The sequence below is a fragment of the Podarcis vaucheri genome, assembly GCF_965113315.1.
Source record: "Podarcis vaucheri genome assembly, chromosome: 8".
In the NCBI taxonomy this organism is placed as follows: Eukaryota; Metazoa; Chordata; class Lepidosauria; order Squamata; family Lacertidae; genus Podarcis; species Podarcis vaucheri.
The window spans coordinates 24637795-24709883 of NC_138766.1; the positions used below are offsets into that span (position 1 = coordinate 24637795).

Genomic DNA, 72089 nt, shown 5'->3' on the forward strand with positions numbered 1-72089 from the left:
TGGGGACTTAAAAACACAGTTAGACAAGGAAGGGGCAAAAGGCAAAAAGGATGTCCTCCAGTTTCCATGGGAAGCTGCAAATAATAACAATCTTAGTGGATTAAACATTTTATTCATTATTGTCAGAGCTGCTACCAGGTCCCAGCTCACATAGGACCACGCCACACAGCGTCCACTTTAAAAGAGTCTTTATTGAGTTACAGGTTTCATTTCCGAACTGCAGCGTGCAGCTCTACACCTTCTGCTCTAGGTCGGCGAAGACCCGTCTGAGTCCCCGCCTCTTGCACACCAGCTTAATACCCTAGCCTTGCTCCACCTCCTTCGCCTCTCCCTACGTCTCTGGGTCCTTCTGCCCCCCTGGGCCTCCTCCCTTCTACTCTCCTCTGACGCTGACCCCCCTGATCCTTCTGCCTCCTTGCGGCGGGCTTTAGGACCTGGCTCACTCTCCGGGCTGCTTACTGCTCCAGCTTCCGCTGCATTTGAACTTGGCGCGCGCGCCCAACTCTCTACTTTCCTCTTAACCGTTGCCTCGCTCTCTGAGGAGGGCGTGACCACCCCTGACTCGTGCCCTCCCTCCTGCTGACAGCCTCCGGAACCCGATGCCTGGCTACCTTCCTCCCTGCTGCTCTCAGTCTTGAGCGTGGGTCCCGACTTCCAGCTGCTGCCGCCCTCAGTTATGAGCGTGGGTCCCGACTTCCAGCTGCTGCTCTCTGAATCTCCTCTGTTCCCTTCCTCCTGGGGTGTCCCCCCGGATCCCCCCCTTGCTCTGCTCACTGGGGCTCCCTTTTGGGAGTCCTCTGACTCACTGCTTAGGCTTGGAGATCTCGGGTCGTCATCATCACTCATTCTCCCTTCGGCTTCCTCCCCCTCGCTCTCTGTTTCCACCCTTCTCTGCGTCTCTGCTTCTGAACCCCTGACATCCATCCCCCCCTCGAAGCCCCCCCTTCCCCCCTCCCCGCTGTCAGGTGTGGGTGCTGGGCGCTCCATCATCATGGGAGGGAATGCTGGATACAGGTCGCTCCCCGTGGGTGGCCGCCAACTGAAAACCTCCGAGTCTTCCCCCTCGCGGTCGTCGACGTTGACTTGTTGCTCTTCCATCTCTGTACCGCCGTGCTCGAACCCGAGGTCCTCCCCGAACACGTCCATGTCAGTCTCTGCGTCGGTCGCTCGACCTGGCATCTCCAGCCACTTCCTGCGCCATCGCTCCTCTGGTCGATCGTCCCACCAATACGAGTTGCCTGATGCCGAACCTGCCGGTGAACCTTCTGGGGAACGGGTGCTCCGTGCGGGTTCCCCTTCTGAGTCGAATCCATGGAACGTGCTGGAAGAAAGTGTGGGTGTGAACAACCAGTCGTCGAAGAAGCTCGCTGGCATGGGTTTGTGTGGGAAGAGGGCATGAAACTCGTCCTTGAGCAGGGGTTCCTCCAAAGCGTAGTCTGGTACCCAGCTATTGGCGCTGGCCCGGGTGCCCTCTCTGGCTAAGAGGTATTCGACTCCCTCTTCCCCCCATCTGGAGTCCAAAATCTCCGTGACCTCGTTGATGTGGTCCTGGTGCTTCACCTCCCGCGTCTCCGTCCGTTCCCGGAGCGGACTTGGCGCCGTCCCTGGCTCCTGGAACCTGTGAGGTGCCTTGTAGGGAGTGAGCACCGACCTGTGGAACACCGGATGCATTCTGGAACCCTCCGGCAGCGCCAGTCGGAAGGCTACCGGGTTGATCTGCGCTTCGACTTGGTACGGACCGATCTGCTTGTGCCCCAACTTCTTCTTGGCAAGCGACCTGGTCGGCACTGCGTGGGCTGCCAACCAGACCCAGTCTCCCACTTGGATCACTTCGCCAACCCGCCTGTGCTTGTCAGCTTGCACCTTGTAGGCGTGCTTAGCTAGCTCCAGCTGCCGTCTGAGTTGATCGTGGACCGCCTGCAGCTCTGACGCGAACGCGTCCGCCGTCTGTGGTTCTCCTTCCCCCACTCTCTCCAGTCCCGGGAAGGTTCTGGGATTCCTCCCATTGTTGGCAAAGAACGGCGTCACTCCTGTGGACACGTGCTTCGTGTTGTTGTAAGCGAACTCGGCTAGCGGCAGGTAATCCACCCACGTCGCAGGCTGTTGATTGGCATAGCATCTCAGGTACTGCTGCATGATGGCATTGACCCTCTCTGCTTGCCCGTTGGTCTGCGGGTGTCTTGCTGATGCCAGATTGACCTTGACATTTAGAAAACCCATCAGCTTCTGCCAGAAAGACGAGATGAACTGGCGTCCGCGGTCGGACAGGATAGACCGTGGCAGGCCATGCACTTTGAACACGTGATCTATGAACAGTTTGGCGGTTTGTTCCGCCGTGGCCACCTTCGCACACGGAATGAAATGTGCCATCTTGGTGAACAAGTCCACCACCACTAGCACAGCTGTCTTGCCTCTCGAGTTGGGTAAATCCGTCACAAAGTCCAGGGCCACCCTCTCCCACGGTTCAAACGGTGTTTGCAGCGGTTCTAACAGTCCCGCCGGTGGTCTGTGTACCGGCTTGGCCCTCTGGCAGGTGTCGCACCTCGCGACGTAGTCCGCGACCTCTCCTCTCAGCCTGGGCCACCAGAAGTCTCTCGCGACTAATTCCATCGTTTTCTCTGTGCCAAAGTGACCGGCCGTGGGTGCGTCGTGCAACTGTTGCAGTACCTTGGCGCGAAGGTCGTCTCCTGGTACATAGACAGCCCCTTTGCGTAGGAGCAAGCCGTCCCGCACCTGGAACTCGTCCGTGGTAGCCGTGCCTCTGAGCAGTTCCGCCATCTTGTCTTGCGCGAATGAGTCGTCCCGCAATGCACGTCGCACCGCATCCAGGTCTACTGTAGCTGAGGCACACGCCCACGCCGTCGGTGCGAAGATGTGCATGGCCGCCGCTGGCGTCACCTCTTCTAGGTATTGCGGTTTTCGGGACAGTGCATCCGCCATGATGTTGGTGTCGCCTGGGACGTACTCTATTCGGAAATTGAAGTCAGCAAAGAACTCCGCCCAACGTATCTGCCTCTGGTTCAGGAACTGAGCCGTGCGCCAGTGCTCCAGATTCTTGTGGTCCGTGCAGACCTGCACCGTGTGCTTGGCGCCGATTAGGAAGTGCCTCCACGCCTTGAAAGCTGCATGAATGGCCAGCAACTCCCTGTCCCAGATGGTGTAGTTCTGCTCCGACTTGCTGAGCTTTCTGGAGTAGAACGCTCCCGGCCGCCACACCCCCTGCGGGTCTCGCTGCAGCAGGACAGCTCCCACGGCTCTGTCTGACGCGTCTGTCTCTACCCTCAACGGTTTACTGGGGTCGATATGCAGCAGTTGCTTCTCCGATGCGAAGAGATGCTTGAGCGCTTGAAAGGACTGTTCCGCCTGCTCCGTCCAGATGAATTTCTTTTTTTTGGAGCTGAGCGTGTCCGTAATTGCTGCCGTCTGCATCGCGAACCCCTTGATAAACTTGCGATAGAAGTTGGCGAAGCCGACAAACCGCTGGACCTCCTTCCGGTTGCGCGGGCTTTTCCAATCCAATACCGCACGAACCTTGGTGCTGTCCATGGCTATCCCCTTGTCCGACAACTTGTATCCCAGGAAATCCACCTCCGTCGTGTCGAACTGGCACTTCTCCAGCTTGGCGTACAGTCTATGTTGTTGCAACCTGCTGAGCACCTCCCTCACGTCTCGGTCGTGAGCTTGCTGCGAGTCAGAGAAAATCAGGATGTCATCCAGGAAGCAGACGCATGTCTTGTAGAGGAGTCCCTCCAACACGTGATGCATAAAAGCTTGAAAACAGTGAGAGCCATTTTGTAATCCAAAGGGCATAACTCTGTATTCGTAGGTGCCCAGCGGTGTGAACATGGCCGTCTTCCACTCATCGCCCTCCCGCATGCGGATGAGATTGTACGCCCCTCGCAGGTCCAACTTGGTGAACACGCGTCCCTTGCGCACCGTCGCGAGGAGGTCGTCAATCCTGGGCATGGGGTAATCAGACGGTTTGGTCATCTGGTTCAAAAGGCGGTAGTCCACAACTAGTCTTTTTTGGGGCGTGTCTTTCTTTTTCACGAAGAAAACGGGACTGCCCCCCACTGCCTTGGACTCTCTGATGAAGCCACGCTCCAGATTATGCTCGATGAACTGTTTGAGTTCCTGCATTTCATCTTCAGACATGGAGTATAGCCGCCCCTTCGGCAGCGTCGCCCCCGGTAGGAGGTCAATCTTGCAGTCATATGGCCGGTGAGGGGGTAGCTTGTCCGCCTCCTTCTCGCAGAAGACCTCCAAAAAGCTCGCGTATTTGTGGGGGACCGCTTGCAACGTTCCCAACTGCAGTTGTGATTCCTCCTCCTCTCCCTCCCGTCGGGGCAGGATGCAGTGTTCTGCGCAATAAGAGGAGCCGAAGATCAGTTGTCTCTGGTACCAAGCCAGTGTCGGACTGTGCCTGTCCAGCCAACTCATGCCCAACACAATGGGCGTGTCCGACAGTTGGGTGACATTAAAACTGATGACTTCCCTGTGGTTGCCAAGGCGCATCACCATCGGTGGCGTCTGCTTCACCACCTGCCCCCCTAGCAACTCTCTGCCATCCACTGTGACGACTTGCAGGGGCAGAGTGGCAGGCAATAGCTGTATAGCGTGCTGCTCCACAAAGCTCTGCGCTATAAAGTCTGCGTTGCTTCCAGAATCCACAGAAAGCGGCACTTCGATAGTGACGCCGTCGGGTAACTGGAGAGATGCTGTGAGCTGCACTACTGGTTTGGGTGGGAGGGGATCCGTGGGTTGCAAGATTGCTGGGGACTGCTTCACAGATGCGTCTGGCTGGGCCCCAGTGCCTCCGTCTCCAGCCAGACATCGTCGTTTCCCTGCTGTGGTTCTCCTTGCTGCGTTGCTGCAGTCACCATTGCTGAGGCTGCAGTTTGCTTGTGGAGCCTCCGGGGACACTCCTTCGCCAAATGGCCTGGATCCTCGCAGATGTAACACTTCCTGTTCCCTCTAGGAGGCTTCGCTTTCACTGCTGCCGGTGCTAGGGCTCTGGCTGCTGACTGAGCCCTTGCACCTCCAACCTCCATCGGTTCCCCTCCCCCTCCTGGCGGAGGTGTGGATTGCGCACGCGCTGCTTCCCTCGGAACGAAAGAGAAACTTCTCGCTGCTTCGCGCCCTCCACATCCTTCATCTCTGCACCATGGACGTTCTTCCAGCCTCACCCCCACAGTCAGCGCCCTTTGGACCACCTCCTGCGTGCTTCGGGGCCTCTCCCCCCTTGCAATTTCATCCTTAACCGCTGAACTTAGACCCTCCCAGAAGAGGTCTCTGACAGGGGGCGAATCCCGATCCCATTCTAAAGCACTGACCAGCGCAAAAAATCGGGCGTGATACTGCCGGACGCTCGCCCTCCCTTGTTTTAGTCCATGAATCTCCCGTCTGGCAAGATCCACATCAATAGTAGACAAAAAACACGCATCCATCGCTTTGATAAAGGCATCTGCATTCTGAAGCGCCGGATCTTTATCCCTCCACAAATTGCGCAGCCAGGCTTTGGCATCCCCATGCAAATGGGACAATATGAACCCCACCTTCTCTTCCTCATCTCTAAAGTCTTTTGCCAGCAGTTGCAGTGCGCACATTACGTCTGCTCTAAAATTAGGGTACTGTTGCAAAGTCCCATCGAAGTGAGCCACAAGCCCTCCTGCTCTCCGTGCCAATCCCACGCCCTCCGGTCTGGGTCCCGGTTGCCCTTGCTTAACAAGCATTTCAAACCTGGCGTGTAGGTCTCTGTAGGCGGCTGTAGTCTCCTCCTCCCGTTTCTTGGAAGCCAATACCTCTGAGGACAACTGGGTCACTGCCTCTTGCAGCGCGGAGATCCTCTGTTCTTCCGTCATCTTGCTAACCTTTGTGAGCTCGCTTACAGACACCCCTCTTCCTCCCCTAGCGGCTTCTGCTCCCGCTGCGAGGTTTCAGGTTTCTGAAGCTTTGAAGAGACGGGTCTTACTGTCAGAGCTGCTACCAGGTCCCAGCTCACATAGGACCACGCCACACAGCGTCCACTTTAAAAGAGTCTTTATTGAGTTACAGGTTTCATTTCCGAACTGCAGCGTGCAGCTCTACACCTTCTGCTCTAGGTCGGCGAAGACCCGTCTGAGTCCCCGCCTCTTGCACACCAGCTTAATACCCTAGCCTTGCTCCACCTCCTTCGCCTCTCCCTACGTCTCTGGGTCCTTCTGCCCCCCTGGGCCTCCTCCCTTCTACTCTCCTCTGACGCTGACCCCCCTGATCCTTCTGCCTCCTTGCGGCGGGCTTTAGGACCTGGCTCACTCTCCGGGCTGCTTACTGCTCCAGCTTCCGCTGCATTTGAACTTGGCGCGCGCGCCCAACTCTCTACTTTCCTCTTAACCGTTGCCTCGCTCTCTGAGGAGGGCGTGACCACCCCTGACTCGTGCCCTCCCTCCTGCTGACAGCCTCCGGAACCCGATGCCTGGCTACCTTCCTCCCTGCTGCTCTCAGTCTTGAGCGTGGGTCCCGACTTCCAGCTGCTGCCGCCCTCAGTTATGAGCGTGGGTCCCGACTTCCAGCTGCTGCTCTCTGAATCTCCTCTGTTCCCTTCCTCCTGGGGTGTCCCCCCGGATCCCCCCCTTGCTCTGCTCACTGGGGCTCCCTTTTGGGAGTCCTCTGACTCACTGCTTAGGCTTGGAGATCTCGGGTCGTCATCATCACTCATTCTCCCTTCGGCTTCCTCCCCCTCGCTCTCTGTTTCCACCCTTCTCTGCGTCTCTGCTTCTGAACCCCTGACAATTATCATTATTGGACTATTTTGATTGTTGTTAGAAAAAGGATGTCCTCCAGTTTCCATGGGAAGCTGCAAATAATAACAATCTTAGTGGATTAAACATTTTATTCATTATCATTATTGGACTATTTTGATTGTTGTTAGCCGCCCTGAGCCCAGCTTCGGCTGGGGAGGGCAGGATAGAAATAAAATTTACTATTTAGTATTATTTATTATCACATTTCCATATAATTACTGTTATTATCTGCTAAGTTTGTTTGCTTTCCTTCACTTAGTTTTTGTTGTTGTTGTTCTTTTCATATTATAAAATAAAAATTACTCCACATGTATAGAAAGAGAACTGAAAAAATACAAAGGTTAAAAAAATACAAAAGAAAGCAAAAAATTAGATTACCAGTCAGATGAAAACAAACTTGACACAAGGACATCAGATTTAGAAAAGAATTATTATTAAATATATTGTCAAAACCACTTGACTGAAAAGATGGGAAAACAATGGGGAAAAACTTAAAATTCACCATGTGCTATCTGATAAAAGAACTTCATGAAACTGACTTTCAACATGTGATGAACATGTCCCCAAAGTAAAACACAAACACACAAAATGAGCTATGAGGAACCAAAAATAAATAAATGCTAAGACACACAATTAATAAGTAACCTGAAGTAATCTGTTTTGGCATTCTAACATCCCAAATGAAAATAAAAGTGTTTCTTGATGTGACATCAGCTGTAATGTTAATAGTGGAATACTGGGAAATGAGTTAATACCAAGAAAATGAATGGCAATTTAAAGTTGTGCAAGTACCTTGCACTAGCCAAAATGACAGAATTAAGAAATGCTCAGGCAAAAGGTAAACAAATACCATTCCACAAACAATGTTTGGTTGTGCTTCGATTAATTTCATATATATAATGGAAGAACTGATAAAACGAACTTAATAAAGGAAAACAGATTATTTGTAACCTAAAAAATAATGTCAAAGCCACAAAGAGATAGAAGGAAATCAACTAATATAGCAGGGATTCAGACTTGTTTTGCTGAACAGAAAGAAAGTGACTGTTTGGCTTTAAGGGAAGAAAGACAAAAGGAAAACAAATGCAATTACTTTTTATAGAGTATTTAAATCACTGTTTGCATCCCCTCAGAAAGGACACTCTGTTAAAAGGGAAAATTATTTCATGTGAGAGGTCTGTCAGGAAATGCTGTTCCTAAAATGCATAGGCATATACACATACACACACACACAAGAAAACTGTTATAAAATTTAAATCCCATGGGGGGGGAAACTACTCAAGAGAGGAACTCACAGTGGGAGTGCTTTGATATTTACCTGTGAAAAGAATTTGGCATGTCCAGTACTTAACTCTATTGTCTTAAGTAGCCCTGGAGCAAAACACATTAAGGATGATTTCGCTCAATGGTTCCAAGTTTTACATAAGGAAATTTGTATAGGTTTCACGCTCTCCAAACCTTCTCTCTCCCCCCTCCTTTCTCTCGCTCCCTCTCTTTATTTTTTTTTTTAAAGCTGATCTAGCCTCTGTGCATGTGCAGAGTTCATGTCTCAGCAAACCTTTTATACCATTGAAAATGTTGCATCCTTTGGCCCAATTAGAATAAGGAAGGGAAAGGTAAGGAGTAGATTTTAAAAATAGGGTTAGATTTTAAAACAAAAAAGAGAAACTCAGCAATTCAAGTATTCAACCGCTCTCTTATTTATGAGTAAAAATGGCCAGAGCGTTATAATTCATAGGATTTTTTAACATTCTCAGTCATTTCAGCCTTACCATTTGCAGACAAAAAAATTATTATTATTATTATTAATATTATTATTTTCTGCGCCTTAATTTACAGGAATGGCCAAGGCTAATTGTACTTGATTATTCATTTGTATGTGCTTAAACTTTGAATTGACTTTTAAGTTTGATTTTTTTAAAAAAAAAAATAGTAGACAAAATGATAAATACTGTAATCACTCAAATGCTTGATATTACCAGTTGTGCTTCAAAACATCATGGCTTTTACCTCTCACCTTTTAAAACTAAAAAGCAAAGCTAGGCTGAATTTCAACTCCATTACCACACCAGAATTTAAGAATTACCCTCCAATGCTTGCAGACACATGGTCTTCCACACAGCCACAAATTGGGAGAGTTGAAAGGGACCCTGGGGTCATCTAGTCCAACCCTCCAAAATATAGGGTTCACAGCAAGATTTCGCAGCAAGATTTGTACTACCAGAAACACACACATTCACCTCTCACCTTTAAAAACAAAGAGCAAGTCTGGGCTGGATTTCAACTCATCAGCCACAAATTGGGAAAGTTGAAAGGGACCTGGGGTCATCTAGTCCAACCCTAAAATACAGGGTTCATAGCAAGATTTGTACTACCAGAGAGACACACACATACTTATGTACACAGACACAACTGGGGAAGAGACCATAAGCCATGCGCCTATCATGTACTAAGGAAGAGGAAAATAAAAGTACCCAACCCTTTTAGCAGATCTTGAAGCTAGTTTGAGTGAGAGTTTACTTCCTTAGACTAAAGAGTGAAGGTTCCTACCTAGATAAATTATCTTTAAAGACTGAAGTGAACATTTTTCCTAAGATAGGGAGAGGATCTCTTATAAAGCATAGTTAAAACAGCCATAGATTTGTTTTGTTTTTTTTTTAGGGAATACACAAGTGTTGCCCCCTCCCCTCTTTGCAGTTTCCTTTAAAGGAAGCTTACTCGGGAGTAAATTTACCTGGCACAGAAGTAAGAAGGGGAAAAACAACTGAAAGAGGCAGAGTGAAACAAGGGGGAGGGGGGGCATTTTCTAACAAAAGAGGCCATGAAGTCTTATAGAGACTGATATCAGGAGCCTTACAATAACTCTTCTGTCCAACCAAATCGAAGTTAAAACTGGACTCAAATATTTTTTCTTAGAATGAACACCATACTTTTATAGGCATATGCTTAATGAAGTACATACACTGCATTTTAGCTTGAGAGAGCAGTTGGCTCAACTAGGCTTTTGCAGCAGAAACATTAGGTTATCAGCACCTTCCAAAATAAGACTGTAGACTCACAATCTCAAAAGTTGGGGCAAAGCAAGAGGTGGGGTAAACATTTGCACACTTCATTCTCAATTTTTGTCTTATTTAGGACTGCTAAGATCCAGCATGGCTTCCTTAGATTTAAATTTTGAAGCAAGCTTGCAGTTTAAACTATGCACACTTAAGAAAGGCAGTCTGCCAGAGACAGAAGGAACAGACAACACACATAACGGACAACATGTAAACATACATATTCTCATATATGTATTAACAGACAACACACATAACAGACAACATGTAAACATATATATTCTCATCCTTTAGTTGGTTATTGCAAGGAGTTGGGCCACTACCTTTGGCTTCATTAAGTGAAATTAGTAGGAAGGTCCCACATGGTTTTATGAGCCTCCTTGCCTCTTCAAACACACCACCAGGTAATCAAACTGGTAGGGCTCGCAACGCTTGGTTGACTGGGTACCCCTTTATAGATGCATGCGTTGCTGTTGTTGCTTTTTTGCTTTTTTTTTGGGGGGGGGTGTCTGGGATAGAGAAGGGGAAAAAGAGGGGTTGATTAGGATTGGTATGTCTAGGGGTTTGGTATGCTTAGTACAGGGACGTATAGTAAAGAGGAGAAGGGGCTTCTAGTTGCCTGGCAACTTCCTTAGTGGGTTTTAGAGAGCTCTAGCTATCCGGTTCCTTGCGTTCCATTTCCTATTTCCTTATTTCCTTATTTCCTGTAACCTGGGGTCTCTTTCCACTCTGCCGGTCCTGCCCAATTCCTCATGGGCTATCCCTCCTGGCAACCTCCTACCTATCGTCACATCTCAGGAAAAGGGGCCCTACTGGACGCCCGCGCCATGCAGTGCCAGATCGGGTGGTCCCTGGATAGAATTTCGAACTGAAAATCCCCCTTGCTTTTGGAAGCGGGCTCACGCACGGTTACGTGGCACCGACCAGTGCGGCTGGGATTGGGATAGAAAGCCAGACCCCTTCCTGCCCCCTCCGTAAGGGCGCTCGGGAAGTTCGGAAAGAGAGCTCCAACCCCTTGCTTTCAACTGGGATGCCCGTTGCGGGGAGTCGGCTGTCTTTCCAAGCCGGGTCTCTCCGTCTTACTTTCGGACTCCCAATTGGTGCGGCTGGCTGGAGATTTTAAGGAAAAGAGATAGAGCTCAGAACCCCCCTTTCGGGTTTAGCAGCGGTCCACGGTCTCTCTCACTAACCGGACCAAGAGAAAGGCAAGAAGGAGCGATAGAGAGGAGGGCAGAGAATTCAGTTGCCAGGAGACTTCCACCCCCTTCCCACCAGTGCACTGGATTTTCCTTTTTCCTTATACTCACGCGTCTTCTATGATGATCCCGGGATCGATGAATAAGCCGGCTGGATCCCTCTTTTGCTCCCCGGCTGAACTCCTAGGGCTTTCGATTACCGCCCAGAAGATGGCTGGGGGTCCAAAAGGATCTTCCCAGGCAAAATGGCCTGGAGCCGGCTGAAGATTTCGGGGCCCCCAGTCAGCAGCTCGGGAGAACCGCAAGCCCCACGTTGGGCGCCAACTGTTACGGCTAAAATCTGGGTGCGGGGTTACTCTGCCACCCAGCTCATCGGACTAAGTCCGTGGGTCCCTGCGGAAGAAAATGAGCTCAGCCGGACACAGGAGCAAACTGCAGAAGATCCAAGTTTATTGCGCAACAGGTTCAAGACGAGATTGAACAGTGAGAAAGGGGTGGCATGAACTTTTGAGATTTCCCTCCATGTCCCAGAATACAGTGCATGAAACGTCACGAATACATTATGGGAAGGTTGGGTTTCACAAGTTACATCATGAATATACTTTACACGTCATGAATACATTATGAAAAGGTGGGATTACATTAATTAGCATTTTCGGATGAGGGAGGGGGGATATGCGGAGCGGGAAATATACATAGATACACATTTATTGAGTACCGGTGGTGGCAAGACAATGGGCCAGGAATATACATCGTCTGTCACCTAGTATTGCCCGAAGGAAGGATTTGCAAAACTATCTGACAGGATTAAGAAGTTCCTGCGTACGTGACCTGCCGCTTTGGAGATTATGGAAGTAGGGACAGCATCATGGAGTCCAAGGGGAACTGAGTTGAATGGCACCGAGAACGAGCAGATCAGAACCACGGCTGATTTTATATCAATTTTTGAAGATTTCAGTGATTTCTAAGCCACTCTGTACTAGAGAGCAAAAGCAGAAACAGAGTGGATACATTGTAACAGGATTTTGACAGTATTACTTGAGAGATTATGGAGGACAGGGGAGGGGTGATGGAGTCCTAGAGAAATTGAGCAAATATATTGTAGTGAAGAAGACATTGCCCCCCCCCCGTTCCGTATCAGGCGGCTCACAACAGAATACGAAAAACATGATAAAACATCAAACATTAAAAACTTCCCTAAACAGGGCTGCCTTCAGATGTCTTCTAAAAGTCAGATAGTTGTTTATCTCCTTGACATATGAAGGGAGGGCGTTCCACAGGGTGGGTTTCCACTACCAAGAAGGCCCTCTGCCTGGTTCCCTGTAACCTCACTTCTCACAGGGAGGGAACCGCCAGAAGGATCTCAGAGTTGGACCTCTGTGTCCGGGCTGAATGAAAGTTGAGAGACAGAGAGGTCACTCTGTTAGCTTGCTGAGAGTTATTTATTTATATCTGACTATTACTGATGGTCCTTCATCCCAATGGATCCCAGGGTATGATCCAAAGTATAAATAGATATAATCACATTTTTAAAAACACCTCACACTAAGAACTAAAAAACCACAAAGCATGTGTCTGTTACATTTGTTTTGTTAATCGCTTGAGGCTTTGCTTTTTAAAAGAATTAAGAAGCAGCTAGGACATTGGGCTCCACCTAATGTTCACCTGGCTCGTGTTTCAGACCCAAAGTAGTTCTGCTGGGGAGAGGGCATAAATATTTCCTGGAAGAAGCCTTTAAGGCTGCAACCCTCTGCACGCTTGCCAGTGCATAAGGCCCATTGTACGCAGAACTTCCAACATGCTTAGGAACTCTTTTTCTAGAAAAATAGCATTGGCAGGGGGGTTCATACCCTATTACCTCCTTGATACGCCTGCCCTAAGTTAATGTTCATTTGATCATTGTGCACTGACTGTTTCAGAACCTTGAAATTTAATAAGGTTACCCTTCAACTCAGTTTTATGTTTTGCATCTTCAGTCCAGCGTCGGGGCAACGTTCACTCTGAAAGCAGTGTTTGTATTCAGACTAGCTTTTTGCAGCCAAGAATAGGGATGGCTCTAAGATGTGGGAGAGGAAAGAATTAACAGATGCCCTCCAACATTTCTCTAACGAAAATAGGGACAGCCCATTCCATAATGATAATTTTACTAGTTATGGTAAAATCTTATCGGGTTGCCCCAGTACTCTTGGCAGCTTCCAACATATATAAAAACATAATAAAACATTGAACATTTTTTAAAAAAACTTCCCCATACAAGTTCGGGGGGGCGGATAACTCCATACCCTCCAACATTTCTCCATGAAAATAGGGACATCCTAAGGAAAAGTCCCAGGAGAAGACAGGAGTTCCTGGCGTGCTCTGGTCCATGGGGTCACGAAGAGTCAGACACGACTAAACGACTAAACAACAACAACAACAAGGAAAAGTGGGACATTCTGGGATCAAATCAGAAACTGGGATGGCTTCTCTAAATCAGGAATGTCCCTGGAAAACAGGAACACTTGGAGGGTCTGAATAACATGTTGTTACCTGCTATGATGCTTTAGGATGCGGATGGAATATAGCTAATAAAAAATAGGGTAAGAGAGAGGCCTAGTTTTATTAGTAAAAGCTGAGCATTCAAGGGAAGAGTTGGGGGGAGGTCTCTGAAGTTCTGGACTTCCAGATATGGGATCTGTATTGCAAGCGCGCCAAACTCAATCAACATAAAACCGAGACTCCTGAGAATATCAAGCCAAGCGTGACTAAAATCCTTGTCTCCAAATCATCTCCAGCCCAGTTAAAAATTAGACATCCCCTAGAAACTGGAGAGGAAGAGTAAAGTCATGCCTCAGCAGGGTAGACTTTGTGCTCCTCCTGACTTTAAGGGGAGTCCTTCAGTTATATTTCACACAGAGACACATTGCATATCCCAGCATGTAGTTTGTTTGTTTGCTAAGCTTCTGTGGACTTTGGAAAGAGTTAATTAAAATATCTGCCTTCGGTGCTGGAGGGAGTTTAGCCTGAGTAATGCTTTGAGGCTGTGGTTCTCATGCTACCTTTGATACTCCCTTTGAACACTTTTGAAAGGGAGAATGGGAAACACCGTATGAGTCAAGCAATCAAATAATCTCCATGTCCAGTCATGATTTTTATTTACTTATTTGCCGAGGCTGCTAGTTCTGAGGACGGGATACTTTTAGTTTGTTCTTTGAAAAAATGAAAGGAGTCAAGGGCATTGGGGGGGGGGGAATAAGAAAAGCAAAAGTAAGGGAAAGATGATTGATTGATTGATTGATGAGAAAGAAAAGAGGGGAAATATCACCAGATTTGGAGAAACTCAGTGGTAGAGGACTTTGTTTGCATGCAGAAGGTCCCTGGTTCAATCCTAATATCGCCACATGAGACTGGGACAACCCCTGTTTGAAATCCTGGGAAGCAGCTACTGATTGGTGTAGACACTACTAAATGGAATGATGATCTGACTCAGGATAACATGTGTCTGGACTGTGACTTCACCATTCCAATAATGACTAAACAAGCCCCGTTTCTGAATGAACAAGTCGTTGTCCTTCCACTCTTGTTTTTATCATATTAGTGAGTTTAATCTTATAGACCAGATCCCAAATCCTGAAGAACCATTTCACAATGATGACTGGGTTGATCATTTTTCCCCATTTAAAGCTAATTAATAACTGGGCAGCTGGTAATAAGGGCATAACAATTCCCCTGTCAAATGGAGGCATTGCGTCTTTCATGTATCCTAACAGAATTATTAAATGATCTATGTGTAGCTCTTAACCAGGCATTGCTTTGTTTAGTATAAAGCTCCCCCACCCACATTTCTGAGACTGGATAACTAAGAGGCCCCAGAAAGTTATGATTTTACTTAACTTACTTACTTGGAGATACCCTTGGTGGGCTGAAAGATAGCAACTGGTCCAATTCTCCCAACAGCCAGCATGCCTGAGCATAGATTTTAACTCAGGCCTCCCCAGTACAAGTCCAAAAGTCTGTCTACTATACCAGATTGGGTATGTGAAACGTAAGACCTGCTTTTAAATGTTTTCATGTGGGTTGGCTATTCAGCAGCAACATTGCTCTCCTGTGCCAGGGAATTTCTAAGGCTGCCTACATTTATAGCTTCAAACACAGCTAGGGATTCCAGAGATGGTCTCTGGAGATCAGGCACCAAGATGGTGAGAGAATGATGCTCTATCAGGAGATGGGAAGCCAGGCAAAACTTTGATGGCTCTGTTTCATGTTGCTGGCCTGTTTCTTTCGGCGCGTGCTTGTCAGATCAAATGACACAGTTGTCCTGAGAGATCTACAGAGTCCGTTGACGTTTCACTTGCAAAACTGCAAAGCAAGTAAGGAAACACAAAGTGGGGAGGGGGCCACCCAATAATGATTCCTGGCAAAGTCATGAGGTCCTTGTACAGTGTTTCTCAATCCTCTGATAGCTAAGATGCCATTTTTCCTTTCTGAATTGTTGAGGCCTGGGGTCAGTTGTGCTTCTAGAGGGTCTGAGATTGAGAATTACTGACCCTCAGTGGAAAACACACATGAAGACCCTCCAAGTGTCTCTGTTTTCAGGGACAGTCCCAAATTTACGGAAGCTGTCCCGGTTTCTGATTTGATCCTGGACAGTCCCGCTTTTCCTTAGGACATCCCTATTTTCATCAGAGAAATGTTGGAATTATGTGACCCTCGGGCTAAGGAAAAAAGTAACTATAGAACCTTTAGAAGACATCTGAAGGAAGTTCTTGTTTAATGTTTAATGTTTTACTATGTTTTTATATATATTGGAAGTCACCCAGAATGGTTGGAGCAACCCTGTCAAATGGGCTGGTTATAAATAATAACATCATCATCATCATCATCATCATCATCATCATCATCATTATTATTGAATAAGACATCCCTATTTTCATCGGAGGTATGTTGGAGGGTATGCACATGTGTTTCTGCAAGAATCTCAAATGTGCTAATCACCTCATGCGTAGGAGGGTCATAATTGCCTATTTCCATTGGAGGCTGATTGGAAGAAGGCCAGTCCAGTCCAGTGACTCATGCAGAGCAACAAGCAACAACCTCCAGTGATGGCAGGTAACCCTGCTGTGCTTCTCCAATTAGTATTATCATTATCATTAATTATATTAGCTATTGCACACCTTTCAACACTGGGTGCTAGGACAGCTTATAACATTTTATCGTTCAGAATTAAAACAGTCGAAACAGATCACATTCAGAGGAACAGGATGGGTCCTGAAAAAACACATCTCAGGGGTCAACAGCCAGGTTAAAGAGATGCAACTTCTTTGTTGTTGTTTAATTGTTTAGTCATGTCCGACTCTTCATGGCCCCATGGACCAGAGCACGCCAGGCACTTCTGTCTTCCACTGCCTCCCGCAGTTTGGTCAATCTCATGCTGGTAGCTTCGAGAGCACTGTCCAACCATCTCGTCCTCTGTCGTCCCCTTCTCCTTGTGCCCTCCATCTTTCCCAACATCAGGGTCTTTTCCAGGGAGTCTTCTCTTCTCATGAGGTGGCCAAAGTATTGGAGCCTCAACTTCAGGATCTGTCCTTCCAGTGAGCACTCAGGGCTGATTTCCTTCAGAATGGATAGGTTTGATCTTCTTGCAGTCCATGGGACTCTCAAGAGTCTCCTCCAGCACTATAATTCAAAAGCATCAATTCTTCGGCGATCAGCCTTCTTTATGCAACTTCAGCATTCTGCTAAAGCTGTATAGTAAAGAAACCAGATGCCTCTCTTCGGGGAGGGAATTCCACAAGGAATCATTCAATCACATCTTAGCCACAGAGATGGCAGAGGATCAGGAGAAGGAGGCACGGCCAGAACAGTTAATCACTCAGAGACACAGCAGGCAGCCTCTTCTCTAGATGAGCACTTTGGGCTCTGGTTTCCAATTCCCCATAGATAGGCAAGGAAAGCACAGAAAGCATCTATACACATTGCCCTATTCAATGGGCAAGACCCACTGATTATCATTTTCAGCACTAGCTACTAGGTAAAGAGTTTTTTGTTGTTGTTGTTTGGGGCAGGACGCTGTGGACACAAAGATCTCACACAACCCAAAGCATGAGGGATTAGTCAGTGTCCAGTCTGCATTGCTTTATGCAAAAACAAAAGGGACAGGAGACAAGCCTCTTTCATTAGAAAACAAGAAAGAAATCCGGGGAACCTTGGGCAATGAATTAATTTTTTTAAAAAAAAAATCACTGGCAGGATGGAAAATAAATATGCCTATAATATTTAATGATAACTTGTTAGTTTCTGACCCTGCAGTTCTAATTTCAGTATAGCATTTTCTTCTTAATCCCCTGTTTGCCAATGGTAGTTCTGTTGGATTAGCCCAGGCACCAGACTGTGACTGTGTACATTCAAATTAGGCTGATTTACATCTCCCTTTGCTGGAGAAAGAAAAGCCAAGGAAGAAAGCACCGCTTCTGGTTATTAACAAGGTTGTCTCACTCTGGACCCCTTTTCTTCAGTTCCTCTCGACAAAGTTTAGAGGACAAGGGAAAGAAACTCCCTCTTACTTAAAGCCCAGCTGCCGGGGTTCTCAATCCATTATCTGCAACAGCATGAGCTTTCTGTTCAAAGTGCTTTGCTGCGAGTGAAAAGCATGGCTCCAAGGAAGCTACTCGCTGCACCTCCCACCGGCTTCAATAGTACCAGGATTTTGACCAAGATGCCTTCTGAAAATAGCTCCTCGTCCATCTTTCTCCTCCTGCTATGCCACAAAGGGAGGGAATGGAAGAGATTGTGGAACATGCCTGGGACTCCTCATACCTGATCTTCATATCTTAGTACAGTGGTACCTCTAGATGCGAATGGGATCCATTCCGGAGCCCCGTTTGCATCTAGAAGCAAACGTAACTAGCGACGGCACATCTGCGCACGCACACGTCGCTTTTTGCCACTTCTGCGCCTGCGCGTGATGTCATTTTGAGCGTCTGCGCATGCGCAATTGGCAAAACCCGGAAGTAACGCGCTCCGTTAATTCCAGGTTGCCGCGGAGTGCAACTTGAACACGCTCATCCCAAACAACTTTCAACCAGAGGTATGACTGTATAGGTTTTTTTAAAAAGGTAAAGGACCCCTGGATGATTAAGTCCAGTCAAAGGCAGCTATGGGGTTGCGGCGCTCATCTCGCTTTCAGGCCAAGGGAGCCGGCGTTGGTCCACAGACAGCTTTCCAGGTCATGTGGCCAGTGTGACTGAACTGCTTCTGGCACAAAAGAACACCGTGGTGGAAACCAGAGCGCACAGAAACACCATTTACCTTCCTGCCGCAACAGTACCTATTTATCTACTCGCACTGGCATGCTTTCAAACTGCTAGGTTGGCAGGAGCTGGGACAGAGCAATGGGAGCTCACCCCGTCGCAGGGATTCAAACCACCGAGCTTCTGATCAGCAAGCCCAAGAGGCTCAGTGGTTGTGTTTCTTTCCTATCGGCAGAGGAAACATTGGGCCTGATCCCAGCCAGATTTCAGCACTTTTACATGCCGTTGATTTTGGATTGTACGATCTGTGGGGCATAGAACCCTCTTTTTGATTCATGTAGCTAAATTAGCAGTCTTCTAACACCATTCCCATTCAGCTAATCCTCTCCCCCTCTCTTACAGCTGTCAACTTTCATTCCGTGTTGCTTTTCAACTCCCACTCACCCCAACATTCCCTGATCCTGGTCATCTCCTCCCCCTCGGACACAAACCCCAAGCATGGTTCATTGCAAACCTATGCTGTCCTGGAGTTATTTGAAGACCTCAGGCTGGCACAAGTTGGCATCGGGCCTTGTGGGTGGCTTGGATTCTCTAGACCAAGTCCAAAGCAGTCTTCCATTCCATCACTTTTAACAACTAGTCTGGTTCAGTGTTGCAAATCATTTCAAATATCTTTGTAAAAAGGCAACTCTATAAATAGAGCAATATAAATAAAGCAATTTTGTAATACTGCTGTAATACTGCTGCCTCCGTCCTTCTTAAATTTTGCACTGTTCTTATTGCTCTGATCAATACCTTGATAATTTAAACCCCAACTTGATCAATGTTCTGGCTTTCTTACCAGCTTCTTTCAATTTAAAAGTGTTTCCCGGCATTCTTTCATTAGCAGCGATAGCTGCCTTCATTTTACTGTTTCTGCTTAAACTGCAGTGAGCTGTGTCAGCTGATGATATTCCAGAAATTTCCATGCATTTGGTAGTCACATTCCTCCTTTCATTCCTGCTTACTTTCCAGGAGCCACCATGTTACATTATACTCCTACATCCCCCGTGCCTGAGCTATTTGAAATATATGAAATAAAAAATAAAATAGACAAATAATGAAATAATAAAAAAAAATATATGAAACGTGGGCTTAAAATGGCCTAGGTTATCATCAGCATTCTTTACCATATATGATCATTTTGCTAATTTGTCACTATAGTTTTGTGGGGGGTTTTTTGAAAAAAGTTTCTTAACAATTTCAACATAACAAATTATCCCAACAAATAATCTTCCTTGGTTTTCCCCTCCCCCCATTTTCCCACCCACCTCCCCCAAAACCCTCCCTCCTTCTCTATGACTTCCCTCAGCTCCTCTCTCTGATTTCTCATCCAATGTTAACTTCTGCATATTATAAAACTATATACACTCTTATATTATCTATCTTCTATGTTATCCCTCAATAAGTTTGTGTATGTTTACCTGCCAGGGAGTCCAATTCATTTTGGTGTTTTTTTAGATAATTTGTAAAAGGTTCCCATTCTTCTTTGAAGGCAATTTGTAACTATAGTTTTAACTAGAAAAATATTGTTACAAGGGTTGCATGCCACCTGCAATCTCTGCCAAGATGTGTACCAGAGTCCAGGGGGCAGGGGTGCCAACTTGAATAAAGAAATGGGGGGCAGGTAAGCTCCCCCCCACACATAACTGACCACATGACAAGGCACACACACAATACCCATCAACTTTGGGGGTGCAGCCCCCTCAAATATTTTATGGTAGGGGCTGAAGGATCCTTGGCTCCTAGGAGTTGACTCCTATGCCAGGGGGTTCCAGGCACTTACCCAACAGCGTGTTTCCATTGAGAATCAAGATGTGGTAGGCACTGTAGTGTCTTTAAGAAAGATGGTTTAATTGCACATATTTACACCCTTGTGCAAATTAATTGCAACAATGTTGTTTATTGTACAAAACTCACATATACATACATTAGTAACGGATATCATAGAATCATAGAGTTGGAAGAGACCACAAGGGCCATCGAGTCCAACCCCGTGCCAAGCAGGAAACACCATCAGAGGACTCCTGACATATGGTTGTCAAGCCTCTGCTTAAAGACCTCCAAAGTAGGAGACTCCACCACACTCCTTGGCAGCAAATTCCACTGTCGAACAGCTCTTACTGTCAGGAAGTTCTTCCTAATGTTTAGGTGGAATCTTCTTTCTTGTAGTTTGGGTCCATTGCTCCGTGTCCACTTCTCTGGAGCAGCAGGAAACAACCTTTCTCCCTCCTCTATATGACATCCTTTTATATATTTGAACATGGCTATCATATCACCCCTTAACCTCCTCTTCTCCAGGCTAAACATGCCCAGCTCCCTTAGCCGTTCCTCATAAGGCATCGTTTCCAGGCCTTTGACCATTTTGGTTGCCCTCCTCTGGACACGTTCCAGTTTGTCAGTGTCCTTCTTGAACTGTGGTGCCCAGAACTGGACACAGTACTCCAGGTGAGGTCTGACCAGAGCAGAATACAGTGGCACTATTACTTCCCTTGTTCTAGATGCTATACTCCTATTGATGCAGCCCAGAATTGCATTGGCTTTTTTAGCTGCCGCGTCACACTGTTGGCTCATGTCAAGTTTGTGGACAACCAAGACTCCTAGATCCTTTTCACATGTACTGCTCTCAAGCCAGGTGTCACAAATCTTGTATTTGTGCCTCTCATTTTTTTTGCCCAAGTGCAACACTTTACATTTCTCCCTGATAAAGTTCATCTTGTTTGTTTTTGCCCAGTTCTCTAATCTGTCAAGGTCGTTTTGAAGTGTGATCCTGTCCTCTGGGGTGTTAGCCACCCCTCCCAGTTTGGTGTCATCTGCAAATTTGATCAGGATGCCCTTGAGTCCATCATCCAAGTCGTTGATAAAGATGTTGAATAAGACCGGGCCCAAGACAGAACCCTGTGGCACCCCACTAGTCACTCTTCTCCAGGATGAAGAGGAACCATTGATGAGCACCCTTTGGGTTCGGTCAGTCAGCCAGTTACAAATCCACTGAGTGGTAGCAGAGTCAAGACCGCATTTTACCAGCTTCTTTACAAGAATATCATGGGGCACCTTGTCAAATGCCTTGCTGAAATCAAGGTAGGCTACATCCACTGCATTCCCTTCATCTACCAGGCTTGTAATTCTGTCAAAAAACGAGATCAGGTTAGTCTGACATGACTTATTTTCAAAAATCCATGCTGACTATTGGTGATCACAGCATTCCTTTCTAGGTGCTCACAGACTGTTTGCTTAATGATCTGCTCCAGAATCTTCCCTGGTATTGATGTCAGACTGACTGGGCGATAATTATTTGGGTCCTCTCTTTCCCCCTTTTTGAAAATAGGGACAACATTTGCCCTCCTCCAGTCTGCCGGGACTTCGCCTGTTCTCCAGGAATTCTCAAAGATGACTGCCAGCGGTTCTGAGATCACATCTGCCAGTTCTTTTAATACTCTTGGATGCAGTTCATCTGGCCCTGGAGACTTGAATACATCTAAACTAGCCAAGTATTCTTGTACTATCTCCTTAGTTATTCTGGGCTGTGTTTCCTCTGCTGAATCATTTGCTCCAAATTCTTCAGGTCGGGCATTGTTTTCTTTATCGGAGAAGACTGAGGCAAAGAAGGCATTGAGGAGTTCAGCCCTTTCTGTGTCCCCTGTTTGCATTTCACCATCTTCTCCTCTGAGTGACCCCACTGTTTCTTTGTTCTTCCTTTTGCTACAGACATACGCATAAAAGCCTTTTTTGTTGCTTTTAACCTCTCTAGCAAGCCTGAGTTCATTCTGTGCTTTAGCTTTTCTGACTTTGTGTCTACATGTGCTGGCTATTTGTTTGAATTCCTCTTTGGTGGTTTTCCATTTTTTGTACACATCCTTTTTTAATCTTAACTCAGTTAAAAGTTCTTTAGATAGCCACCCTGGCTTCTTTAGGCACCTTCCATGTTTCCGTCTCATTGGTATTGCCTGAAGTTGTGCTTTTACTATCTCCCTCTTAACAAACTCCCAGCCATCATGAACTCCCTTTCCTTTTAGTATTACTGTCCATGGGATCTCACCCAGCACTTCCCTAAGTTTTATGAAGTCGGCTTTCTTAAAGTCAAGAAATTGAGTCCTAGTATGCTTGGCTGCTCCTTTCCGCTGCATAGTAAACTTCAGAAGAGCATGATCACTCGTGCCTAATGATCCTTCCACTTCTACCCCACTAACCAGGTCATCAACATTGGTTAGGACCAGATCTAAAATGGCTGTTCCTCTTGTTGCTTCTCCCACTTTCTGGATATGACCTCCGCTATTTTTAAGCAGCATTTGAACACGGTTTGGCATGGAGTCTACTAGTTTTGAACACTCACTGTTGATGTTTGGATCCCTGTACCACACTTGAATCAGCACCAGAATGAGCTTGTCCATAGTTGTACAGTCTACAGCACGGAGGCGACTTTTGCATATAGCCCACAAATTCTCAATGGGATTTACATCCGGGGAATTCCCTGGCCAATCAATTACCTGTATTTGCTGCTCTGTCATGAATTTCTTCACCACTTTCGATGTGTGGCAGGGGGCTAGGTCCTGCTGCAATATCCCAGTACCGTCAGGATACCTCTTTTCCAGCTCCGGAATAACTCTCTTTCGTAGAACCTCAATATATTGTTCTTTCCTTCTATTGGCTGCAGGCTTCCGACACCATAATGATCAACTGCCTTTTCGTGTGTGTTTTGAGCACAGGATTACGAGTAAGATAGAAAACATGCTTTGTTTCAATTAATTTGCACAAGGGTGTACACCCGAGTTTAGATGAAGGGGGTGCAGATCTTACAGCAGCAACATCTCAAGAGCACTTTGTTCTTCATAGCAGCCCAGGATGCAGACAGGGCCAGTCCTAAGCACCATCCTTTCCTGCTCTAATGGCTGTTGCCCTTCACCTTCCACATTGTGTTTTCCCTTTTTTTCTCCTCCTCCTTCCTAGAACACCTAGCCAAATACACCACCACCCCTTCCATCTGCTTGCACCCTCTTCTTCAAAGTGTGGAGTGAAAGGGGTAAATTTTCCTGCATGGTATCTCCCTGTCTCCTTGACAACCCCAATTATGCACAAATCCCAACACTTTCTTTGATGTATAGATGCAAGGCAATTGTTTCACATTGGTTTAAATCCCACCAGTTTGCATAGAGTGTTTCCCAAACTTGGGTCTCCAGCAGTTTTCGGACTACAATTCCCATCATCCCTGACCTTGCTAGCTGGTCTTCCCAAGTTTGGGAAACACTGGGCCAAACCCAGGCATTTCCATGTTTGGCACAGGCCAGGGGAACTGCAGCAGCCTGTATCTTCAATATCCCCAATATTATCTAAATCCTACCATTTATTAATTCCTAACATTCACTAACAGGCTCTGCTACCCCAGCTATAGCAGTATGTTCTTCTGCTTGTGGATTTGATTTGATATCAATCAATCATTCAATCAATTACTTAAGCAAACAATTATTATGCACATTGACCTTGGAGAACCTATGCCAGACAAGGGTAGTCCGTACAAAACCAGATGATGCAAAATAAAGGGGTGTCACATTGTTTTGCCTTGACAAGTAATCTGTGATGTGAGGCACAGGGAACCAACCCTCACCCAGATTGTGGCAATTCCATTAAATTCCTTAAAAGTTAGGAACTGGTTTAGCACCAGTTTTCAACCACTGTGCCATGGTACCCTGAGGTGCTTTGAACGATGACCAGGAGTGCTATGGACAATGCTGGCCTCTGCCCCTCTTTCCTTCTCTCCCTCCTCTGATGCCCTCTCATGTCTCTGCCTCCCAAAGGCTTGAACAGCTGTTTGTTGCAGCAGCCTTGGCTACAAGCTCTGCAGGCAAATGGTGCCTCTGGGGCTGGCCAGCGGTCCTGGTTGCCAGGAGCTGATGCAGCCTTGGAGTAAACAAGCAAGTGAGCGAGGGAGCCCAGCCAGCCAGTCCTCCAGCCCTTGCTCCTGGGAATGGACAGACATGTCCCAGCCCCCTGTGAGGCAGTGTGAGGAGGCATCTCTCTTTGAGGCTTGGGGGGCAGCTTCTGAGACCAGGGGCGGCAGCAGCAGCTGCCCTGAGGACTCCCAAGGAGAGATGAGAGGAGAGGAGGCTGAGGGAACACTCAACAAGGGAGGCTGTTCGGAAAAGGGTGAGAGGCTGCCAGCTCTGCAAGCAAGGAGTGACATGACTGGGCTCCTGAACCTCACAGGAGTGCCACACAAAGAATGGAGTTGGTCAAGGGAGCCATGGACTCTAAAAGATTGAAAACCTCTGATTTAGTATTTGTGGGTCCAGCATCTGCTCTGAAGTAAAGGGGGGAAAGAAAGAATAATTGCATCATTGGGATTTGCATTTACAGCAATATAGCTTGTTTATTGCACACAGAAGGAAGGGGAAACCACAATTTTATGACAGAAGATAGTGATGCCTTGTTTAATCAAGTACAACTCATTTCCTGAAATATGCAAGGTTAATGCACAGGGATTTTATTGTAGAGAGCCTCAGTCTACTCTTTCTTGTTGAATAGTTTCCCTACTAACTTCAAAGATGCCTGCTCTGAATGAAACTTGAATGGAGCCATGTAGAGCAAATTACTCTGTCTTTGGTTAAATTAGTGATGACATTATTAAAACAGAAGGCAATATGACCTGATAGGGTAGCAGGGATCCTAATACAGCCAGGTAAAAACACTCAAATGGGGTTCAAACCTGGGCCAGTGTGTAGTGTGGCAGACCTGGAGAGAGGAAGTATGGCCTGAGGAGAGGGTTGCTGCAGTCCCATTTTTACACCATATAACAATGACGGCAATTTTATCAGGAAAGGAGAAACAGACATGGCTTTGTATTTGTAGCAAAGAGAGCTTGGTCCTTCTGGTTTTGTGAACCTTGTTCAGAAAACCAGGTCTGCTGCCTTTTTCAACAACAGAAGTTGAATGCACTTTGGAATGTGGGCCAAGCTGAGTTTCCACCCATGGTGTCCGCCTGCTATTTTTATTTACCCAGAATGCAATGCTCATAGATATATGAAATATAATGATTTCATGGAATCCATAAAATTAATAGATCTCTGGCAGAACTGGTGAAACTTTGGCCCTCCCTGTTGGCACTGGTCTGTCTCAAGAGACAATGGAGTGCACCTCCAGGGGTATTATTATTATTATTATTATTATTATTATTATTATTATTTGAATTTATATACCGCCCTATACCTGGAGGTCTCAATATATATCATCAAAATAAAAGCAACAACCCAATAACACCCAAACACTGTATTAGCAGCAGCAAAGTAAGCTCCCTGGGGCATAAGCCTGGTCAGTGTGTACCAGACAACAAGATCCCCCTCTCAGCCTCTCTGATGTGGTCCAAAGGAAAGCAGAACAATACCTTTGGCACCAGCTTGGCTGCAGAAGATGCCGGAAGGAGCCTTACAAGGAGTCATTCAACTGTCTTAGGGACTCCACTCCAGATTTGTGTATGGTTTACTCCTTAGTCATATTTTCTTCAGAAGATGTCCCACAAGGCAGCAGAGATTGAGAATTAGAGTTTTCCTTCTCCTGGATGGGCTCCCTTCCCAGTCTGATGAGCCCCATCTGCCCCTCCAGATGTGCATCAATTGCATTTTCCATCCATCCCAGCAAGCATTGCCAGTGGGCAAGGATGACAGGAGCAGTATCACAGCAATACTTGGAGGGCCAAAGGTCCTCTCCCCCCAGATCTGTGAGCTGGGATATTGTGTTGGGGTAACTTATGATGGGTGGCCACCAGAGATGGGACATCAGCTTAGCTCCTAATCAAAAGTACCCCTTTCTGCTCAACACTGAAGCATCCCCAGGGACCAGGTGAAAGGTGGCGTCATGAATGGGACAGTTCCCAGTGAAGGTTTCCAGCCAGCTGAAGAAAGTAGACAGGAACAGGGAGAGTTAACATTCATGCAGGATGAACATTGGCTAGTGCTGACTCCCCCACCCCTTGGAATGCTCTCCAGGAGCTCAATTGGACACGAAAACACACAGAGATAGTACGTCAGAGCAGGAAGAGGTTGGAGCTAGTTTATTCTCCCCAAGTAGTCATCGAATGGGGGTGTTGCTAGATTGGAAGGAAAACAAGAGGCGCAAAGGACGACAGTTCAATATATTCTGTCAAAACTGAAAGGATTCTTCAGAAGGGTCATCTTGATTGATGATGTCGGAGGCTGTGCTAGAGCCGTCTGGAGCTGTCTGTTTGTTTTGACAATAGATCATCCTTTTTAATTAACTATGCTTGCTGTGTTATCAAGTGGGAACCTGGACTCCATTGCCACAGCTGTAGCAGTGGCAGAGGAAGCGTGTGACTGTGGTCATCACAAGCAAGACTTGGCCCCACCCCTTTTGGGATTAGGGGCCCCACTGCAGAACCATGCCACAGACTCTCCCAATGTCTGATGCCCACCCTGCATAAGACCATTTAATTTATAATACTCTATGTGTACAACCCATGGGTGGGCCAGAGATAGAGATGTTCTAGGGTCTAATCATGGGTGGTTAAAAACCTGATGGGGAGAAAACCCTCTCTAACTGGAGCCGATGGATGGGTGCTTCCCCTTCTCCCTTCACTGCTTCTTCTGGTGCCAACACCACGTTCTCCTGCGTTTGAAATGCTCTGATGAAGCTCAGCTAATTTTTTTCTGAAGGCATCATCTTGTCACTGCACATCTACTCAGCTTCTGCCTTGTAGTGCATTTATGTACCTGACTTAAAAGCAACTACAAACAAGTGCTCATCTACAATACTCCACCTGAGCAGTCACTAAACATTATCTGGCTGCTTGGATGATAAGCCCCATCGAAGTGCCTCCTCTGCTCTAAATAAATAGGTAACCTGTGTCGCAGGCTTGCTACATTTTCTGTTTTCTGGATGAACTGAAAAGAGCCATGGTTCCTTAAGGAGTTGTTGCCCAAAGGTGAGATTATGAGAAAGGAACCAGGGCTAATCTGTACTCAAGTCCCACTTCATTCATGGGTGACCATGACCAAGGCCACATCTGAAGGCAGCCCTTTTTAGGGAAGCTTTTAATGTTTGATGCATTACTGTATTTTAATATTTTGTTGGAAGCTGCCCAGAGTGGCTGGGGAAGCCCAGCCAGATGGGTGGGGTATAAATAATAAATTATTATTATTATTATATTATATAAATTTTAAAAAAAACACCCACCCAAGAATTCTAGGTGCCGTAACTTACACTGAACAGAGCTACAGTGGTGCCTTGCAAGACGAAATTAATCCGTTCCTCAAGTCTCTTCGTCTTGCGGTTTTTTCGTCTTGCGAAGCAAGCCCATAGAGAAATTCATCTTGCAGAACGACTCAAAAAACGGAAAACCCTTCCGTCTAGCGAGTTTTTCGTCTTGCGAGGCATTCGTCTTGCGGGGCACCACTGTATAATTCCAAGAACCCTTAACAAACTATAATCCCCAGGATCGGGGTTGTGTTTAAAATGTGCTTTAAGTGTATGGTATGTAAATAGCAAAAGTTTCAGCATTAATGCTTTATTTGTGAAATGGGAATAATAATAAACTTCCTTGTTTTTCTTTGAGTTAGGTCTCCTATTGTTACATGTCTCAATTAGGGCTGGGCGATATATTGACATATTGTCCAAAACCATTTTGAAGTCCTTATTGTGATATCACTTTCATAATTTTTTGACCTGGCAATATATTGTGAACCGCGATGTTCGTCTCTGTGTGTGTTTGCTATGCGAAAATCACAATGTGGGGAAAACTGAGCAGCCGCTCAATGCTTCTCTCAATTCCCGCAGCTGCTAACCCTGCTAATTCAGCTCTCCCTTGATTCATGATGGGGCCAGTGAATCACAAGAGTGGGCGCTTGCAAAAAATCACAATGCAGCATTGGAGCTAACTGCTAATAAAATATTTGAAGGGGCTGGCCCCCCTCCCAGTCGATGGGCATTGAAGTTCAAATAGTGTGCCTCTGTCACATCATGTGATTAATTATGTGGAGTGGAGCTTACGTGCCCTCCCCCATATTTTATTCCAGTTGGCACCCCTGCAATGGAAAAACCATGAAGCCAGCCAATGCCTCTACATAGCACCATCCTTATTTCAGATATCATGATATATCATTATATCGCAATGTTTAGCTGTTTTTAGCTGATGTTGAAAACCAGCTATTGCCCATTCCTAGTCTCAATATAACCACTGAACAGATCACTTAATTTGGATATAATATTGACGATATTGATATTGGATGTTATTAACTGCCCTACTGGTATGTTTTATATTCTTAAATCTTTGGTATGTTTCACGCTGTTAATTGTTGAACGGTCAGTGTTATATGGTAGTGGCATTATACTTTTAAGATAAGTTATGGCTGTTGCGCTCTTACTGTATTTGGATTGTTTATTTTCTGTGAACCGCTTTGAGCACAGTGGACTTATGGAAAATCGGGCATATAAATAAAGGGACTAAGAAATATGAGAGGCTGTTGTGAGGGTAAATGAGAGACCAGTTCTATAGTACTTTGTACACTAAAATTGCTCCATAAACAATACGTTCAAAGATACACTGGCACAGATTTTCAATACAGGATAATATTGGATATAGGATAAACATACCTTCAAAGTTTTTTTTGCAGAAGTGGATGGAAGAGGTTGTGCAAAGCCATTTTCCTTCCCAGGGAAATGGAGTTGTGGGCTGAACACAAGCCCGCCCCATGTGTGGGGGTGTGGATAGACCCTGCGTCATAGGGAGTCCTCTCTGCATCACGCCCCAGGCTGACCAATCCGGGTGGTCAGGGGGCGTGGCATTCTCTATTTCGCAGCCCACAGGCCTGCATATCTTTAAATTATTATCACCCACAAAAACTGTTCTACAGTAATCTAAGGAGTATTGTCCTAACCAGGAAAAATCAATCTTGCCATCTCATGTGGCCACAGAAAACTGGCTACATGAGTATCCTCATGTGTACATATATCTTCTCCCACCATTTACAGATAATCTAAAAAGAAGGTGAGGCCATGCTATATACCGTATTTTTGCTCTATAAGACTCACTTTTTCCCTCCCAAAAAAGTAAGGGGAAATGTGTGTGTCTGCACAGCAATCCCTCTTTTCTTATTTTCCTCCTCCAAAAACTAGGTGCATCTTATGGTCTGGTGCCTCTTATAGAGCGAAAATTCGGTATATAAAAAAGACACACTTTTGGAACACTGGTGCAGTTGCCAGAAACTATGGAGGCAATCTGGCCGCAACATCTGCCAACCCCGTGACCACTAGAGTCAATTTGGCTGATCTGATTGGCTTAGGGAACTGTCCCCTCCTTTCCTCACTGCTCTGTGTGTGCCCCTTCCAAAAGGACAACGGTTCCGGATCAAAGGAGTGGATCTGCTACAAAACATAACCGAAGACGGGAAGACGTCATGGACACTAGCCACTTGTTGCCTGCCCACAGCCAACGTTCCTCCATTTCAAACTGGATCATGCTGAAAACTGATAGAATATTTTTTTTAAAAAAAGAGCACAGGAAGCTGCATTAAATCAGGTCAGACTATTTGTCCGTGGAGCTTAATGTTATTATTTTTCTGACCAGCATCCAGTCCTTTCCCATCACCTGCTACTTAACCCTTAAATGGAGATTCCAGGGACTCAGGCTGGAATCTTCTTAATGCAAAGCTCTCCCATCTACCTCTCTCCCATTTACCTTTATATATGTCCCTCTCAGCCCACCTGGAAAAAGTCATCCCATGACCAAAATATGTGTTTGCACTGGCTTTGGAAGGCACCTCCGCCACTCCTGAAATTCTACATCTGTCTTCCCCCAAGATTAACAAGCGACCAGCCTCTCTTTTAACAGGATGAAAGGTTTGGTGCTGTTTTCTAATATCGGGAGTGAAAGAAAGGACACTGTCTTTTCGTGCACATCAAAAACTACACGTCTGCCTGCTCACTTTGTTCCTTTGCTTCCAGCCAGTCTTCAGCAATCAGGTTCAGAGAGTTTATATCTCTGTTCAAAACCACCGAGATATAAGAGGAGTTCTAGAGCTACGGAAGACATTAATTACTTTGGGTTGGAGGCATTTGAGCTGCTGACACCGTGTTTTCCAACATCTTAGGCTTTTCAGTCAATTCTGAGATTCAGACAATTTCAGGGTGGTTTCCCCCCCCCCCAAAAAAAAGAAAAGAAAGTAGATGTGCATTCAGAGATTTAGAGGTCTCCTGCAGTGAAATAAGCAACAATGGGAATTTTGTCTCTGTAAAAGATCTGCGAAATGTCCTTAAAGCCACCGAAAAGATTTATATTCTGTCTTTTAAAAAAATAAATGAGTAATTTATGTAGTGTCTTCTGCAGGCTTTAGAGAGTGGTGGATTAAAGTCATTGGGTCTTACTCCTGAATATAGATGCATAGGATCAGGCTGCATGCATGAAACTTTTTCTGTGGCACTTGAAAATTTAAAGGGTCTGTCTCCAAAAATTGTTGTAGAGTTTAGTTCCCACCTAGACACACTGGTTCTTCCATTCTCTGCCCTTCCTCCCCCATCACCAGGAGCCAAGAAAAGTCCTTTCTGACCAGATGTGCTTCCAGGTGTGAATAATCTAGCAGCACGCAATCATTAATGTTTTGCTTTAAGCTGGAAGTGGAATGGCAACTCTGTTTCCAGACTTCTAACACTTTGTAGCCAAGTCAGTATTTTCTCTTTCTCCAGACCCAAATGTTGCAAAGGAGGTAATTTTCTTGGGAACACTGTGGGGGTGCAGGGAACAGTAAAATACAGTGGTACCTCGGGTTACATACGCTTCAGGTTACATACGCTTCAGGTTACAGACTCTGCTAACCCAGAAATAGTACCTCGGGTTAAGAACTTTGCTTCAGGATAAGAACAGAAATCGTGCTCTGGCGGTGCGGCGGCAGCAGGAGGCCCCATTATCTAAAGTGGTCTTCAGGTTAAGAACAGTTTCAAGTTAAGAATGGACCTCCAGAATGAATTAAGTACTTAACCCGAGGTACCACTGTACTTCCTCTCCCTTGTGGTTGTGTGATGTCTTCCACTGATGTAGTTTGAGAAGGGGGAGAAAGAGCAGGGCGGGGGGGGACAGATATAGGGACAATGGTATTTGGAAAAACAAAGCTGGAAGAGAGAGCTGATTGCTAAAGAAGAAGCACCATAGAGAAATAATTGTCTAGAGCCATTTATATGAGCATAACCAACCAAGAGAGCAGCGTAATAAACCATGTACACCCTTGGAAATAATTCAGCTATGGCTTTTTTAAAAAAGAAGGGGAAGGGGAAGGGGGAGGGGAGGGGAGGGGAGGGGGAGGGGGGAGGAGGAGGAGGAGGAGGAGGAGGAGGAGGAGGAGGAGGAGAAGAAGAAGAAGAAGAAGAAGAAGAAGAAGAAGAAGAAGAAGAAGAAGAAGAAGAAGATAAATTGGGTTTTCCAAGCTCTGGAAAAATATGGAAACTGCACAAGGCAAACAAGAGAAGATGTTTTGCTCACAGTATGCAAATGTATACCAAAATTTGAATGAGCAAAGTGTGGCTCTTCCACAGTAAATGCCCCAAATGGAAAGAACGTGAAGGCTTTGTTATTCTTTTATCAATTTTAATTTCACCATCTTCTTATACTTGTTTTTATTTTGTAAGCAAGCCTGAATTTATTTTGTATTGAAGGATAGTATTGTGAATTAAAAGAGTATACTTTTTTGTAATGGTTTGAATTGCATGTTATGATGAACCAGGGTTCAGGTTCACTTTCACTTTTAAAACTTTCCTTGGCCTCAGAAAGTAAGCTCAGCGCCGAAGTGATAACCAGCACATAGCTTGCTCCCCTCCCAAACATCTGCTAGACTCTTGGCTAGGTGATGTGGGGCAGTCCTTCTATTGTTCCTCTTGAGGAATGGAGGATGGCTTCAGGATGTTTCTTCAGTAGAAAATGGCCAAGGGCTGGCCTAAATGTGGAACATATTAAATATGTCCACAAGGATAATAAGATGCATAGCTTTAAAATATTTTGGGGTCTAGCTTAGCACCAAACAAAACTGTTTGTGTGCAGATGTTTTATTCACACTGGGGATGGATAAGAAATTCATTTGGTCTGCATTTTAAAGCAGACCAACTTAATTTGCCATTCCTAGACACATATTCAGATTGGGATTCAGTTATCAACTGGATTCCTCACTTCTGCAATGCAGCTTTGGGTTTGGGGTGTGTGTGATTTAAATGCACAAGGTGCGTGTTTTAAACTAGGAAATGCCTATCAAATAAGTGTATTTTAGGGGCAAAAGCATTGCAAAAGATAGCACAAATATTTTATGGGGAGAACGCATGGCACTCGTGTGTGATTCACCCTTATGAAATTCCATTGCCTTTTGTTCTTGCTTGCACAAGAGACTGTCAAATGCTTCCATGCTCACAGCTGTGTGTGTAAGGAGTAGGAGAGAAGCTTGAAGGAGACTGAGACAAGGAGAGAGAGAGAGAGAGAGAGAGAGAGAGAGAGAGAGAGAGAGAGAATGGCAGGACAAGACATAGCAAGAAAGCTGGGGAAGGGAGTGAACTTTCTATTGTAGGCCCCACTTCCTTAATTTAAACTAGGTGTGAGGAACCTTTTGCACCTCTAGATATTTGCTGAACTATAAATCCCATCATCTCTGGTCATGCTTGCTGGACTGATGGGAGTGTCAGTATTTCATTCTCCCATTGCAGAGGGTAATATGATATTTTGAAGCTGTAAATAAAGATTTGATGCCATATTCCTACCAATCCAATTTTTGCTTACTCTGCTAATGCAGAGTGGGTGTCACGGTGTTTCCTGGACTCCTGGACTCCAGCCATGTGGATGTTCTATTATGCTGTTCCAGAGGGTGTCGCAGGAGCGTATTTACCAATAGGGAGTTGTAGTTCAACAAAATCTGGATGGCCCACTCCTGATCTAGAACCAACGCAATAGCAATTTCGTGTTGCCACAATGGTTCTCATATTTTAAATTTTGCTTAATAGGTAAATTCATTTGACACAACAGAAGCAGAGCCTCATGGTGGATATTTCTTACTTCCTTTTCCAAGAGACATGGCATTATCCATCACTAAATAAGCTGAAGAAATGGAACATAAAGGTCCTGTAATTTCCACAGCAAGATAGAATTTTCAACCCATTTTTCAGATTTGGGGAGGAAAGAAAGAAAGAAAGAAAGAAAGAAAGAAAGAAAGAAAGAAAGAAAAGATTGAGAAAATAAAAAGCATGAATTCCATTAGGCAAGGCAGGGGCTGAGTTTGTCAACATAACAGCCACAAGAGAGAGTAAATTACCGTTTTCAAATGTTGCTTGACACTTTCCGCCCCTCACACTAATTACACACCCTCTGTATAGAAAGATAACTTCCAGACACACAATGTCGTATTGTGTTGCTTTTCAGCACAATGGCAATTTTAAAAAATGCAGACAGAACAGAAGGGGAGGGTTTGTTAGTGGGTCGAGCAACTAAACTATGTCCCTATTAGCAAATTTTATGAAAAGGAACATCTAGTCTGGCAACAAAACTTCTTAGTCATCCATTTGGATGAGGTAGAAGACAAATAAATATCCTGTCAACCCATCTTGAACTTCTTACCTTTTTGTAAAGCCTTTCACTACAGAATGATGGCTAAAGTTCATGGCAGCTAGTATTGTGTTTTGTGTAATTGTGGCAACCTGCTTTACTTCACAAAAAGCCACTGAGGCTGTTCTTCTCCTTCTCCTTCTTCTTCTGGGTCTTAATTGACATGCAGAAACTTGTTCAGAAAAAGAGTGCTACGGCTAGCTCATCCTGTTTCAGGAAAATAGATGTGGTTGTGTACTGCATGTGTAGAATTGTACCTAGAAGCCTGAAAAGGAGCTGGGCAAAGATGGAGAGGAGGGAGGAATGCAGGTCATTGGAGAATAGCTAGGTCAGATTAATTCCAGTTTTGGAGTGTGTGCTTGGAATAAATAAGATCCTATTAACTGTATTTGTTTTGGAATGTCTGGTTTTGGAATGATGGATAACAGCAAGAGGTCTCACAGACCTTGACGTAAAAGTAATGCTCATTTAAATGCCTAGCAACTCCATTGACCGAAATACATTGGATGGAAAATGCTATCTGTTAAAAACAAGCCCAAGAGGGAGGGAAAGTGTGGACATGCAACACTGATTTGGGTGCATCTTATCCAATAAACAATACAGTATTTTACTTCAGCTGTCAATGTCTAGAGCAGGGGTTCTGAAACTGTGGTCCGTGGACCATCAGTGGCCCATGAGCTTCAATGAGGTGGTCCATCTGTGGATTTGTGGTTGAAGACTGCCGCCAGCACATCCATTACATGAAATATTTATATTGATTTTTAATTGTATTCTATTGTGTATTTTATTTCTTATATTGCATGTTATTGCATTGAAAACTGAATTCTATAGCATTCAAATTGCAATACAGTGAGATACAATATGTAAGAAATACATATGCAATTAAAAATCACACAGCACCTAGCAACGCAGTCAGATGGGTGGGGTACAATTATTATTATTATTATTATTATTATTATTATTATTATTATTATTATTATTATAGCACAACACCATACAATTGCTACCATAGGCAGAAAAAAATCATTAACTGGTCCACCAAGAACTTCAGGAATTTTCAAGTGGCCCAGGAGTGTGTGGAACCAGTGATCTAGAAGATGCAGTATGTGGCCAACACAATACACATTTCCTAGTGAAATCACATCCTCTCTTAACCTCTGATTGGCTTTTATTATTGATTATATGTGTGCCATGGCATTCCTCCAAGAAGCTCCCTCCTCTCATTCTATAAGACAAGTCTGTGAGATAGGTCCTGACTGGTCCAGGCCCAAGGTCACCTGGTCAGCTTCAAGGCAACCGAGATATCCCTGAATCACACCTAACACTCTGTGTCGTACACCACACTTGCCCACAACTCGCTACATCCCTTTCTCCTGATTATGTCTGTTGCCCTGATATCTCTCCATTTATCAATTCACAGAGCAGTTCAACAATCATTCCCAGAAACCTCTGGGAATCACAGCTCTTTGAGCAGAATGGAGGTCTCCTAACAACTCTCAGCTCCCTTAACCAACTACAGATCCCAAATGTTTTTTTGCGGTGAGCCATGGCTGTTCTAAAGTGGCATATGATGCTTTAAATACAGGGGTGCCAACTTAGATAAAATATTGGGGCACCCAAGTAAGCCTTGCCCTGCTTAATCGATCACATGTGCACAGACACCATTTGAATAGCAATGTCCATCCACTTTGCACCCTCCAGCCCTCTCAAATATTTTATTGGGGGACCAAAGACCCCTCAGCCCCTAGGAGTTGGCTTCTATGATAGTGCAGATGGGGCCTGAGTAAACAGGCATAGGCTGGAATGGTAAAATTCAGGTGAATTTCATTGAAAGAGAAACTCCAAACCATAGGAAAGAGTACTGCATTCCCAGATGTGTCTTTCGGTTCCTCAACCAAGAGTGGTAAAGATCCTCTTGTGCTCTAACCTTTCCTCCTTCCTCGCTGAATGAATGTAATGTTTTCACATTCTGTTTAGGAGTGTGTCTAATTCATTTTCGCAGCTTAGCAAGACTTGCCCCGAGTCATTTCCTATTTGCTCTCTTGCTGTGAGTGGAGTCAAATTCTCTGCGAGAAGTCAGTTTGGTTCCAGTGATTATCTCTGCTGAATGAGCATGCTGGGACCCCAATCCCCACGCACTCCAGTTGCATAGAAAAGGTGGCCGGCTCATTCTGGGAATGCAGCTTAACTGTATGTTAATAAACACACTGGGAGGGGAAAACTCAAACAAAGGCAGGCAGCCTCAAACTAAATAACACAGCGTCCAAGTCAGCAACAGACTTTGAAGGGAAATAAAAGCAATACAGTAAATGGTCTGCCGTAAATACACTTCTAGCTTGGCACCATCAAGAGTTAACACGCAGGTGCTCTTGCTCTCCATCGCTTTAATTGGCCCTTGCTTTGAAGATCATTAGCATTGGGATTATAAGGAATTGGGTGGATTAAGGAGAATTTAAGGCCTCTTCTCTGTTCGCGGTCAAACAATTTGCCTCACACGGCCTAATTCCTCTGCCAGGCCATTAATTATGTTTCATTAAAGTCGGTGGCATGAGGGCGATTGCACATTAAACCTTTACTCTTTGCCTGATAGAGGCCTTTCACATCCAAGGTTGCTCCAGGAGCTGGTCTGAAAATAGAACTCTCCACTCTAAGCCACGGTGGTTTGGGGAGAGTCGTTTGTTCCAACCCGCACTCCGGCGCAGCAGCAACCTGGTTACCCCCCCACACACACAAAAAAAAAAAACAAAAAACCCTGAGTCACAGAGAGAGAGAGCCTTGGCCTTACAAAAGAGTGAAAAATCAGCCTCCCACAGCACTCCTCTTCCTGCATATATAGCATATTGATCTGATCTCTCAAACACTCGAATATATTACAGGCCCGTCTTAATAGGACAGCTCTAAATTTGCCACATCGCGCCACTGATCATAACGACCAAACAATATGGGGGGAGTCTGGAAGCTTGATAGATATTCTTTGGCTAATTGGGGACTGTTTTGAAGGTAAAAAGAAGAAAAGAGCAAGCACGAGGCGGTACCTTCAAGGAAGCACATTTCCTCGGCGGTAACGTTTGTATAATTAATTAGGTTTCTTTGCTGGGGAGGAGGAATGAGAAGGAACAAGCCACACTTTATGCAGCTCTTCATTCTGAAAGGTAAACCGAAGGGATCAATAATAGCTGCTGTCCAGGTTCTCAGAATGTGGCAGTGTGGGCGGGAAAGAACTAGGTGAGTTTTTTTACCATTTGGGGGAAAACAGAGCCTTTTAAAGAAATAATTGCTCTTTTCTACAAAACAAGCAGCATTTCTAAAATGGAAATTGTATCATATTCCAGGGTAGGAAAGAAAGAAAGATATAAATACATCTTTCGTGGCAGGGGTGGCTGCAGTTAAGAAAGGGCAGACAATGTTAAGTACCTCAATAGTAGCTGAGTACCTCCACAGATATGTTTACTCAGAAGTAATTCCCATTCAGTTTAATAGGATGTGAGTATAGGGTTGTGCTGTTAAAGTTCTCAACCTATGTTTGCATGGGGACTGATTGCAATGTGGTCAGTGAGACATGCTCCCAAGTAAATATATGTGTAACAGTGGCAGCATAATCTCTTTATGTGAGAGATCTGGGAACATTTTTACGTGTCTTCATTAACAATCAGTGGAACTGAAAAGGGCTTAAGTCATCAAAATGGTTTCAGGTCGGTCTTCCTGTGGTGATCTATGTACGTGCTTGGTTGGTACACTTATGAACATTTAACATATATCTAAGACCTCAAAATTCCTATCACATGCCCCATTACTCAAAACAGTCAAGCACAATGACATACCGTCCAACGTTTCTCTGATGAAAATAGGGGCATCACATTCCATAATGATAATTTTACTATTTCTACCCCACACATCTTACTGGGCTGCCCCAGCCACTCTAGGTGGCTTTCAACATATATAAAAACTTAATAAAACATTGAACATTTTTTTAAAAAAACTCTTCCCTATACAGGATTACCTTCAGACAGCTCCAACATTTCTCCAATGAAAATAGAGACATCCTAAGGAAAAGCGGGACATTCTGGGATCAAATCAGAAACCAAGACGACTTCTCTAAGTCAGGAACATCCCTAGAAAATAGGGACACTTGGAGGTTCTGCAATGAAAGAACTTGTATATTTAAGTTGCTTTCCTAGGCCCACTTGTAGGGAACTAAGTCCAAAGGAAAGAAATAGGACTTCAACCAGGACATAAACTGATGGATTCCAAAATACATGTGATGAACATTCTTCATCTGAATTTGGCTGTCTTCAAACATCAGACACAGAACATGAAAGTTCTTGATAAACACGAGCAGAGTCATCTGCGGTGGGCTTATCTTTACTTCATGCAGTCCTCTACTCGTTTTACAGTCTCGAAATGATTCCTTTGGCCGTGAGAGTTAGAAACCAGTGGCAGCGCTCCACCTCCATTAAAACAAACAGCAGGATTCTTTCCCATAAAACTGAATTACATATTGCACATTTGAAAAGGGAGCATTGAAAGGATCAGTAGGTAATTTACATCCATCTACAACTCAGACAAACTTTTTTGAGAGGCCGCATGCTTCTCATGCATACTAACATAACATTTTTATATGCAATTGTGTATTTTTGTAATATTTTCTTTGTTGTCTGTTGTTGCTTCAGTTTTCTGCACACCATAATATATTGAACAGTATAGAAATCAATCAATCAATCAATCAATCATATTTATACTAGCACCATAGCAGTTTTGTTCCGATACTACAAAGCTGTTTTAGCATGGTATCCAGATTCACACAAGTGGGATCTGTAGTGCGTGGAGTGTCATACATGTTAAGCATTCCAGACACTCCATTCTACATTTCACTTCATTTTTCATTTCATTTATTAGATTCTTATACCACTCTTCATCAAAAGATCTAGGGCATTTTTCATTCCATACCACCAACCAAAATGGTCAGTTGTCCATTTAGCATCCTCAATTCTCATTGGGCTGTAGGGGTTCGACTTCATGCTTTTACCATTATTGTTATGTGTGCCGGCGTGGTTGCTCGAGAGCAAACAGGCAAGACTCCCTGTTGGTCTTTTCCAGGCTTTATTATCTGTCCAAAACGTTCACAATGCAGATCGACTCAATTCCATGTCTGCTCACTTGCTAGCAGAATCTGGGAGTGGACGGTCCTTAAACTTTCCCCAGCAGAGTAGTCTTTTGACCCCCACCCTATGCCTTCCCTCTCTGCGCGTAAACCAACTGCGCAGAGAGGGCGTGGGCAGAGGGGGACCTGCCTCCCCCCTGCTTTGTTCATGCTCGGTGCTGTGTCTCTCCCTTGCATACTCCGAACCCTGCACCCCTTCCCCACTGGAGGAAGTGCTGCTTCTCACGATCTTTGGAAGCTCCCTGTAACCCAACTGCCCTTCCACCTCTTGCCTCTGAGCTGATGGCAGTTCCCTGACAATTATTTTTGTACTTTTTCAAGGTTTGTGGTTCCTCCAGGTCTTTTCAGCTCTCTCTGTGTGTGCATGGTACCATACAAGCTACGTAAGCAACTGCACTCACACCCTGAACATCAGGAATAGAGGGAATGTGAGAACAGAACTTTGAACTCTTGGCTTTGAACAGAACTTCCCAAAAGGGAAGCCTAATCAATATGGCTTACCAAACACTATTCTAATATAATATTTTTTCGTTTGTTTCAGTGGGTCTTCATAACAGTCCTCAGTGGTTTGTGTTCCAGTCTCTCTCAATGGAGAGCCTTGCCATGAATTAAACAATGGGGGATTTAATAAAGTACAATCAGAGCTTTACATTTGCCACTGATTCTTATTTTCCTCCACAAAGTTCATTGAGATTTTCTACACAATGCGCTATTTTTGCATTTGGAAATATTTTGCATTTTAACCGCCTCTTTCTTCAAGAAACAGCAATTGTGCAAGATATATATAAAACCATGCATTAACATTCTGCTTCAAAGTCTGTTCCAGCCGAGTTCATCAGTCTCTTTGCATTGATTTGGAAGAATGTAAGAAACAGCCCTCCGAAAAGGAAACTAGGGGGGCTGGGAGCTTAATTGGTAGATTAATCAATGGAAACTTTCATTGAGTAATCAATGGGGGGGGCAGTTTAAATAGATGAGGGCAAATTTTTAATCAGGGGTAGTCAGAGTTAATGGCATGTTTGTTTGCTTTTAAGCTGTTTTGGTTCTTGTGTTTGCTGACTGAAGCATGAGACTCTTAATCTTGGGGTCGTAGGTTCAAGCCCCACATTGGGCAAAAAGATTCCTCCATTGCTGGGGTATGAGCTAGATGAGCTTTGGAGTCCCTTCCAAATCTACAGTTCTATGATTCTGCGTAGTGTTGTCCTGAAACCTTGGAATGAAAGTTTTGGGTAAGAGTAGAAGTCATGCAATAAGAGCACAAGTTGTATCAGAAACTGGTTAAACAACAGGAAGTACAGAACAAGGATAAATGGAGAGTGGCATTCAGTGAATGAGTTCCGTTGGCAGAAGACCTACACAATGACTTTTCCTTCCTTCTCTTCCCCTTGCATGCCCCACTTTGGTGGGAGGTTTTCAGGAGAATTTCTGGAATAGCATGCAGGGAGAGGAGAGGGGGTTTGTTTCACTTGGCAAGTCAAAATGCTTGCATTTATGGAGCAATCAGAAGAGTGCAATGTTGAATTCCTCCCAGAGAGTTCTCACGAGGGATTTAAGGAGTGGAGTCACTCAAGGATCAGTATTGGAGCTCATGTTTTTAACTTGTTCATAAATGATCTGGAGCCAGGGGTCAGCAGTGGGGTAGCCAAGGCTGCTGTTCAGTGTGGTAAACACAGAGGTTTACAGGAGCTCTAAAAGGAACCTTCCATAGTAGGTGAATGGGCTTTAAACTGGGAAAATGTGATTTACGGTAAGATAAGACAAGGCAAAATGATATTGAACATAAGGGTGGAGGGAGAAAACCCTACTTAGCATAAATCTTTTGAGGTCTGAACTGGTGGCGACTGATCGAGAAAGAAATATTCATCCAGTGAATAGCCTGGATGATCTAATGTCAACCCATGCTTTGGAAAAAAAAGATGACCTCCATCTTAGGGATCATTGGGAAAGGGATTGAGTATAAAACTCCTAGTGTCACGGCATGGGGAAGAGCCGCGGCTTGGTGGCAGAATGCATGCTTTGCGTACAAAAAGTTCTGGGTTTGATCCCCAGCATCTCCAGTTAGGATTGGGAGACATCTTTGCCTGAGGCTCTGGAGAGCTGCTGCAATTCAGGGCAGACTGTACTGAGACAGGTGGACCAATGATCTGACTTGATCAAAGGACTTTTATCTGTCCTGACGCCATTATATGGCGAGACTCTGTCAGTTCTGGTTATCTTATCAAGATATCGTAGAGCTGGGGAAGGGTTCAGTAAAGGGACCCCTGACCATTAGGTCCAGTCGTGACCAACTCTGGGGTTGCAGCGCTCATCTCGCTTTATTGGCCGAGAGAGCCGGCGTACAGCTTCCGGGTCATGTGGCCAGCATGACAAAACCGCTTCTGGCAAACCAGAGCAGCGCACGGAAACACCGTTTACCTTCCCGCCAGAGCGGTACCTATTTATCTACTTGCACTTTGACGTGCTTTCAAACTGCTAGGTTGGCAGGAGCAGGGACCGAGCAACGGGAGCTCACCCCATCGCGGGGATTCGAACCGCTGACCTTCTGATCGGCAAGTCCTAGGCTCTGTGGTTTAACCCACAGTGCTACCTGCATCCCTAAAGGATTCAGTAGAGGACAACTAAAATGTCCACAAGGTCGAAACAACACCCCTATGTGTAAAATTTACAACACGTGGGGATTGGGGTGAGGCATGATAGAGGTATATAAAATTGGGAATAGTGTGGGAAAAGTGGAGAGTTGTTCTCCCCTTTTCACAATACTAGAACTTGGGGACATTCAATGAAGCTGAATGTTGGAATATCCAGAAACACAAGGGTACGTACTTTTCTACATAGTCAAACGATAGAATTTGCTCCCACAAGATGTAATTGTGCTTCAAGATCCCCAAGCCACCCCAGGAGAATAAAGACACAAGGACACAGAATTTAGGTTCATGTTAATGGGCAAAATTTAGGCCACAACTTTATTGGTTACAGAATGTGAGCAGTATTGGCTTAGGCATTGGCATCAACAGACTATATCTGGGCGAGGAAACATGGCGCACGCCATGGCGTTGTGGAGCTCCTGAGGGCGGCCAGCATTGCTTGTGTTGCCTGACCAGCTTCTGAGCTGCCAGGACTGCCACCGTCGCATAGGTCAACCTTCGAAAACCTCCTCCTAACAACAAGGGGACACGGTAAAGGGATGGTATCCGCAATATACAAAATACTACTCCAAAATCTCACAAATTCCCTAGACCAGAGGTTTTCAACCTTTTCGAGTCCATGACTCCCTTGACCAACTACATTCTTTCTGTGGCACCCCTGTGGGGCTCAGGAGCCCAGTTATGTCACCCCTTGCCTGCTGAGCTGGCAGCTTCTCACCCTTTTTTGGACATCCTCCCTTGTGGAGGGTTCCCTCAGCCTCCCCACCTCTCCTTGGGAGTCCTCTGGGCAGCTGCTGCTGTCATCCCTGGTCTCTGAGCAAAGCCCCCGCCCCAAAGAGAGGTGCCTCCCAGAGGTATCATTCACCTGCAGAGCTTATAGCCAGGGCTGCTGCAACGAACAGCTGTGCAAGCCTTGGGGAGGCAGAAATGTGAGAGGGCATCAGAGGAGGGAGGGAACAAAAGAGGTTCAGAAGCCAGTGTTGCCCATGGCACCCCTGACCACCAGTCAAGGCACTCCAGGGTGCCATGGCACACTGGTTGAAAACCACTGCCCTAGACACAATCAAAAAACAATGGGAGGATGACATAGGCTATGAGATTAACCCCACTCAATGTGCCAGAATGTGGTCTAACCCCCCCCCTTTAAATCCATATCAACAAAAAGAAAAGAACTCACTCTGAAAATCACCTACAGGTGGTACCTAACACCAAGAAAACTAGCCCCTCCCCGGGCTTCAGACGAGATCCACACCCCCGGATTCCTTTAATGGAATACCCTTAAGCATGGAGGGGCAGGTGATGGCCGCACCTCCCCTTCCCCACACATCGCTATTCCAATGCCTAACCGCCACTGGAGCCCAAAGCTCACCGCCAATACCCTCACACCTGCAACCAACCTTTTCTGTTTTTGATAATATCGACCAAACATCATTTCGCTTGTTTGGCTTTGATGGAGTTTTAGACAAATTCATGGGGAACAAAACTATCAAAGGTTACAAGCTATGATGGTTGCGTGCTCCCACCAGGGTCAGAGATGGTATGTCTCTCAAAACCCATTGCTGGGGAACACGAGCTGGAAATAATTCCATTGAATTTATGCCCCTTAATGAGAATTGGATCCAGTTACCACGTAAAAAGTTTAATGTTTTCCCTCCCCTATACAACTTTTCCAACTCCACTAAATTATGACCTGCATTGCCCCTGTCGTTATAGTCTGGATCCCAGAACAGGGTGGCAACAGGAAGAGGCATTTTGTCTCAGTCAGGGCTATTTTTTGAAAAGCTCTTTGAGTTTCCTGGGGTTACCACAGCAGAGCATGAAAAAGAAAATAGTAAAGAGGACAGCTCTTGGAAGTTCTTGTTAAGTAAATCATAACCTCAATTATTTTTTTGATTTTAAACAGGACCTATAATGGGTTTGTGCTGATTTGTAAATTTATCTCAGTGCAATTGGTTAATTAAACAGTTAATTGATTTAAAGGGCAGTTTCAAGGGATGAATCAACAAACAATTATGTTTAGTTGATTAACTGCCCTAGACAAAAGCAATGCTTGTTTAGAAACCAGGATGAAGTTAACATTCATTAAAATAGGCCAAAATACTGGTTGAACAGAATCACCATCACATGATGTTATATAGCAGTTGGCTTTCATATTGTAAAATTCCTATATTAAGAGCTGCACAGTTGTCATGGCGCAGAGTGGAAATCCAGTTCTACTTGCACTGCAACACAGAGGTGCATTAGCCTCTGTTTTAGCGAAGTCATTTTTGCAGTCTTAGTCATTCCAAAGGGCAGCATCTGTCTCTTAATCTCCAGAGAAGAGGGAGCCACTTACGCAGAGTCAAGATCATTTTGGGTTGGAGCCAGGAAGATACATTTCCAGTACTTCATGTGTTGACCATATGCTACATCTCTCCGCAGCTGGGGAGGGGAGGCACTCAGCTGCTATTTAGTTCACAACCTGCGAGGGAGGAAATGAAAGCTGAATGGAAAACAGATATGCACAGTGCACATATGTTCACACATTGCAGCAAGGGATACAATACCCTGTGGATAAAGTAAAATATGGTCACTTCTCCCTCGCCTACTGTCAATATAGCATGGTAACTCAGGTAAGCGATGAATGACTTTTACAGAGAAAAATCCATAGGATCTCACCATGCATTTCCACCATGCAGAGGCCAATGGTCGCAGATGTTGGAAGCTTCAATCCAGAACATTTGAAGGGCACCAAAGTGAAGAAGGTAGATGTGGGGATTGCATAAGCAAACAGGGATTTCGGGTTACAGTCCTCTACAATCCTAGGATAAGTATCCAGTAGCACTTACATCCGAGTCTACAAGCATAGGATTGTGCTGCTAATAATGAAATGGAAGTATTCTGATAACAAGCAATACCCACTAAGTCAGGCTTCCTCAACCTCGGCCCTCCAGATGTTTTGACCACTGGTCCTGCTAGCTAGGGATCATGGAAGTTGTAGGCTAAAAACATCTGTCATAGATTTAAGAAATATGATTTATTCACATATTTACACCTGAGTTTAGATAGAGGGAGTCCATATTTTACAACATGGTCAACTTAAGAGGGGCTTGTTCCCTACAGCAGTGCAGTGCTCCCAGCCAGCTTTCAGCCAGCCTGCCCAAGATGGATTTCAGTCTTTGTTCTCCTTTCTTCTTCCCAGCAAACCTTGCTCAAGACACTCTTTTCCAGTCACCTCGCACCCTGTTACCTTAGCAACCTTCTGTCTGCCCAAGCCCAAGATTCCGCTAAGATTGGTCATCAAGGCCCGTTGCCATGTTAACACCTCTATCCCAGGTGACACACTAGCTTGGAAAGGAAGCTTAGCCTGTATTTGCCCACAGGCCTGATATCTTCCCTTCAATACTCCAAATAATCAAAACCCTACCATTTATTAATTTCTAGGGTTTAGGGGTGTTCCCCCCCACCAAACAACTTGGGTAACAATAGCATTAATAACTTGGTTCTGTTCTAGATTCTACAAGAATTCCAGCACAAAACACTGGACCCTCCCAGTGTCCCTATTTTCCAGGGACATCCCAGATTTAGAGAAGCCATCCCAGTTTCTGATTTGATCCCGGAATGTCCCACTTTTCCTTAGGATATCCCTATTTTCCTTGGAGAAATGTTGGAGAGTATGGAGTTATCCAACCCCCCAAACTATCTTAAAGCAGCCTTGTTTTTTAATGTTTAATGTTTTATTATGTTATTATATATGTTGGAAGCTGTCCAGAGTGACTGGGGCAGCCCAGTAAGATGTGTGGGGTATAACTAGTAAAATTATCATTATGGAATGGGACGTCCCTATTTTCACTGGAGAAATGTTGGGGCATATGAAACACTTATTTCTGGACTATCTGAATATGTTTAGGGAGGTTCACACACATGTTGCTTCACATGAGTTGCACATGTTCAGATAACTGCACAAGTTCAGATAAGTGAACTTTAGTATGAGCAAAGTAAAGGATCCCTTTCTGCATTATCTACAGCATTACCGGATTTGCTTGCCTTCAGAAGCCTGGAACAACAAGGATGGGTCAAATTAAGCAGGTCATTCCCATGCTATCGTTGCCATCTTTCCTGACAGCTTGGCAATCCAGTGACTGCAAAATCCATGTCATTCAAGCTTTCCAATGCCTACCTGGGGCAGCGGGGAGAGTGAACTCCTAGGCCATTGCAGTAACATGTAGATGAACATTGCTAAATTGTTTAAGGATCCCTGGGATAAGAGGTCCATGCAGGACTTATTGGCTAATCTAGAACAGACCTGTTTAGCAATGCTGCTCAAGGCTTGTTTGTTTGTTTTCAACTTAATGCGTGCCAGTTGTTAAAAATCAGAGTACTTCCTATTAATCACAAACAGCATGATCCTATGCATGTTTACCCATAATTAAGCCCTGCTAGGTTCAATAGAGCTTACTCCTACTAGATAAGTGTGCATTTAATTGTCACCTGAAATGCTTTTTTGCCCATGCAATCTTTATACATGGCTTCCTCAGTGTGTTTTAGATTACAATTCCCATCATCCCTGGCCATTGGCCATGCTGCCTGAAGCTGATGGGGGTTGTATTCCAATGCATTTGACGGGCACCCGGCTTAAAAAGGCTGGTTTATACAACCTCAGAACTAGCAGAGAGGGGGAAAACCAGCAGAAGAATTGGTTTTTCATGTTATGGGAGGAAACAGTAATTAGTCAATACTATTTAATATATAGCTATACTTTATCGTACAGGACATAGGGTGATAGGTCTCAATTCTAACCATCTACCAACAAATCTCAGGAAATGAAACTTAGGTTTTTAGTATACCAATAGGTTTGCCTAAAAACAATATTTCTTTTTTATTTTATTTTAGGAAGAGTCAGAAATAGTATTTCAATGTATACGAAGGAAGAAAAACATTGGGAACTAGTTTCAATACTGCTGAATGCCAGCACATTTTAAAAGTGTCTACCTTACCTAAATCTGCAGTATTTAGGTAATTTGTATACATAAAACTCCAAGATCACTTTCCCATTGAAATGAAACCTGGCTAATTTTGCTTAGATCTTGAGCTACATAACAGGTAGTGGGTGGTGAACCCATCAAATATAATTGAACCACAACTATAATTTCAGACTAGTGGTCATGCTGGCTGAGGCCAACAGAAGTTGTAGTCCAACAACATATGGACAGCAGCATGACAGTTATGCCTGATATCAGAGATGGGGAACCTGTGGGTCTCCAAATTCTATTGGACTCCAGTTCTGATCAGCATAACTGGACTAGATGATCCTCAGGGTCTCTTCCACCTCTACAATTCTATGATCCTATTCTATCAGGGATGCTGAGAGCTGGGAATGCCCACATTTGCCGTACACACCATATGTGCATCATAATTATGCATTTCCTCTGAGAGTGTTTCCTCCTGGATGCTGGAGCAGAAATGTGCATTGATCTGCTGGATAAATGCTTGGACATCCAGAGCCACTCTCACCCTAGAGGACACCTGCAGACAGTTCTAATTTGTGTGTTCCAATTACCGGTAGTTATTTATTACCGTTTGCAGCCCAGGCATACCATGAATGTTATTGTGCCCTGCCCTGCCACCAGTAGTGTTACACACGGCTTATTTTTGGACTGGCATTGGTCCATCATAGGGTGGTTCATTGTCATGACTGATCTCCTGCAGTAAACACAAAGGAGTTCCCCAAGAAAAGGTTGGGTACCAGGGAACACGCTGCCTGGACATGACCTTCCTATCCTGCAATGTTTTCCTGGAGAGCTGCAGGAGAAGCATTGTTGTATTTCAAATGGAGCTGCAAACATGCAATGCACATCTCGGCTCTCTTGTTCCGTTGAATAGTGTTAATACAATGGCAAGCTGTGTGACTGCTGAGAAATCCACCGGGGAACAAGCTCACTCCCAGTGCTCAAATTATCAACACATTTTCCATGCCGCCTCCAGAAGAGAGATATCTAACTCTGTCAGACCCTGTGGAATTATGTGTTTTAAAGGGGGGTGGTAGTGAGTTTCTTTTTTAAAAAACAAAAATAATATTTGCACAGGAACAATGATTTGAAAAATACATTTGCTGAAATTTCCCTCTTTAAGTACTTTGTGTGAGCACGTTAACATTCAGGCAGTAGACTCTTCAGTGCATCTTTTGCTACCTCCCATTTGAATTCTACATAAGAGACTCTATGTGGTGGAAAGGCTAGGCTGCTAGACTAGTGAGACTCAGGTTCAAATCCTCACTCAGTCAATGTGGTGGAGTGCTTAGAGGGTTGGGATAGAACCTGGGAGTTCTGGGTCTGAATCCCCACTCAGTCATCAAGCTCACTAGTGATCTTGAGCCACTAGCCATCTCTAGTCTAACCTTACTCACATGGCTGTTGGGGGAAGAGAATTCTGTATGCCACCTTGGGCTCCCTGGATGAAAGATGGGATAGAGATGTTCATATATAATAAAAATAAAGAGCACTGGCTGGCACTGAGCCTGTCTGTCTGTCTGTCTGTCTGTCTGTCTGTCTGTCTGTCTGTATTTCTCTCTCTCTCTTCCTCAGTCTAACCTACATCATAAAGTTATTTGCAGATTAGGAATTTGGATGATCCCAGACAATCAGGGATCATGCAGAGAATATATCGCATCACTACATAGCACATCAGATTTGGCTACATGAATTTGAATGATTGGTATTCGTAACTGTGTTATAATTTGGCGTTGTTATAATGAAGCTATGATTGGATAGTAATTGAAAACTAATAAAAAATATTATTATTATTTTTTAAAAAAATATTTGACTACATGATTCTGGCACAGGTGGGGTTAAGAGAGAAAGCAGAGAGACTGGTCATTTTGAAACCAGTGCCAAAAAGAATAGCCAAAAGGAAGATGCTTAATAAGGGCCACTACCTCGGAAACTTCAAATACACTTTCGAATACTGTTGAAAATGCCCCCCGCTTTGAAAGCGAATGCTGCATTAAAACGAGAAAGAAACCCCCCAAATGTGCACGTCTATTAGACTGTGGTTGCAAATCTGTTTATTCAGAAGGAAGCCTCGCCTCAATGGTGCGCTCTGGACTGCTGCCTTAATTCAGTTTGCTAGCTCATCCTTCAATCCAAGCAGCCCAGCTGAATGGAGGGCTATAGCATTTCAAGGGTAATGTGACATCAGTGGAATAAAAGGCACATCATACCAGGCCCAGGTGGAACATAACACGCTAGCCCATTGCCATTACAGGGAGAGAAACAGAAATATATCAAAGACTGCTATACACTTAAAAGGGAATAGTAAATAAAAAGGATGTGACCATGCAGTGCTGGTGTCAGGTGCCAGGAAGTGAACATCCTCAGGATCAAATAGAAGAGTTTTTCTCTGTTGCTCCTTGAAAGGGATTTGGTTTTTCTAAATAAAAAGAAGAAGAAAAGAAAGAAGCTAATATTATTAGTAAATACAAAAGAAAAGTAGATGAATGTGCCGGGGTAAAAGGGTAAGGAGATTCAAATATGCATAGATATAAGGACCGGGTGGTGGAATTGGTTATTTTTTTTCTCCACCCCCCATTTCCCATTTGAAAATGCCACATGTAGACAGTCTTTGTCCAATGAAAGATGTAGAGCATGCATTTCAAGCTGTCCTGAAGCAAATCCCCCTGGGCTTCTTGCTAGACCTTACAGGGATGCAGAGTGCCAGCAGAGAAATGAGGAAATGGCGCAAGATGGTTGGGATGCTAAAAGCATCCTGTCGTGTCCACTGAAAGGCTTTTACCTTCACCAGACTGAACACACTCTTTTATGAGGGAGGGAAGGAGGGAGGGACAAATTCCAAACGAAATAAAAATGGGTACAGGCAATAAGATGTTGATAGGGAAGAATGTAATCAGGGAGCACACCTTACTTTGAGGGGCAATACAGTGGTACCTCTGGTTAAGAACTTAATTCATTCCGGAGGTCCGTTCTTAACCTGAAACTGTTCTTAACCTGAGGAACCACTTTAGCTAATGGGGCCTCCCACTGCCACCGCGCTACCGCCGCACGATTTCTGTTCTCATCCTGAAACAAAGTTCTTAACCTGAGGTACTATTTCTGGGTTAGCGGAGTCTGTAACCTGAAGCATCTGTAACCTGAGGTACCACTGTACACAGTTGCGTGCCCAGCCAAAGAGCCCCCAAACCCTGGCACATCCAAGTACTGGGTGATAAATGAATGGACAGAACAACTGTCTGGGATTTGAAATTGCCATAATTTTATTGTTTCAGGTATAGAAAGCTTTTGCATAGGCAACCTAAGGCCCATGGGCCGGATGCGGCCCAATCATCTTCTCAGTCTGGCCTGCGAATGGTCCGGGAATCAGCGTGTTTTTACATGAGTAGAATGTGTCCTTTTATTTAAAATGCATCTCTGGGTTATTTGTGGGGCATAGGAATTCATTCATTCACCCCCCCCCAAAAAAAAAATATATATATATATAGTCCGGCCCACAACATGGTCTGAAGGACAGTGGACCGGTCCACGGCTGAAAAAGTTTGCTGGCATAGACATTGGGCGTGTGTCCCTCTCAGCTCCCCTGCTGGGGGACTGAGGCATGACAGGGCCTATTCAGGGAGTGGATGAATCGCAAAACACAGGTTTACACAGATGGCCCCCAAACACTGAGGGAAGCTCGATGGCCTACTAGCTCTACACAACTGGCTCCTTGGACTTCCCTCCAGACCCCTCTAATGGGGTACCCTGTTATCACCGTCACAGAGAACAGGGGTTGGGCGAATCACCACTTCCCCGCACCCTGAATGGATGAAAGACAATAGGATTCCACCCAAGACCTAAATTGCCAAAGTTGTGACCAGTGCTATGGGGAAGGAGAAACCTGCAGAGCAGGGGAAATTCCTTCCTGGACCCGAATATGGCAACCGTCAAAAGACCACAGCAAAGCCCTCCTAGCTGAAGAGGAAATGGTTAGAGCAGTAACAGGCTATTAATAAAGGGAGGGAAAGGATGGGTGACGCTCCTGGCTGAAAGAGTGCTGTGCTTGGCCATCGGCTGGGCCAAGTAGATGGCGGGAGGACCTGAGGGAAGCCTGCCTCCCTCAGGTCCACTCGCTATGCCCTGCCGCAGGTAGGCCCATTTGAACGGATGGGTTGGCGGGAACCCGTGAGCCTTCACAGCAGCTAAGGGGGGTGGGGAGACAGGCAAATATGACACGACACACTTGAGAGGACAAGAGGTGCCATGTTGGGTCGCAACCACTGCTAACTGAGATGGGTGGCAAGTGACCATTACTGACCTATGGTGCATGTACATTCCTTAGGTACAGAAATGAGTTGTGGTGTAATGAGTGGCAAAATGGCCTCCCCTTCTCTTCCCAAAATGGCGATGATGCAAGGGGTGTAGGAATGAGGTGAATGTAGGAATCAGTGGCCTCTGCTACTGCAAATTCTATTGTTTCTGCCATTTTGACCTGAGCAAGGTCGTTGCCATGCTTTGGTGGCACGATGTTTGCATAATAAAAAACCATCTTGCCTTTTCCTGAAAGCAGGGAAATGCTTACTGTATGGTATATAGAGGAAGATTCAAAAGAAGCATGACCCAGCCAGCAAAAAGGACTATTCAACAGAGGGCCTTCTTGGTAGTGGCAACCACCTTGTGGAACACCCTCCCATCAGATGTCAAGGAAATAAGCAACTATCCTATTTTTTTAAAGACATCTGAAGGCAGCCCTGTTTAGGGAAGTTTTTAATATTTAATGCTGCATTGTTTTTAATACTCGATTGGGAGCCATCCAGAATGGCTGGGGAAACTCAGCCAGATGGGCGGGGTATAAATTATTATTATTATTATTATTATTATTATTATTATTATTATTACTCTTCCCTGTTGTCATCAAATGGGGGAAATTTGACTGTTCAGCTTGTTCCAGTTGAAACTGATGGGACTTACCAATATACATTTATATACAGTACTTGAATCAATTTGTGCCCCCCAATTGCTGTAATTCGAATAGCAAATACATTCCAGAAATAGAACGAAAGGTGAAAGAAAATGAGAGAAGTTGTTCATTGCAAACTATTCACTTAGATCTATTATTAACAGTGTCACTTTTTTAAAACTCTCATTTGCCTTTGCTGTATTTTATGATGTTTTAATTATTGTTGATTATTTGTTCTCGTAATTGCATTTTAATGGGCTTTTGAATATCCTGATTGCCCTGTCATGGAGGCTGCAATGAAAACAAACTCATTAGCATTATTTCTAAATAGAAATACTGTTGATATTTGTTATTATAAATAGCAACAAGGAAGATTACAATGTATCTTCTATTGTGTATTACAGGGGAAGCGGCGAGAGCCCAAAGGGGCTATGTGAAGATCAAAATCGGACAGAAGGAGCTAGAACATGATTCTGCTATTGAGCAGTTCTGTGATCTGAACTGAGCAAGCTATTTATGATAAAGGTAGCATGTTCGGACGCAACATAAAAATGGCAGCCAGTGGGGTGGGGTGGTTAGAGCATCGGGCTAGACCAGGGGGCAAATTCCTACTCAGTCATGAAGTGGACTCTCCTTCCAGGGAGGTTTTTAAGCAGAGCTGGGTGACCATCTGTCAGGGGTGCTTTAGCTGAGATTGGGGGTTGGACTAGATGACCCTTGGGTACCTTCCAACTCTTAAGATCCTATGATTCTATGATCTTGGGCCAGTCACTCCATCCAACCCAGCTCACAGGGTCGTTGTGAGGATTAAATACGGAGGGGTGAACCCATGTACTTGAGCTCCTCAGAGAAAAAGATGGAAAATAAATGCAATGCACAAACACATAAAAATGGGTTGTAATTCTGCTTCGCATGCAAGCGGCAAGACAGATTCCCTGATCAGACAAAAATGGAAAGTTGGTTTGACACCCTGACTGCATATACAGTGGTACCTCGGGTTAAGAACTTAATTCGTTCTGGAGGTCTGTTCTTAACCTGAAATTGTTCTTAACCTGAGGTACTACTTTAGCTAATGGGGCTTCCCTCTGCTGTTGCGCCGCCACCACGCGATTTCTGTTCTCATCCTGAAGCAAAGTTATTAACCCGAGGTAATATTTCTGGGTTAGCGGAGTCTGCAACCTGAAGCGTCTGTAACCCGAGGTACCACTGTACCTGCCAGTTTAAAGTGGATTTGATACATCGCATGTGCAAACGTTTTGTGTCATGCACACAATATTGCCCTCACCCAAGCCCACACTTCCCCTTATTTGATGTGGATTTGCTTAACCTGCAGATACAGTGGTGCCTCGCAAGACGAAAAGAATCCGTTCTGTGATTCTCTTCGTCTAGCGGTTTTTTCGTCTTGCGAAGCAAGCCCATTGACGGATTAGAGGATTAGCGCTATTAGCGCTATTAGAGGCTTTTAGTGGCTTTTAGCGGCTTATCAGCTTATCGGATCAGCTGATAAGCGGCTTAGCGGCGTAGAAAAAGGGGGGAGGGAAAAAACCCCAAAGGAACTCGCAAGACATTTTCGTCTTGCGAAGCAAGCCCATAGGAAATTCGTTTTGCGAAGCACCTCCAAAACGGAAAACTCTTTCGTCTAGCGAGTTTTCCGTCTTGCGAGGCATTCGTCTTGCGGGGCACCACTGTAATGTGCAAAGAATGTAACCCAACTGTGGACATACTGGGGGCAGCAGGTAAGGGTGTGTTTTTGCTGACTGCTGTCTATCACCGCACAACCAACTCCTCATTGGGATGCTGATGGGGCTGGATGTGACACGCTTAAAAACAAAAAAACAAAAACCCAACTCACTGTTGTGGGGGTCTGGTGTATCAGAAAACTGGAATCGTGGAACTACCGTTTTAAAAACTGGCTGCACACATGGTGAGCAATGCGTGCCCACAATCATCTCCAGGTTTCTGGGAGTTTGGGCCACTGGTGGTGCCGCCACAGTTTTGTTCAAATCTGCTATATCGGAAAAGTGCAATCCAAAAGAAAAGGTTTGCGGGCATAGGTAAACAAAGACCTGCTCAAATGCCCAAATGGGCCTTGGCTTTCCAGAACTCAGGGAGGGTGGTGGAGCATTAACTTAGGGGAGCGGATGACACCACACAATCCAAATACATCCCATCAAACACTCTCTCACTCCAGCGACACTGATGTTGTCCATTGTTGCCATGTACATTCCCCCCTTCAAATATAGAGTTTCTCGATCCTTGGGAAGGCCAATAAGGCCAGGAGTGAATGCATACAACCCATTCAATGAGGGAAATGTGTGTGATAACACTGGGATGGGGGCCACATTTTGCTCTGGTGTGGGCAAACCCTAAGACCAGGGGCCCATTTACAAACTGTCAAGATCATCACCACATACACATTACAAAGAAGCACAGGCCGCAGCCTCTTCTATCAGCTACAACAGAGTGCTTCTTTTAAGGCTAATTTTAGTGGGTGCAGGGAGGGACAATCTGGGTGCAGGGGAGGCCTCTGTGGGCTTATGTCTACCTGTGGGCCCAGTGTACCTGAAGGAGCATCTCCACCCCCATCGTTCTGCCGGGACGCTGAGGTCCAGCTCCGAGGGCCTTCTTGGTGGTTCCCTCACTGTGAGAAGTGAGGTTGCAGGGAACCAGGCAGAGGGCCTTCTCAGTAGTGGTGCCTGCCCTGTGGAATGCCCTCCCATCAGATGTCAAGGAAATAAACAACTATCTGACTTTTAGAAGACATCTGAAGGCAACCCTCTTTTGGGAAATTGTTAATGTCTAATGTTTTGCCATTTTTTATTGCTGTAAGCTGCCCAGAGTGGCTGGGGAAATCCAGCCAGATGGGCAGGATATAAATAATAAAATAATTTATTATTTGTTGTTGTTGTTTAGTCATTTAGTCGTGTTCGACTCTTCATGACCCCATGGACCAGAGCACGCCAGGCACTCCTGTCTTCCACTGCCTCCCACAGTTTGGTCAAACTCATGCTGGTAGCTTCGAGAACACTGTCCAACCATCTCGTCCTCTGTCGTCCCCTTCTCCTTGTTCCCTCCATCTTTCCCAACATCAGGGTCTTTTCCAGGGAGTCTTCTCATGAGGTGGCCAAAGTATTATTATTATTATTATTATTATTATTATTATTATCACCCGTAGGCACCATGTCAGCAACTCCTACCCTCGGAGAACATGCAGCTTTCCCATCCCGCAGCCTACAGACAGGTGTGACCTGTATTGCTAGCTCTAGAAGCATCAGCTAATCGTCTGTTACCATTAGAAGGCAAAGATGTATAAAAGATAATAATCTATGCACTTGATGCAGCACAGCAACATTCCCATAACAACAGGCTCAGTGGCAGGGACTGCTGCATCAGTACATTTGAAGCAGGACAATATTTCTTTCAAATGAGATTGCAAGAATTGCTAATATAGCATCGTAGGAAGCAACTTGCAACAATTGCTAATATGGGAGTGACAGTGGACTTGAAACAATTGCTAATATGGGAGGTAGGGTGGACTTGCAACAATGGGCAACATAGTATGTTAGGATAGACTTGCACATATCATTGACCTAAAGGTAAAGGTAAAGGGACCCCTGACCATTAGGTCCAGTCGCGGACAACTCTGAGGTTGCGGCGCCCATCTTACTTTATTAGCCAAGGGAGCTTCTGGGTCATGTGGCCAGCATGACTAAGCCGCTTCTGGTGAACCAGAGCAGTGCGCAGAAATGCCATTTACCTTCCCACTGGAGCAGTACCTATTTGTCTACTTGCACTTTTACGTGCTTTCAAACTGCTAGGTTGGCAGGAGCAGGGACTGAGCAATGGAAGCTCACCCCGTCACGGGGATTCAAACCGCCGACCTTCTGATCGGCAAGCCCTAGGCTCTGCGGTTTAACCCACAGTGCCACCCGCATCCTAGAGACACACAAATACAGAATACATGTAGCCATAGGGGTGCATACAATACATCATTTCAAAACACAATGAGCATTTGTTCTGGATTCAAGTTCTTGACAGCAGAGCTAGAAATTATTCGTGGCACAATACTGAAAATCATGTTCCTGTGTTCAGTTACGTGAGCTGATGTGTTGCACCCCTGGGTGTGAGGGGCTGCTCACTTGTAGAGACTTCAGACAGCCACACTCAATTACCCAGATGCTACGATGAGCCTGGCCAGACTGGCCTCAGCCACTGCAGCCTCGTTCGCACGTTACGTCGAATGCAGCTACAAGTTGCATTTGTGCACGGGCATGTGTTTGTGCGCTTGCTGACTTGTACACCTCAGCTATCGTGGGAGCGGTCAGCAATGCTGGATCCGAGGCTGCTTGGAGGTTTGTAAAGACAAGCCATTATTTTCGCTGAATTTGAAGGAAGATGCTCCAGCACAATCATTCCAGCTTCTTTGATAGAGTTGACTGGCCCCCAAAAAATTGCCACGATCTGGATCTCTCCCAACTGTCCAATTCTGTGAGAGGTATTTGAGAGGGAATGTGCACATCTATGGCTCCTTTGCACCCTCTTATCCCCACTTCTCTCTTTTAAGTTTTCTCTCCAGTTCTCTCAACATATGTAAATAAGAGTTAAAAACAAGGAAGGACGAGCCCTGGCTATCCTATTCAAAATTTATTGCTCTCCAGTTTCTTTTTCTTTTTGGGAAAAAACACACACTCTTGCTTTTCTCCATCTTCCCCTTCCTTCGCATTTCAGCTGCCTGGAGCGAAGGACTTGATGCTTTAAAAAAAAAAAATGTTCAGAAAGCGCTGAGTCGTCATCCCTGGATGTTTGTTGTGTTTCAGTCATGCTACCCCTTTGATCTTCGCTGTGTTGCAGTGCTTCGCTCACTTACATCAATACTGATGGCTGTTGACAGCCAAATTGTTGCTTATGCTCCTATTAATTAAAAATTTATGCTGCTGATAATTTGGTAACTGGGACAATATTGCACATGTTATTAATTACATTTGCCTTCCCTTTTTCTGCCCTGTCTGCCAGCATTAATATCTAAAACAGGGCACTGTTTCTTTTTTTAAAAAAAAGCAAACATACCCAAAGACATTGATGGCCCTGATCCCATGCATTGTTACATGCACTCAATCCCGTGGCGTCCTTCTCTGAAGCGGACATTGCGGGGACATGAGACACAACCGACTTGATCCTTCGGCAAATGGAGAAGCTCTTACTCGGCACCATGGCCTTGTTACCCATTAACAATTACGCCCTCCAACAATGTCACCACCATGTCACCCATTCAATTCAATCCTTCTTTTTCTGAGAAAATCAAGCATGCTACCCGTGTTGCCAGGATCTGCTGGGGCTTTGAAACAGCCTGCCTTACAAAAGGCTTCATTCAACCAAAGTTTAGCTCTTTGTTTAACATGAATCACAATGGCATATGTCAGGGCCCACTGCTGTCCTCCACACTTCCATTAACATTTATGGGAGTTACGCATATTAAGGCACAACAAACCAAAGGGGGTCTGTTCATGTTACAGCAAATTCTTTTCTCCCAGAGATGCTAACAGCTGTAATAAAAGTCCTGGGCAACTGGTTGGGCAAGGTCTTTCTTTGATTTAAGAAGGGATCTTTTTAAAGCCATGGTTTTTGAGTTTTGTTTCGGGCGACCTTCAAGACCTCACTTGGGGCTTCTTGATGAGATGTTGAGTAATGGTGGAGTCTGGACCAAGACTTATCTCGGCCCTGCATGTTTCCTCATGCAGACTGGAACAAGCCATTTCTCCACCTGAGTCAAAAGATACAATGGTACAGAAGCCAAAAAGACTGACAGTTCTGTTGTACTTCAATACTGTAAATAGGGTAGTCACTGAAGGGAGCAAGCTGCCTGCCACACACAGCTCTGCCCCCCAACACCTCGCATAGCTCCCTGCCCCTCAGCACCAACCACCTGAGGCAACTGACTGTGACGTTAACATATGAGAGTGCTGGAGGGGAAATAGTTAAACAGGTTACCCAATCAGAACCCAGGGGGTGAAGTCAGAGGGACTATAAAACCAGCTCTGAGGGGGGGCAAAGGGGGGAGTTCGTTGGAAGTTGGGTGGTTGGTTGGAGTGGGAGTGAATTGGGATAGAGTTTGTGGGTAGGTTGAGTTAGTGTAGCGAAATAAGCTGAGTCAGGAATAGTTAGGGGCTAGGAAGACAAGTAAATATCTGAGAGGTGGTTTAGTGAGTGAGGGCAGGTAGTGAAAGTTATAGGTCTGGATAGGCACCCCATGATTGTAATTGACCACTGCCGTTTATGAAACCACACACTTGTTAAACCGCAATAAATAAATAAAAGTTTATGTTCCAAGTTAACCCTGACTGGGCTCAGTATTGTACCAGGTAGGGCCTGGGTGGTGGCACAGGGATCAATAGATGGTGAAAGGTCCGGGCATACAATTTGGACAAGAAAATTGGCTTCCAGGTGGAAAAATCAAAGTTAGAAACAGAATTGTTAGAACCCAAAACTAAGACTTTGTCAAGGATGTATAACTTGCTGTTGAAATGGAATACTCAGGATGAAACGGTGAAATCTACTATGATTAAATGGGCACAAGATGTTGGACATAACATAATGATGGCTGACTGGGAACAGTTATGGACCACAGGTATGAAATTCACGGCATGTAATGCCTTAAGAGAGAATATTATGAAAATGATATACAGGTGGTACATGACACCAGTCAAGCTTGCAAAAATCTATCATTTGCCCAACAATAAATGTTGGAAATGTAAAGAAACTGAAGGTACATTCTTTCACCTTTGGTGGACGTGCCCAAGGATTAAGGCTCTCTGGGAGATGATTTATAATGAAATGAAAAGGGTATTTAAATATACCTTTCTGAAGAAACCAGAGGCCTTTCTCCTGGGCATGGTCGGCCAAATGGTGCCAAAGAAGGACAGAACTTTCTTTATGTATGCTACAACAGCAGCAAGAATACTTATCGCAAAGTATTGGAAGACACAAGATCTACCCACTCTGGAAGAATGGCAGATGAAGGTGATGGACTACATGGAATTGGCGGAAATGACTGGCAGAATCCGAGACCAGGGGGAAGAGTCGGTGGAAGAAGATTGGAAGAAATTTAAAGACTATTTAAGACAAAAACAAAGAGGGAAAGGAATTGCTGAATTAACCAATTGAACCAGAATACAAAAAAGGGAGGTGAGAGGAGGTCAGGAAAGTAAGGAAATGAAATGTAAGATATGGAAGGATAAATTTGTTTCTAAGTGTGTTTTCTATTTTTTTCCCTATACTTTGTATTTTGTATGTTTTCCCCTTTTTTCTATATTTTTTTCATTGTCTTTTATGTAATTTTTTGTTTTTGAAATCTCAATAAATATTATTTAAAAAAAAAACGGTCCGGGGACCCTGTGTGATCACCACACTGACCTCTCTACCTAATGTTAGAGTCGGGCAAGCTCTGGTGGATATTCTCTGAAACACATGGCGCCTACCATGCTATTTTCTGCAGCCACAGAGAGAGGGTTTTGTATCTTGGGGTACACTCTCTGTTCATTTGGAGCAGTGCTGAAGCTCAATTATTTATGCTGAAAGCACCCCCTCCCCAAAAGACAATTCTATGGCAAATGGACAGAGCTTCATTCAGGAAACAAAGTACATGAGAAAGTTTCCATGAGTGCGGAAAGTTTGAAAAGCACTATTTTTGCAAATTATTATTAGTCTGGAGCACAGGAGTGAACGCTAATTCCCCGTGAATATTAAGCTCTGTTTTGAGTTAGCAATTGTAACTGAGCCAAAATCACTTTCGGTGTAAAATCTTCCGTGACTCAATTGATTCCCTTTCCCCCTGCCACTTTAATTATTATTGTTGAATTTGATCCAAATTGCACCAGTTGGGAGTCTGGATCGAGACTTATCTCGGGCCTGCATGTTTTCTTGCGCAGACACGTGCTCTTTGGTGGGCGGTTTTAACTCGCCACACACCTAAATTCCGCACACAGTGACTTTAACCAAAAGTGCTGATAGGGGGTATTCCCAGACGAGGAGAGCAGATATCCATGCGAAAGGGGGAAAGGACTTCTGAGCTTGCCTTTATTCTTCAAAGCCTTTATTAGGCTGACGCACATTGTTTTGATTCATTTTTAAAGATATGCGCCTCTCTAGAGCCTGGAAAGCTGCAAATGCTCCTTATAGTGGTGTGCTGCTTCTTACCCACACCAAAGCAGAACCATCTGGGCGAGCAAACGCTGAGACGGTTCAACCCTTTGAAAAGGGGACCAACCCATACACTTTTAAGAACTGCATTAACACATAAGAAGAACCCTGCTGGATCAGACCAAAGGACGATCTAATCCTGTTTCCCACAGGAGCCAATCAAAGGCCACCAGGGAAAGATGCAAGCAGGGCATGAAGACACACCAAGCACAAGTCAAAGTGTTGGTGCAGACCTTTAAAGCCATAAATGGCCTCGGTCCAGTATACCTGAAGGAACGTCTCCACCCCCATCATTCAACCCAGACACTGAGGTCCAGTTCTGAAGGCCTTCTGGCGGTTCCCTCCCTGCGAGAAGTGAGGTGATAGGGAACCAGGCAGAGGGCCTTCTAGGTAGCGGCGCCCGCCCTGTGGAATGTCCTCCCATCAGATGTCAAGGAAATAAACAACTACAGTGGTACCTCGGGTTACATACGCTTCAGGTTACATACGCTTCAGGTTACAGACTCCGCTAACCCAGAAATAGTGCTTCAGGTTAAGAACTTTGCTTCAGGATAAGAACAGAAATCGTGCTCTGGTGGCGCAGCAGCAGCAGCAGGAGGCCCCATTAGCTAAAGTGGTGCTTCAGGTTAAGAACAGTTTCAGATTAAGAACGAACCTCCGGAACGAATTAAGTACTTAACCCGAGGTACCACTGTACCTAACTTTTAGAAGACATCTGAAGTCAGCCCTGTTTTTAATATTCTGTTGGGAGCCGCCCAGAGTGGCTGGGGAAACCCAACCAGATGGGTGTGGTATAAATAATAAATTAAATAAAATAATTATAATTATTACTCATTGTTCTGCCTTAGCAGTTGGTATCCAGTGGGATCACAACTCCATACAACCATAATCACTTCCATGGATTTATCTAATCCTCTTCTAAAGACACCTGAAGTCCTATGCATTTAAGGTAGCATTATACCACTTCAATCCAAGGAACTGTCTCACAGCACCCTTAACAAGGTAGACTTCCCAGGATTCTCCATGACTTGGTAAAGCTAGTAGTCATCACCGCATCACAGTGGTGATGACCTTGACCATTCATTATCTGCTACGTGGAATAGTTTTCTTTTTGTTCCAAACCTCCTGCCCACCAACTCCATTGGATGCTCTGACGTTTATCAGATACATCATTCCACAACATGAATCATTTCATACATACATTGTTCCAGAAAAGAAACTTATGAAAGCCACTCTGCGCTTCTGGAGATGAGTTAGGCACTTCTCTGATCTTGCTTAACATCTTGAGATTCAAGGCCAGTGTGGTGTACTGGTTAAGAGTGGTAGACTTGTAATCTGGTGAACCGGGTTCGCGTCTCTGCTCCTCCACATGCAGTCTCTCAGCCCCACTCACCTCACAGAGTGTTTGTTGTGGGGGAGGAAGGGAAAGGAGAATGTTAGCCACTTTGAGACTCCTTCAGGTAGTGATAAAGTGGGACATCAAATCCAAACTCTTCTTCTATCCGGCTGTGTAGCACCCAGGTCCATCTGATGTCTCCCCCATGAAGATCACACATCAGACTGAGATGTAACTATAAACAAAGCTTTATTTGGAGGTGGACTTTGGTCTTTCCAATTTCAGTGACGCCCTGTGCAAGGCCAAAATTTGGTGCCCCCACCTCTCGCCTTCCTTTCTGCTCAATTCACTATGTCATAGTTGTGACACCCACTGCTGTAGTCATGTTGCTCTAAATCTGCCTCGGCTTTATTGTCTGTATTTATTCTCTGTATTTGCTCTTGGAAAATCTGAGGGGTTTTTTTGCACCATAGGGGCTAAAATACTCTGCTGTGCCTCACTCTGGACACCTACTTGTCCCATGTGCAAATGATAAACCTTATGCTGAGTGAATGTCACTGCCTTGCATACCTAGGATCCTGATCTCCATAGCTCCATCCCTATTTGTAGTGACTATGGGAGTTCAGAATCTGTTCTTATGATGGGCTGGATCAAAACTCATTTCTGAAATGCTGAACTGCCCTAAGGGATTTCACCGCCTGAGACAAAGAACAAGATTGTACCCCCTCTCAGTTGTGCGTTCAGAAGTCAGTTGGATTGGCAGCTGAAACTCATTTCAACACTGGGAGCTGAGAGTCCTCCTCCACAGAATCCAAGGGTGACAGGTTGGCTTAGGTAGTGATGAGTGGCACACAGTGCTCTGTCCTCCAGAACTTGTCCAACATCTCACCACCACTCCTTGCCCACCTCCCAGAATCTGCTTCTACACTCTACCTAATGATAGAACTGTGGTAAATGCTAAAGCATGGGAGGCGCTGCGGTCTAAACCACTGAGCCCTTGGGCTTCTCGATTGGAAGGTCAGCAGTTCAAATCCCCACGATGGGGTGAGCTCCCGTTGCTCTGTCCCAGCTTCAGCAAATCTAGCAGTTCAAAAGCATACCAGAGCAAGTAGATAAATAGGTACTGCTGCAGCAGGAAGGTAAACAGCATTTCCATGCGCTCTGGTTTCCATCACGGTGTCCCATTGCACCAGAAGCAGTTTAGTCAAGCTGGCCACATGACCCAGAAAGCTGTCTGTGGACAAATGCTGGCTTCCTCGGCCAGAAAAGCAAGATGAGTGATGCACCCCATGGTCGCCTTTGACTGGACTTAACCGTCCAGGGGTCCTTTACCTTCTTTTTTAAAAAAATTATATTTATTAGTTTTTCAACAAATTAAATACAACACTATAAAACACAAAAAAAGAAAAAACATATAATACAATACAAAGAAAAAAGAAACGAACAAAACAAAACAAAATAAGAACCATTTAAAACACAATCCAATTTCAACATCTTATCTTTCTTTCCCTTATTTCCTCGACCTCCTCACACCTCCCCTTTTGTATTCCACTTCTGTTAATTGTTTCAGCAATTCCTTTCCATCTTCCTCTGTTTTCTATCCTATAATTGTCTTACCACATCTAACCATGTTTTTCTCTTTAAAACTCTATTAATGTATTTATACTTAATTCCTTGTAACATTTCTACTAAAGCCATATAGTTTCATTCCAACATTTTTCTAACATTCATTAATTTTACAGTATTTCTGTAAATAGTCTTTAAACTTTTTCCAGTCTTCTTCCACCGACTCTTCCCCCTGGTCTCAGATTCTACCAGTCATTTCCGCCAATTCCATGTAGTCCATCAACTTCATCTGCCATTCTTCCCTGGTGGGTAAATCTTGTGTCTTCCAATATTTCGCGATGAGTATTCTTGCTGCTGTTGTTGCAGACATAAAGAAAGTTCTATCCTTCTTTAACACCAATTGGCCGACCATGCCCAGGAGAAAGGCCTCTGGTTTCTTAAGGAATGTATATTTAAATACCTTTTTCATTTCATTATATATCATCTCCCAGAATGTCTTAATCCTTGGGCACGTCCACCAAAGGTGAAAGAATGTACCTTCAGTCTCATTACATTTCCAACATTTATTGTCGGGCAAATGGTAAATTTTTGCAAGCTTGACTGGTGTCATGTACCACCTGTAAATCATTTTCATTAAATTTTCTCTTAGGGCATTACATGCTGTAAATTTCATACCTGTGGTCCATAACTGTTCCGAGTCAGCCATCATTATGTTATGTCCAACATCTTGTGCCTATTTAATCATAGCTGATTTCACCGTTTCATCCTGAGTGTTCCATTTCAACAGCAAGTTATACATTCTTGACAAATTCTTGGTTTTTGGATGTAACAATTCTGTTTCCAATTTTGATTTTTCCACCTGGAAACCAACTTTTTTGTCCAATTTGTATGCCTCCATTATTTGATAATAATGGAGCCAACCTCGCACTTTGTTTTTCAACTTTTCAAAGCTTTGCAATTTTATTCTCTCTCAGGGGTCCTTTACCTTCTACACTCTACCTAATGGTAGGGCCAGTCATGCTTCGTCTTTCTTCTCCAATTCCTTTCCTTTTCCATGCAGAGTTATCCCAGGAAGGAACAGCTAGTTTTGTTAGCCTACAGGTAAACTAAGCAGAAATGTGCTTGCAAAGAATCCGTGTTCTGGTGTTGAGTGCGGTTGTTCATTGGCAAAACTTTGATTTGCAAGAGTGGGGTATGGAGGCTCCCCCAAACCTTCAAATGTTTACCCTTTCGTGTGTGCAGGACTCCATGGTGTGACAGACTCATAGAATTATAGAGCTGTAGAGTTGGAAGGGAACCCCCAGGGCCAGATAGTCATGGTGATATAATTCAAGGAGAACTTGTGTTGCAACCCTATGCATGCTTACCTGAGAGGAAGCCCTCTTGAATATTGCAGCACTCAGATTCCAAGCCAACATCTCAGGATTGTGCCATTAAACTCTCAGCGCTTCAGTATAGCTGAGCTCCAGCATGATCGTTCCCACCTGCACTGCTCTCTAATTAGAAGCCAGCTGGAACTCTGGTTTTGTAACGCTGTTTTCATGTCAACACTTTATTGCCCTTCATAACTGTGTTCCCATAAGTGCATTCTGGGAAGTTGCTGAATATTTCCCCTCAGCGGCATCTGCTGCTGCTTGCAAGGAGGACTACACGTGCTGTCAAGTTCTTAAAAGCTCTCACAAATAGGGAGGGCTGAGGGGATGCTTTCTACCCAAGGTGGAATTTTCTATTGCAACAGTTTTGTGGCGTGTCATTTCCTGCTCCTAAATAGGACGACTCAGGTACAGCAAGGAGATTGATAACCAGGTGATCTAGAAGCAGTGGCGGACAAACATTTGGTGGGGGGGTCTGACGCTTGAACTGCCATGGTGGCCTATTTGCAACCAGCAACAAGGCCTGGGCAACCACTGTAATCTTCTTCAATGGGGTTGTTTACAACAACCTTTACAGTGGTACCTCGGGTTACATACACTTCAGGTTACATACGCTTCAGGTTACAGACTCCGCTAACCCAGAAATATTACCTTGGGTTAAGAACTTTGCTTCAGGATGAGAACAGAAATTGTGCTCCAGCGGCACGGCGGCAGCTGGAGGCCCCATTAGCTAAAGTGGTGCTTCAGGTTAAGAACAATCTCAGGTTAAGAACGGACCTCCAGAACGAATTAAGTACTTAACCTGAGGTATCACTGTAGCATATCTGTGTTATTGACCAAGGGTGCCAACTTGAATAAAATATGGGGGGGGGGGTCCCAGGCAAGCCCTGCATAGCTGATCATATGATGAGACACACATACACCATTTGAATGGCAATGTCCTTCAACTTGGGGGCGGCGTGCCCCTCCAACATTAGAGGAGCTAAAGGGACTTTGGCTCCAAGGAGTTGGCTAAACAACAAAAAATGAAGCAATTTGAGCCTTGCTGATGCTCACCATGAAGCTGTTACATTAAGTGCCACAGTTTTAACATGGGGGGAGGTAGTGGTACTGTGTACCTTTGAGTACTCCCAGAAAAAAGCACTGGTTCTACTAGACCCGTTTTTTTAAAAAAAAATAACATTGTGGACTAAAGTTACTCCTGGGCCCCCTCTGGAATTAGGGGCTTAAGATTAAGCCTCATAGTAGATCTGCCCCTGGTTAGAAATGCCTGTGCAATGGTGAAAGTCCTTTAGACCCACCTGGAATTCTGCCAGGCCCAAATATTCCCACCTGGGATGTGTTTCCACTGGCTGTTTTCCAATACATACCATTAATTGCCCTGGCTGCCATAATTAGCTTCTGTTGTTCATACAGTAACATGTTGCATGTTGTGTCTTGATTACCTGTTTCCAGTCCCGTCCCCACCCCTGCCCTGTGATCTAAAGGATCTTCATTAGTTCCCAGTATGTTTCTGTGCACAATTCAAAGTGTTGGTGCCGACCTTTAAAACCCTATATGGCCTCAGCCCAGTACAGTGGTACCTCAGGTTAAGTACTTAATTCGTTCCAGAGGTCCGTTCTTAACCTGAAACTGTTCTTAACCTGAAGCACCACTTTAGCTAATGGGGCCTCCTGCTGCTGCTGCTGCTGCGCCGCCGGAGCACGATTTCTGTTCTCATCCTGAAACAAAGTCCTTAACCTGAAGCACTATTTCTGGGTTAGCGGAGTCTGTAACCTGAAGCGTATGTAACCCGAGGTACCACTGTAAAGAAAGAGGGAGGAAGGGAAGGAGACTACACCTGCAAATTTTGAGAGGCATACACCTTTTTCTGATTAGTGAATGTCTCCTCCCTTCCCGTTGAAATTTTGTAACTCTTTGCGCCACAATTGTAGTGGGGGTGTTTGCCTTTTTGTCCCACTTTTGTTGTGCTATAGTACAAGAATGTCCCTCCAGATGGCCATAATGTGACATCATTGGGAAGGCATTGCAGAACAACTAATATAGGGGAATGAGGTGTAGACGGACCAGTATAAATTCATCACTAATACTAATGACTATTGTTGCATCAATGATATGTAGCAGAATAATCCCACACAAATACACTGGGGGGTGTGGGGGGGGGAGATATCTTAGCAATCACCTGGAGAGATACAGATGGAAACAAGGAAGAGTTAGGAGTATGAATGCACACACTACTTGTGGCCAAAGCCAATAATTGCTGCTTTCTTTCCAATGAACAGACTTCCTTCGCTTAAGTGGAATTAGAATCACAGCCTTAATTAGACCCAGAACAGAGAGGTAACATCAGAAGTGAATTACCTTCAAATAGATAGATGATCAACAGATAGTCTGCCCCTTTTGTTTTTATCATTATTGGCAGTGCATTTGAAATTAATCCATCAGTCTGTAAATCCTCTACACTTTCAGAGCCAGGAGCCTGTATCTCTAAAAGGCAAATTTCCCTTTGCTGAATTTCCCTTAAAAAAAAAAAAGGCAACCACCACAAACAGCCTCAGTATACCCTAAAAGTAACAACCAAGAAAGGCTGTGAAAAATCTAGTTCAGAATAAATTGGCTGTGCTGAAACATTTGTAATTAAGCATGATAACCAATTACAGAAATACCTGGCGAAGCTCAGCGATTCACTTCTCTCACATCAGAGGCTTCCTAATCAATTTGGAATAAACCAGGCGCTGCTCGAGAAAATAAGCAAGATCACAGCGTTTGCTAATGAGTCTCAAAAATGGATTTCACCGCATGAAAATGTTCATTGTCAGGTGAAAGGCAGCATTCCTGAAATCTTCAGGGTCATTTCCATTTGCATGCGACTGGAGCAAAGCGCCCTTTGTTCTTTTTGTTTCTTTTCTTTCTCCCCCACCTTCCCACATCCCCCTGCCACAAAGCTGCTTTTCCTCCAGTGATTTAACATTGTGGAATCAATGTGGCCTACTAACTTCTAAAAATATACCCAAATAAGAGTGTTTTGTGCTGAAGCAGCAAGTATCCATTTTCAATTATTACTTAATTTGACTCCGCAGCACCGCGTTCCTCGAATTCAAATGTGCAGATGTATGACATTTGGGAGAATTGTTTGACAGAAGGCGCAGTGGCACAGCTCTGAAGCGCATGCCAGAGGAGTGTATTATGACATGAATGACACCAGTTAATACATTTGTAAAATGTAAAGCTCCTATGCACTGCTTCCCACAGGAACATGAGCTACGAGCAGGCTGTTCCGAGATCACGCCTTTTGAAGGTAGCAAGAAATGTTTACAACCAACAAGGCCTCCAGGGGAGGTGGATCACTTGCTTGAGTCCTTTTCACCATGAGAAGAGAGATTTCAAATTTAAGCATCTCGCCTTCCTTGTTTTATCCAGGACATGGGCCATGGGGAAATTTGTGCCTGCCTGCACATGCATCTGCTTATGTTTCACTTCAAGCACTAAGTGTGTTGATCCATTAACACGTTACCAAACAAGATGGGGAAAATGAGCCCATTGTAATACAGTGGTACCTCGGGTAAAGAACTTAATTCGTTCTGGAGGTCCCTCGGCCCAAAAGTGAGATGAGTGCTTTGACTCCCATCATCCCTGACCACTGGTCCTGTTAGCCAGGGATGATGGGAGTCATAGTCCCAAAACATCTGGAGGGCTGAGTTTCGCTATGCCTGTGATAAAAGATCAAACTTCCTTAAACAGAGCTGCCTTCAGATGTCTTCTAAAAGTCAGATAGTTGTTTATTTCCTTGACATTTGATGGGAGGGTGTTTCACAAGGCAGGCACCACTACCAAGAAGGCCCTCTGCCTGGTTCCCTGTAACCTCACTTCTCGCAGTGAGGGAACCACCAGAAGGCCCTCAGAGCTGGACCTCAGTGTCCAGGCTGAACAAAGGGGGTGGAGATGCTCCTTCGGGTATACTGTCAAACAGTTATGCATATACTTTACTGCAATATATTCTAGATTCCCTGGTCTGTTGCCTTCTTCCCAGCTCCCCCAAATAATATTTTGTCAGAAAATACAGATTCTCATAAAAAAAAGTTTCCTTCACTTAGGTCGCTCATGAATTCATTAAGGAAAGATGAGTCACACATATCAGGTATGAAAGAGGTGCTCAAGGCTTTTCTCAGGCACTAAATATTATCAGGGTGAGCAAAGGCAGAAATGCCTTGAGAAAGGTTAACAAGCATTCTCCAGAAAGCTGAATACAAAAGATTCCCAGCTCACTGCAATCTGCCTTGAGAGTTGCCACAGATTTCTAAAGATATCTGGAATTTGGCAGCGAATTCTGAGATCTGCCCTTGTGGATATGGAGGAGGACTCCATATCCAGAGGAACTGGGTTGGATTCATTTTAGGACTGGAGAAAGACTGGAATGCTTATTTCCCATTCTGGGCTCTCAAAACTTGCGCCAAGTTTTGGGGCTGATAACCCTGCAATAATACAACAGCCCCGGCCTAATATGCCCCAATGTGCCAGACCATTCAGTCTCTAGGATAACAGTTATCTAATGTACACGAGGAGGGGACCCAGCAAGTCAAAGCAATTTCTGCATCAATTTTTGTGGAGAACTTGATTCTTCAAGAATATTTCCTTCACCTTTCAGTTCTCCTATGAAGGAGGCTCTGCAGCTAGGAAGGTTCTGCATGCAGAAGGTCCTTGATACCCCTAGATAGGGCTGAGAATAACTCATCAGAGCCACAGTCAGTGTAATCAATGCTGAGCTACATGGAGCACCTTTCCATCTAGAGCAGCTATCCTAGGTTCTCAAATGCATCCATTTGTGAATGAGAATTAGCACCCATTTCTAAACTGGTTTCACAATATAATAGGGCGAAGACCTACCATCTAATTCATGCAGTGCCATTTTCAATGGTCTTCATATTTGCAAACTGGGAAACGGTCAAGGAAGGGGGAAACTTTGCAGTTCTTTTTAAAGCAGATTAATCTCGATGAATTATCAAAGCAAATGTGTAGGTTTATTTAGCCTAATCACTAACCCGAACTTTTCTGTCAGGTAGAAAGTGAAGGCAAAACAAAGAATCCTGATGGCAATGAGGCAATGAGACTAATATTTTGAGATGCATAGCAAATTGTAATGATGTTCTATGCAGATGTTGACATGTGTTTTAATCTGGTTTTAGCTTATCATCCATTCTGAATATTTTTAAAATGTTTTAAATAGCTGTTTCCAACTGGTTTTACTGATAATCTTATTGTTTTATTCTTTTTGCTAACTGCTTTGAGGTTTGTATTTTTTACAACCAAGCAGCATATGAATTTTATGGGGAAAAAGGAAATAAAATGTTTTATTTGTTTCTCTCCCTAAACAAATGGATCCCCCATCTCTGCCCCTGCTTACAAGGCAATGTGTAAGGCAAAGCACACAGGGCACAATGCCATCCATATTTTATATTTTGTAAATGTATACAGTGTAAACTTCTTTCTTCTGCCCCAGCTTTTGACTGGTTATAGCCTATGGAGGAAGGAAGAAAGAACATCCCCTTCAAAGGATATCCAACAATGGTGGTGATCAGAGCAAGCAGAGACTGCTGCATTTTTATTTTTATTTTGTTATTACTTGCAGCTAGTGCCTTTCAGCTCTGAGCATCTGATTCGCAGACTGTCTGTCCCTAAGCCAGAGGCATGAGAGAAGGAATCCACAGCAGGGAGTAATGTAATGCCATCTTCACTATTTCTCCTCTAACAAAACACACAGAGAGATTACTTTGATGGTAGGAGATCTGCCTGCAAACATGCTCAGTTTAAATGGGTAGCCAGTAGGAATTTGGGACAGGCAGATTTGTATTGCTGGTATGGAACGGCTTCAAAGACATCAACACAGCTTTGTGTTGCGCCACCTTTCAGACCGGCACACTTCTTAATACAATAGTACCTTTGAATCAGTTTACAGATGCATTGTTCAGCACCTGGTAAATTCACTGTCAAGCATAGGAGGCAATTCCTAGGGGTCGAGGTCCCTTCAGCCCCTCAACAAAATATCTGAGAGGCCTGCCGCCCGCCAAGTTGTTGGGCATTGCCATTCCAGTGGTGTGCATGTGCCACATCATGTGATTATGTGGGGCAGGGCTTACCTTCCCCCCACCCCCATATTTTATTCACCCATGACGTCAGGTGATCATCTGCATCTGCAAGTGAAAATTGTTGGGTTTTGTATTTTGGTTAAAGGGGAAATCGATACAGTAAAATAAAAGGAGACCTCCCAGGATGCCTGGGTTAAGCAAATCAGTCTCTTACGCTTAAGCCAAGAAAGAGTATTCTCTATAAGATTGAATATCAACTTTGTGATATTCAACTGAAGAAGCCCAGAAAACTATCTTGGGAGTGTGCTACCTACAAGCCCCAGTTAAAGGGCCCCATAGGGGGTGAACAGCGGCCTTTTGATTACTTGGACTGCCAGGGCGAAACAGGTGCAAAACGCCGGCATCCTGTCATCTACAACTTCGTTGTCAACAACTTTATTAACATCTATCTACAACTCTACTAGCATCTTTAGGTATTGTGAATATCACCAAACTTACCTTTTGTTGGTATCTTCATGAACTTATCTAAAAGACTGAGCTAAGCATTTGAAAAATCTATTGAAACTAGACATTGTAAGTTCATTTGAGGCTGGGTAGTTTGCAAGTCTTTGTGGCTTTGTTTAATGTTTTGTATTTTTCTCAGAAGGTTGATTAAGTTTATATAATTATTGTTCTGTGTATATTAATTGCTAACGTGTTGCATGAGTCACACTACTTCTATCAGCCGCACAAGTTACATTTTTCTAGCATAGGTACAGGTTTCGGGCAAGTATTTTGTGTGTGAGTGTGAGAGAGAGTGCCCCAGTAGAGATTTAAAATCACAAAACATACAGCAAACTAAAGCAGGGAAATATAGGTTGCTAGACCTTTAACATACCCACTTCTAAGTCACTTCCAAAATTTCCTACTTCCCCTTAGCATAGAAATAAACCACCCATTTCTTCAGTTAAAAATGGTTTACTTACAAACTCTTCAAAGGTCAGATTCATGTGTTTTCCCATACAGCAGCAAGAAAAGACAGGCAGTGTGGTTTAGTTTCAAAACTGGGGAAATGTTTCTAAATTATCTGTCTAGAAGGCACAAAAAACGGCTTGCTAAAGCCATGTGGTCTAAGCTTGAAGTCATTGAAGACCTTTCCCTTTCTTCCTTTTTTTTTAAAAAAAATCCGCAAGATGCAAGAGTGCGGGCAAGAAGCTCTGCCCTGGCTCTGATTTGGCTTCAGATATCACCATGTAGTCAAATCACATTGGCTACATTGCTTTGCCATTAAGCCAAACCAGAGGGAAGACAACACCTCGTCCTCAGTCTGGTACCTAGGAGGTATAAAAATATGGCATCAAACAGGAGCAGGGAGCAATTGCCAGCGGTGGTGAATGGAGCCAACACCCCCTTAAAAATAAGTCACAAAATGGTGTTCTCGGTTCAGAACTTGAAAACAGGATGCCAAAGCAGAGGGGGCTATTCCACCTCAACCTTTCTTTTGATACCCATCTCTGGCAAAGGATTCACTGTGATTATTAACTGCAGATGCGACGCATGTGTCTGCATGGAAACAGACTGAAAGAGCACACCAGAAAGATGAAAAAATCATAGTTGAAACCTGACCACTAGCAGAAGCTGATTATCATTGGCAATAGATGTGTTTCTCAGATTTCATGCTGTGATTTGGGAAATAAGTCCTGGCTGGGATGTCTTTTTGAGGATATCCCTGAGGAATATCCACATCGTTACTATTCCTCTGAAATCAAAGGAGGGGAACATCTTTTAAAAGGTGGGGGGAGAGTGAAGGCACAACTGTCCCAGATTTCTTTTCTTTCCCCGCAAACTATAGCTGGGAGATCATGAGGTGGGGGAGAGGGGAAATGAAGTTGTGTGTGTGTGAACTTTTCATCAATTTGGCCTCTGTTTGCCTCCGAGCCCTGTATCTTC

General features: G+C 44.7%; 2 long non-coding RNA genes across 2 annotated transcripts; both read right to left on the bottom strand.

Annotated features, from left to right (window-relative positions):
* Positions 1–8709: 8709 nt before the first annotated feature.
* Positions 8710–9261, bottom strand: LOC309539223. The gene is made up of 2 exons (XR_014222776.1): positions 9177–9261; positions 8710–9022 (listed from the first exon to the last, which is right to left on the bottom strand). It is a non-coding gene; the product is annotated as an uncharacterized lncRNA (long non-coding RNA).
* A 32697-nt stretch (positions 9262–41958) lies between these two features.
* On the bottom strand, positions 41959–45160 carry LOC309538986. Its single transcript, XR_014222579.1, has 2 exons — positions 44015–45160; positions 41959–42191 (listed from the first exon to the last, which is right to left on the bottom strand). It is a non-coding gene; the product is annotated as an uncharacterized lncRNA (long non-coding RNA).
* Between the last annotated feature and the right edge of the window lie 26929 nt (positions 45161–72089).